Source organism: Syngnathus typhle, linkage group LG3 (genome assembly GCF_033458585.1).
Source record: "Syngnathus typhle isolate RoL2023-S1 ecotype Sweden linkage group LG3, RoL_Styp_1.0, whole genome shotgun sequence".
In the NCBI taxonomy this organism is placed as follows: Eukaryota; Metazoa; Chordata; class Actinopteri; order Syngnathiformes; family Syngnathidae; genus Syngnathus; species Syngnathus typhle.
Window position 1 is genome coordinate 13,621,107 of NC_083740.1, and position 72,089 is coordinate 13,693,195.

Below are 72,089 nucleotides of genomic sequence, written 5' to 3' on the forward strand. Positions count from 1 at the left end.
TTCTCCCCCTGCCTGCATGGTTTTTTTCTGGGCACTCAGGGCTCTTCCCACATCCCCAAAACATGCTTGGTAGGCCGATTGAGCACTCCAAATTGCCCCTAGGTGTGAGTGCGAGTGTGAATGGCTGTTCGTCTCTGTGTGCTCCAGTTCAGGGTGTACCCCGTCTCCTGCTTGATGACATCTGTGATAGGCTCCAACACGCCCGCGACCCCAGTTTTTGCCAATCTTCTAAATTGTGTGTTTTAAAAGGTATTTTGATTGCTCTTAAATTGATGACGAGTGTTTTTACACATTATTTTTGTAGATTCATCTTTGTTAAAAATGTTCACGTCTCTACAGATTAGAGTACAGAGAACACAGATTATTTGTCAATAGGGTCAAATTAATCCGAGTCATGGATTGGTCCACGCTGCTCTACTCTACTTGGCTCTACACCAAAAACAGTTCATCTCTACTGCCACTGTCACTACCCGGCAGCCCCTACTCATTTTGCTAGTTACGTCATGTTACAGGGACCATATCTCACGTGCACTGCGCACACTGACAAAAACAATGGTTTGTGTGGATGAACACCTTTTGGTCTCTCATGGATCTATCCAGCTGCCTCTTCCCATCTTCGTAAACTAATAATGTTAAAAGTATTTATTTACTATTTATTTCAGTAATTATTTTTCCTCTCTTCGTCTGTTAACGGCGTCTGTTTTACCTGGATGGTGGTTTGCGTAGCCGCACATTGATGACAGTTGTCTTGGACCAATCATTGGCCTCCAGAGTATTTCCATCACGTTGTCACGTTTTAAAACCGGGCTAGTAGGTACCAGAAAAAACTAGTCGAGTCGAGCCAAGTAGATTTGTAAATGAGACTGGGCTAAATGTTGAGTCGAGTCAGGGTCAGTCAGCATAATTGTAGTGATAAACAGGAATAGTTGGGTTTTATTGGGAGGTGAGACTTCCCTGAAACATAAGTCAGTTATGGATGCATTATTGGATGATGGATGGATGGACGGCCGGCAAGACAGATGGATATTCTTTATGGATTTGTATACATGCTTTTAAGCTCAGTACATATACAGACTCAGACATAGGTAGCTACTGGCTGGTGATTAGATTTGTGTGTGTGTTTGCGTGTTTAAGTGTGTGCGTGTGTGTGTTGTGTGTGCATGCATGTATATGTGTGTATGTGTTGTGTGTGCATGCGTGCGTGCGTGTGTGTGTGTGTGTGTGTGTGTGTGCTGTGCCTGTGTGTGTGTGAGCAACAAAAAACATGCATCCAACAGCAGGGTGAGCAGCAGAAGATGAAAAGTAAATTTGACAGCTTAAATAGACCCCAGGATTGTGGAGATGAAGTTATGTAAGCTCACCGGATGCACATTTTCTCTTGTTATCTGTTTACACTTGCATGCATGCCTCGATGGTTTACACATTACATATGATGAATCCAATATTCCTGCAAATAACCACATAAGAATTAAAATGCTCCTTTGACATTTGCCAAAAGAATAAAGAATGCTCAAGCTGCAAAAATAGAAGTAGCTCTGAGGCTGGTATATTCATTAGTAGAGTCATTTTGAAACACTCCACTCTGAGTTGACCCAAAAAAGTCAAAATGGCTGCCATGATAAGAAATGTTTTATATTCAGTAGTGATGCAAATTATTTCACCTGTTAAAAGTGTTCCGAAGGATTGTTTATCATATAAATACTGTTTAACGATTTGAATCTGGGACTCAATTTTAGTATACAATGCAAATGCGCCTGGGTGTAGAAATGGGTACGTATTTTTGTGTCGCTGCAATCTTTTTCAGCGTAATGGTGTTTAAGATGGTATAAATACAACTAAATGTAACCAAATACAATATAAAATGAATGGAAACAAATCTTTGTTAAATATCTCCAGACCTATGCGTTAGCCAAGTTACATATAGCCTACATTACTCCGTCAATCAACTATACAAATGAATAGTGAATAGAGGTGGTTGACTTTACCATAAGATTAACCTTATTATTATTTTTTTTCAGGATAATGTGTGTTTGGTCTTAATTTAAGTTTGGCATTTGCTGTCAGTACAAATGGATTATCAAAATGAAATTTTAATCCATGAATCAACCAAATATGTCAAAACTGTACACATGCTCAAAGAAACATATAATACACTGTGTTAAATATCCTTTGACCCATTTCTTTCTTTCTTCCAATCCTTGACCTGGCTCTCATATCTCAATTCTGCACTATTGTTAGCTGCCCACAGGAAAAAAAATCGAACATCACCCACGCCGCTCGCTGATCGCTAAAACAACATCCGGGTCCGGGAGGCAAACGGTGAATGGATAACATCGCGCACATAGAATAGCGCAAGCACATTCGTGCAAGACTGAAAGAAAAAAACGGCATGAAAATGAAGAATCGAAAAAGCTCGATTTTTTTTTTTTTTCAACCGGGGCGCAGGGAGTCCTAACCGGGGCGCCGCCCCGGCTCGCCCCGGCTTGACTACGCCACTGCAAAGACTATAAAAATGGGACCCATTGCCTCCCTGCTTGGAACTCAGCATTAAGGGTTGGAATTGGGGGGTTAGATCACCAAATGATTCCCGGGCGTGGCACCGCTGCTGCTCACTCCTCCCCTCTTCCCCAGGGGATGGATCAAAATCACATGGGGATGGGTTAAATGCAGAGGACAAATTTTACCACATCTAGATGTGTGTGTGACAATGATCACTGGGACTTTAACGTTAACTTGTTGGATGCTGCTGGAGCCTGCCAAGGACACAAGCTCTGGTTAGATTTGCGCTAACTAGTAAATAGAATGACACAAGCGAATGGATTTATAATTGGACCAATACAATGACCAGTTCAGGAATTGGATGGATGGTTGGAAGACCACCCTTAATGTGAGCATATCTCAGGTCCAGGGATGTACATCGGCACACATGGACTATTCCGTTTGGACTTAAACTGAGACTTTGAGTTCCAAAATTAAGAGATTCAAGATTCAAGATTCAAGAGTTTTTTATTCGCCATGTTTGAGCGTGCCAAACAAGGAATTTGACTTCGGTAGAAACACACCCTCTGTTCAACATTTAGGTGACAACAACATTCAGGACATGTGAATAATGGCAAAACCAGTGTAGACAAATTCAAAAAGGTGTGAGGAGCAGGATGTTATTGCACAGTAATGTCTCTGAGACTCTATGAGTGGTGTGAGTTCATCAGAGCAACAGCCTGGGGGAAGAAGCTGTCTCTGTGTCTGCTGGTTTTGGCGTACCGAGCTCTATAACGCCGTCCGGAGGGGAGTAGTTCAAACAGACTGCAACCCGGGTGTGAAGGGTCTGTAGAGATGTTCCTTGCCCGATTCCTGGTCCTGGACAGGTACAAGTCTTGGATAGATGGGAGGTTGATTCCAATGATCTTTTCTGCAGTTCTGATTGTCCGTTGTAGTCTGTGCTTGTCTTGTTTGGAGGCCGATCCAAACCAGACAGTGATGGAGGTGCAGAGGACAGACTGGATGATGGCAGTGTAGAAGGTCTTCAGAAGCTCTCGCGGCAGGTTGAACTTCTTGAGCTGTCTCAGGAAGTACAGCCTCTGCTGGGCCTTCTTCCGGACAGAGTCTATGTGGCCAGTCCATTTCAGGTCCCGAGAGATTGTGGTTCCCAGGAACTTGAAGGTGTCTGTGGAAAGAATAGTATTACTGCGGATAGTGAGGGGTAAAAGTGGTGAAGGGTCTCGTCTGAAATCCACTGTCATCTCCACGGTCTTGAGCGGGTTCAGCTCCAGATGGTTTTGACTGCACCAGTGGACCAGCCGCTCCACCTCCTGTCTGTACGCAGTCTCATCACCGTCCTGGATCAGTCCGATGAGAGTGGTGTCGTCTGCATACTTCAGGAGCTTCACAGGGGAGTCACCTGAGGAGAAATCATTGGTGTAGAGGGAGAAGAGCAGTGGGGAGAGGACGCAACCCTGAGGGGCTCCAGTGTTGGTGGTCCGGGTGTCAGATGTGATGCCCCCCAGCCTCACACGTTGTCTCCTGTTGGTCAGGAAGCTGGTGATCCACTGACAGGTGGAGGCAGGCACCGCAAGCTGGATGAGCTTCTGTTGGAGGATGTCAGGGGCGATGGTGTTGAACGCCGAGCTGAAGTCCACGAACAGGATCCTGGCGTACGTTCCTGGGGTGTCCAGGTGGTGCAGGATGTAGTGCAGTCCCATGTTGACCGCATCATCCACTGACCTGTTTGCCCGGTAGGCAAACTGGAGGGGGTCAAGCAGGGGGCCCGTGACCTCCTTCAGGTGGTTCAGCACTAACCTCTCGAACGATTTCATGACCACAGATGTCAGTGCGACGGGTCTATAGTCATTCAGACCTGTGATGGCGGGCTTCTTGGCTACTGGAACGATGGTGGAGCTCTTGAAGCACGAGGGCACCTCACACAGCTCCAGAGAACGGTTGAAGATCCGTGCAAAGGTGGGCGCCAGCTGCTCAGCGCAGACTTTCAAGCAGGAAGGTGACACGCCGTCTGGGCCCGGTGCCTTCCTGGTCTTTTGTCTCCGGAACATCTGGCGCACTTCCTCCTCGCGGACCTGGAGTGCGGGCGCGGCCTCTGCAAGAGAGTGAGTGGGTGACAACGATGATAGAGGTGTGGACGGAGCAGTTGTGGGGAGAGGTGAGTATGTAGATTGTGTTGCAGGAGGTCCCGTTGTGTGGGAGGACCGATCAAACCTGCAGTAGAACTTGTTTAGCTGGTTAGCAAGTCTTGGGCTCTCTACAGGACGGGTGGTTCGTTTCTTGTAGCCCGTGATGCTCTGCAGACCTTTCCACACCGTTGAGGGATCAGGATTGGCAGAGAGGTGTCTCTTCAGGTTCTCCCCGTAACACCTCCTGGCTTTCCTGACCTCTCGGTTCAGCGTGTTTCTGGTCTGCCTGAACAGCTCGCGGTCGCCGCTCCTGTAGGCCTCCTCCTTGACTTTTCGCAGCCTCCTGAGGTTCGGTGTAAACCAAGGTTTGTCGTTGTTGTACGTGCAGAAGGTCTTAGTCTGCACACACAGATCCTCACAAAAACTGATATATGATGTGACAGTGTCAGTGAGTTCATGCAAGTCTGAAGTTGCAGCTTCGAAAGCTCCCCAATCGGTGCAGTCAAAGCAGGCTTGGAGGTCCTGCCTTGACTCCACTGTCCACTTCCTCACAGTCCTCACCACAGGCTTAGAAGTTTTTAGTTTCTGCCTGTAGGCCGGGATCAGATGAACTAGACAGTGGTCCGATAGTCCTAAAGCTGCCCGAGCCGCAGAGTGGTATGCATCCTTGATCACGGTGTAGCAGTGGTCCAGAGTCTGTGCCCCTCTGGTGGGACACGTTACGTGCTGTCTGTATCTGGGGAGTTCGTGTGCGAGGTTCGCCCTGTTAAGATCACCTAGAACAAAGTGAGTCAGTCAGTGAGTAAGTGAGTCAGGTCTCACAAATGAGTAGCTGAAGAGTGTTGCAACCAAAATTGAAGTATAGGACTCAAATAATGAGTGATGAATAATGTCTGGAAATGTGAAGGCATCATGGTGCTTACTTACATCATAGTATAATGCAATTAAATTACAGTTTATTTACCAGTTTTATATCCATACATTTTCTGAAACACTTCTCACGAGAATTGTGAGCGTGCTGGAGCGTATCCCAGCTGACTCTGGGCAGTAGGCAGGGGACACCATGAACTGGTAGCCAGCTAATTTATAGTGCTCAATCGGCCTACCATGAGTACCCAGAGAAAACACACGACGGAGCCGGAATTGAACCCGCAACCTCTGCAATATGAACCCAACCAGTCGACCATCATGTTGTACAATTATTATAAATGTTGCATAATATGTTTTAAAAATATTTACTGCAATTTGTTGTAATGACCGTAGTGACACCTATTTTATTTGCACAGGCATCTGTCTAGGGGTTCTGCGTTTATTTTTTAAAAGAAAACACTCCCTTCTAAGAAATGAGGCTATATGATAATGGACACTATTGTGAAATTTTTCTGTTGCTCATATGTTGCAGGTGGCGGTGGAGCAAGGGAACATATTGGAGCGCTGAAGAGACACCACCAGTTGCAAGAAAGCAAGGTCAAAGTGGTCCGACTCTCTGAGCTTATAAGTGTCCAAAGACTCCCATCAAATGCTGAAGCCTGTCCCATGGTGCCTGTAATTATTATGTAGGATTTCTACATACTGTACATAAATAGCAATAGTCGATTAAAAAATGATGTCTGTTTTTAGGAAAACATGTCCGCTTTTTGTGTGGAGTCGCAAGACAGAACATTGGTTTTTGCTACACAAAAAGATGATTGTGTGGACTGGGTAGAGAAACTTTGTCAAGGAACCTTTCAGGTTAGACCACAAATTATATTGTGTTTGATAACTGTCAATGCTTTTCTTTTGCACACACAGTTGTCTCTCTAAACCAAGATGTCTTCGGTTAAGTTAATTGGTGACGTTTCTCTCTCCTCAGAGGAGCACTGGCTCAGACACTAATGAGCTTCGTATGGAGGAAAATCAGATATATGCAATGACAAATGATGGTAATGTCTACTGTACTGCTTTAATATTTCTCCACCACATGACCCCCTACCCTTTTCAATAAATATCGTTTTTTTCCATGTATAATGCACAAAATTTAACTAATTTATTGTCCTAAAATCTGGGGTGCGCATTATACATTATACAAAAATATATTTTTTTTTATTTTATTTTTTTATCCGGATATGATACGGAGGCCGCTATTACAGATGCGCTTTCTTCTCTGCTGTTCACTTCAAACACGCTCCATACGAACACAATGCTCTCGTATCAGACACTTGCTCGATCACCTGCTCGTTTGCTGTCACAATGTACCCGAAACAAGTCCGAAACAATACTTCGCTATCGAGTTTGCTAGCGCATGCGCAGTGATACTGACCGGCAGAATAACATCCGGTTGTTCCCAAAGATCTTTTTTCTGAAATAATTTTACGGACTTAAGTAGGAGTCAAAATTTGGGTGCGTATAATACATGGGTACAGGCTTTTTTCCAGCATCAACATGCCATTTTTAGGGTGCGTATTATCCATGGGGGCGCATTATACATGGAAAAAAACGGTATGTTTTTATTCTGGTTTCAATGGGGGACAAAATAGAACAGTCTTTGGATAAATTATGCTCATGAAGTTTAAAGTGTCATTCATCGAATATTAATACAACTAGCGTGGTAATACATTTCCGTATACTCATCTTTTGTCTCCTCAGAGTTCAGTGTGGTGGTGCAAAGGACAGATGCAGCAATACGTTGTGGACTGCAAGGATCATACTGGCTACAGGTTGGACAAAAGACCCTGCTTTTGAAAGATACCCAGAAAGTCAACATTGTAAGACAATGGCCGTATGAACTGCTAAGACGATATGGTAAAGATAAGGTAAGGGTTTTCAAATGTATGAATAATTAAAAACATTCAAAGCAAATTGCACATTGAATTGACATTTGAATTGGTTACAGGAACATGTACAACAATATTCTTGCTTTGCATTTTACGTTCATACATCTGTTGAACTGCTCCTCACAAAAATTAAAAAGCCTTCAAATTCAGAACCGCTTCTGCAATAAACCATGTCGTTAGAGTCTTCTCAATGACGGTACTGACTCTAGATTTCCATCTGGTCCCGGAAATACCATGGAATAAAAGTGTAGATATACAATATAGGAATAAAGTTGTAATTTTATTTTTAAAGTCAGTCAGAGTAAAATAGTCATTTTATTGGGTGAATGGCAAACAGTAAATACAACAGTAAATGCATAAGTCCAAGACCAGCACCTGCTGTCGCTCCACTGAGAGACCTGTAATTTAATCATTATCTTAACAAAACTGTTTTAGTGTCATCTATTTTTTTAGTGAAGAGTATTATTTATTATTATATTATTATTATTATTATACCATTGATATTTATTATTATTATTGTTTTTTATCCATCCTCTAGCGTTTCCCCTTGTCTTTTGTTCAGTGCTCTATTATTTGTGAGAGTAAATGTGCATGCAGGAATAGTTTGCTCTGTGTGTTTTTAAGTATCAGTGGGATTGGGTTTCTTTAGTCTTCTGTGTTTTATTTGTGTAAAGATCTGTATATTATTGTTTGAAAAATGCTAAATTAATAGAGTCTAATATTAATAGTTTTATATCTCCAAAAATACTTTTTCATCATGGCCCTGAATACGTATGAAATTAAAGAGTAACATGTTTGTGTGTGTGTGTTTTCTAGTTGGCCTTAACGATTGAAGCAGGAAGAAGATGTGACAGTGGTCCTGGAACATTCACCTTTGAAACACAACACTCTGAGAAAATATTCAACCTGATTCAGAGCACAATCAAGCAAAAGACTTTAGCTGTTACATCAAGTAACCTTCATCAGGAAGAAGATAAAGGTTTAGTTGCCAAGAAACAAGTTCATTCCCCTCTGCCTGAAATACCAGAGATGACCAGTGCGGTCTCCATTGTGGAAAACGCAAATTTACAGATAGACACATCTCCCGGCACAGAAGACAATATGGTATGTCAAGATTGTTCTGCTCACTTATCCGAAAATCAATTACAGCCACCTCCAATCACTCTCATGCCTCTCCCAATGGTTCCAATATTTGACAAACCCTCTCGAGATCTTCATGGTTGTCAACCTGAAGCGGAATATGCCAACCCAGCTGACTGCATCAAAAATTTACCAAAACCTAGAGCTACCATGTCTCATGTGTATGTGGACCCCGCAAGTGTTCTTCCCCTTCATCCTCCAACTTCAAAAGAAACTATAAATCTAGGCTCCAAGTCATTCATACCACACCCTTGCTCCATCACCAGTCACCCAGATTCTGTTTATTCAGAAGTGTATGATAAAGTCAATGTGGGCAAGAATGAACAAAATGCCAGTTCAAGTGAGCAACATTTCAAGCATTTGACAGAGGATGAACCAATTTATGCTGTGCCCGTGAGCAAGGAAGATGAAGTGTCTGATAAAGATGAAACCAAACCAGACCCTTTTGCCCATCTCTATGCTCAAGTGAACAAAACATCTCCATCATCGAGTCCCTCTTCAACACCACCTCCCCCCTCTTCATCATCTTTAGTTAGCAGCATCGCTGCTGCCAAAATCTCGGACAACCCTCTTGATGATGTAATCTATGAAAACCTGGGCATCATTTAGTAACTCAGTTGTTTGTTGCTGATTGTAAATTCTCAAAGCTGAACAACCTAGTTGTCCAAACTGTCAACTGTACGTTAAGAAATGTACCGTATTGGCCCGAATATAAGATGACCCCTATTATAAGACGACACCCTCTTTTTCAAGACTCAAGTTTGAAAAAAGACTTTTCGAACACCGAATCTAATTTTTGGACAGAAAATAATTACATCTGAAACAAATGATTATAACAATATATTCGAGAGAAAAAGCATGTTATTTTGCCTCATTCAAATCATGCAAAAACGGTCTATCACATCTTAATATCTGAACATTTAAATATGTAAACTAAAGTGCAATCACATTTGTAAATTAATGGCTTGTGGTTTTCGAAATGTAAATAAACCAATCTACTGTGATAAAACAACAAAATTGCAATAACTGCATTAACCATCAAAGGGAAGTCTAACTGTAGTATCGAAACAAATCTGAATAAGGAAAAACATTGCAATAAAATAATGCAAACTGCTACCGTTATTGTTGGGGAGCCTGAGGACTGTGTAGGGTGTTGGCTCGGATGGTTATGCTCTTTTCGCCCCAGGGTGTCGGTCAGAACACAGCAGGGAAGACGTGGTTCAGTTTTGATTGCTTTACTGAATTAATGGCAAAAATAATAATAATAATAAATAACCATAAATGAAATACTCCTGCAACACACCAAACATAAGTCATCGATCGAGACAACAAAATACATTTGCTGGCGACCGTTAGTCGCCGTGTCGCTGCGTAAAGGCTACTCGTACGATGCAAGGCAAACTTAAATGAGCGCGCCGGAGCTGTCAATCAAACGGCGCGCACACGAAGCAAACCGCGATCAGACAAACGGCACAACAATGGACAGTAGTAACAATGAAACGCACAGGACTGTCAGAAAATTAGAATATTGTAATAAAGTTCTTTATTTTCTGGAATCCAATTAAAAAAATGTCTTTCATTCTGGATGCATTACAACCCAACTAAAATATTGCAAGCCTCTTATTATTTTCATATTACTGATTAGCGCATACAGCTTAAGAAAACTCAAATATCCTATCTCAAAATATTAGAATATCATGAAAAAGTATACTAGTAGGGTATTCAACTAATCACTTGAATGGTCTAATTAACTTGAAACACCTGCAAGGGTTTCCTGAGCCTTGAAAAACACTCAGCTTGGTTCAGTAAACTAAATCACAAGTATTGGGAAGACTGCTGATCTGACTGCTGTCCAGAGGACCATCATTGACACTCTCCATCAGGAGGGTAAGACACAAAAAGAAATTTCTCAAAGAGCAAGCTGTTCACAGAGTGCAATTTCAGCAGGAAATGTGGCAGGAAACGCTGCACAACCAATAGAGATGACCTTAACAGCATTGTGAAGAATAGTCGCTTCCAGAATTTGGGGGAGCTTCAAAGACAGTGGACTGAAGCTGGAGTCCAGGTATCAAAAGCCACTGTTCACAGACGTGTCCGGGAAATGGCCTACAATAGCCATATTCCCATGGTCAAGCCACTTCTGAACTCAAGACAACGGAAGGAGGGTCTGACTTGGGCTATGGAAAAGAAGCACTGGACAGTTGCAGAGTGGTCCAAAGCAGTGGCAAGAGGGGGCAACACCCCCTCAAACAGATGTCCTGCCCCCTCGAATCAAACTTTTAGAAGTGAAAAATCCGCTGATAGGAACACACGTTAATCAGCCCCCTCTCTTCTCTAATGTCGGTGCAGTGTGTGTCCTCACACAGCCTGCTGTCAGGACTCCGCGCCCCTCCGTAAACATCCAATCACTGTGAGTATGCAAATGAGGCAGGACGCAGCCAGAGAGTGTCAAGTTACAGTCAGCGCGGTAGGAGTTGGAAGAAGCAGTAAAAACTCCACCAAACTCGTCGTAATGACCCGTGATATAACTAATGATTAATGACAACTCAAATAATAGTTAATATAACATTCATATTATATGTTCCCCCCCTGAGAGATTGCCACCTTATTGTGGTCAGGGGGTTTGCCCTAAGAGCAATACCAGCAGAAGCTTTAATCTTCAGGTGGGACACCCAAGCTGGACAGGTCTTAGTGTAGAGGCCTGACAGAGTGCAATCCACTTCTCCAGGTTGAGATCTGGACACACAGCCAGCACAGAACATGCCCCCTTCACATTTCTGACTGCCCCCTCTTATGTGCATTCCGAGAACCGGCCCTGGTCCAAAGTCCTCTTTTCAGACGAAAGTAAGTTTTGTATTTCATTTGGAAGTCAAGGCGCCAGAGTCTGGAGAAAGGTTGGAGAGGAGCAAGATCCAAGTTGCTTGAACTCCAGTGTGAAGTTCCCACAGTCAGCGACGGTTTGGGGAGCCATTTCAGCTGCTGGTGTGGTCCACTGTGTTTCATCAAGTCCAGAGTAAATGCAGATTTTAGAGCACTACATGCTTCCGTCTGGTGAAAAACTCTATGGAGATGATTTCATTATCCAGCATGATCTGGCACTTGCCCACAGTGCCAAAACCACCAGTAAATGGTGTACTGACAATGGCATTACTGCCCTCGATTGGCCTGCCAATTCCCCTGACCTGAACCCCATAGAGAATTTGTGGGGTATTGTGAAGAAGAAGCTGAAAGACACCAGACCCAACTATGCAAATGAGTTAAATGCTGCTATTGAAGCATCCTGGGCATGTCACGCTCCATTGATGCAGTAATCCGTGCAAAAGGATTCCCAACCAAGTACTGAATGCATTAATGGACATTTTCAAATGTGTGATTTTGTTTTGCTGTTTTAAATCTTTTTATTTTTACTTTACTAATATTTCAGTTGATTTGTAATTAATCCAGAATGTACGACATTTGTTTTTTTAATTGCATTGCAGAAAATAAAGAACTTTATCACAATATTCTAATTTTCTGAGACAGTCTGTCAGTATGCAATCTATTTTAAGACCAGATCAAATGTGGATTGATATAAAATAACAGCAGAGTGAACTTAAATTGACCTTGTGGACCAGGGTTTACTGAGGCAAAAGGTTGGAAGGGAGGATGAGGGCAACAAACCAACAGAACCGGCAAACTAACATAACTTAACGGAGACAGAGGTAATCGGCGGCATTCCGAGAGTCCGGACCGCATTTGGAAGGCGGAGCTGTGCGCAGCGGCAGGAGCCACCACATGCCGCAGCAGTGAGAGCGGGGCCACGGACGATCGCGGGTCCGGCGCAGCTGGCAAGAGGTCCGGCGAAGGCCGCGGGTCTGGCGTTGCTGGCAAGAATTCCGGCGACGGCCGCGGGTCCGGCGACAGCCGCAGGTCCGGCGACGCCTGCAGGTCCGGCGACGCCTGCAGGTCCGGCGACGCTGGGGTGGAGCCCGATGGCGGCCGCGAGTTTGATGGCGCCAGGAGGAACGCCGCAGGCGGCCGCGGGTCCGGCGTCGCTGGAGTGATGTCCGATGGCGGCCGCAGAGCCGATGGCGCCAGGTTCTGTAACAAACAAGGAATGTATTTTATAGATAACTGGCCCTCCTTCTGGGGCCGCCCCGACCTGCTGAGGAAGGACGGCCTTCACCCTAACCGTGAAGGCGCCTTCACTCTTTCTAGGAATATAGATTACTGTTTGAGCCACTCATGACAGGTCACTTTAGAGCAGGCCGGGGCACAAGTGATTAGACCACCTGTCAGGATGGGTTTGGAGTCTGTTAAGCTAAAGTTAACTACCGCTAGGCTAGACTTCCAGCATGCACATAACTCCTTGTGTAGACTAGAGCGTGACGGTTTGAAGAGTGCTACAGTACACATAAACACACTTTCTACTGGGGTAGTAGACAAATCCAATCACTCCACCCCGACCGGTTTTGCTGATGAAACGGTGCCTGTTTCAGATCATTTTACATGTGTAACAAATATTTACCATCAAATTCCCACGGTCGTATCGCCCCACCACGCTAACAAACATTTGAGAGGCGATGTCAGGCCGAGAGAACACAATCTTACTCGCATCTCGTTTAAAAATCCTTTGATAGATACGCACCCTGATCGACCGATTACACTTAAACTCGGTTTTATGAATATTAGATCGGTTCATACGAAAGCAGTTCTCGTTAATGACCTCATCACTGAACATAATCTAGACGTTTTTGGTCTCTGCGAGACCTGGTTAAAACCTAATGAACTGCTGCCGCTTAACGAGGCCTCGTTTCCAAATTTTGTGAGCTCGCATGTGGCGCGTCCTCGAAAAAAGGGCGGGGGTGTCGCCCTCATCTCAAATTCCGAGCTTAGATTTAGGCCTTGCTCGAGCAAAGTATTTAAAACATTTGACGTTTTCACTGTCCGATCCACCGCTTTACCGTCATTTTATCTTGCTGTTATTTACCGTCCACCTGGGGCTTACTCTGGCTTCCTGGATGAATTTTCAGAATTCGTGGCTGATCTAGTAACCAATGCGGATAATATAATTATCATGGGCGATTTCAACATCCACATGAATTTACCCTCAGAACCACTTACTTTGGCGTTTCAGACTTTAACTGATAGGTTTGGTTTTACGCAAGCCGTACAGGCAGCAACGCATAAGAATGGAAATACCTTAGATCTGGTATTATCCTGAGGACTTGCAACCTCAAATATAGTAGTACTGCCATACACTACTGTTCTGTCTGATCATTACTTAATAAAATTTGAAATTTTAGTTCCTTGTCAAAGACAAGAGAGCAATCAGAATTATAGGAGCCGTAATTTTAACTCCATGACTGCAACTGCGCTATCTGAGTTACTGTCGCCGGCAACCGCCATATTTTCCGCATACATCGACTCTATTGATAATCTTGCAAATGAAGTCAATGCGACATTGTTAAATGCCATTGACTCTGTGGCGCCGTTACGTCTGAAAACTCGCTGTAGATTGCCTACTCCGTGGTTCACAGATGAAACGCGTACGCCTAAGCAATTATGTAGAAAGCATGAGCGCAGATGGCGTTTAACCAAACTTGAGGTTTTCCATCAGGCATGGCAGGATAGCCTCCTTAAATAAAAGGATGCGCTTATCTTAGCAAAAACTCTATTTTTTGCAAGTTATTAATCTCAATAAAAACAATCCTAAACACCTATTTGATACAGTGGCAAAGCTGACTCTACGCCAGCCGACCCCCGATAGTTCCTTCCACTCAGCTGACGAGTTCATGAATTTTTTTTGCTCAAAAGATTGAATCCATTAGGGACGAGATCAAGAATACCATTCCAATTGCTCAGTCGAGACCGCCGTTTACCAGCGCTGATGATCATGCAATAACCCTCTCAAATGTGTCCCAAGCGTGTCCCTTGAAAGGCTTACACAATTGGTTAGTGCGGCTAAACAAACAACATGTTTACTCGACCCTCTTCCAGCCAAACTACTTAAAGAATTATTTCAAATTTTAGGACCGTCCGTCTTAAATATAATCAATCTGTCTCCTCTGGGATAGTGCCAACAGCCTTTAAAACCGCTATCATTAAACCGTTACTTAAGCGACCAAATCTTGACCCGGACTCAGTAATTATAGGCCAGTTTCAAACTTCCCATTCATAGCAAAACTTCTTGAAAAAGTAGTAGAGCAGCAGCTTATTGATTACATGGTCGCCAATAATCGATATGATTCTTTTCAGTCTGGTTTTAGAGCTGATCATTCCACTGAGACAGCACTTGCTAAAGTGACTAACGATCTCCTCATAGCTATGGATTCAAACACTTCATCTGTACTGTTACTACTCGATCTTAGTGCTGCCTTCGACACTGTAGACTTCAACTTTTTTATTAGTGCATCTGAAAAGTGTTGGTATTTCAGGGTCAGCACTAGGCTGGTTCCATTCCTATCTATCAGACAGGACGCACCGAGTGGTCCGTGGGAATACGTCCTCGGAGCTCTATAATGTTACGTGTGGTGTCCCACAGGGATCAGTACTCGGAGCAATTTTATTTAATATTTATATGATTCCGCTTGGGGACATAATACGTAAATATAATATTAGTTTTCAATGCTACGCGGATGACACCCAATTATATATGCCGTTATCGATGACAGATCCACGTGATTGTTGTAATCTTGAGGCGTGCCTTGCGGAGATCAAGCAATGGATGTCTCTCAACTTCCTTCGTCTTAACCCAGATAAAACTGAGATGTTGATAATTGGTCCAACTCGTTATTAACGCTTATTTAAGGAAACCACTATAACTATAGATAACCGTACTATCACTCAGAGCGATACTGTAACTAATCTCGGGGTAATATTTGACCAAACTCTCTCCTTTCAAAAGCACATTAAGAATATAACCAGAATTGCGTTTTTTTCACCTTCGTAATATTGCAAAGATTCGTCCGATCCTCTCGACCAGTGATGCGGAAACTATTATACATGCGTTCGTCACGTCGCGCCTGGACTACTGTAATGTATTATTCTCTGGTCTTCCTAAATCCCGCATCAAAAGTCTACAGTTAGTACAAAATGCTGCTGCAAGGCTGCTCTCACGGGCAAGAACATTTGATCACATTACCCCAATATTAGCCAATTTACATTGGCTCCCGGTCCATTTAAGATGTGACTTCAAGGTTCTTCTATTAACCTATAAATCACTGCATGGCTTTGCGCCTTCATATCTCGTCAACCTAGTTGTTCCTCATGTTCCGTCTCGTAACCTTCGTTCGCAAAACGGTACTCTTTTAGCGACACCGAGGTCCAAGAAAATGTCTGCAGGGTCTAGAGCTTTTTCTATTCGGGCTCCAGAGCTTTGGAATGCCCTACCAATGGATATTAGAACTGCTCCCTCAGTAGAAACATTTAAGACACGTTTAAAGACACATTTCTATGATATGGCCTGTAGTGGCCGATTCGGCTGGAGTTTGTTTTCTCTCCCCCTCCCTTGTCCATTTTTGTCTATGTGAAGCCCTTTGAGACTGCTTGTGATTCAGGGCTATACAAATAAACTTGACTTGACTTGACCAACGGAACCGGCAAACATAACTGAACGGACACAGAGGTAACCGACAGACCAACTTGGAGCGAAACTAACCAAACCGAAAGACAAACCGCCGAAACTACAGGCGAGAGACGAGAACAACAGGGGAGTGAGGGGCAGACAGGACTTAAATACACGGCAGGTAACAAGAGGCAGGTGACTGTGATTACATTGATTGTGAGGTAACACAGGAGGGGAGGAGCGACGCGAACAGAAACCAACATACACATAATAAAACAACCGGGGACGAGTCGTGACATTAATAAAACAACATGTTTGGCACATAAACACATCTGAAAGAAAATATCAAAGGTTAAATGTATTATTGAAATCTATTATTTGCAATTAGTTGATAGTTGACTTTTTTTTAAATAAAAAAAATCTCTTTCTATTGTGTGTTAATAAATAAATTTCTTTTCAATAAAATTACAATGAACAAAATTCCTGATTAATTACAGAATTATTAATTAACTATAGAAATTTGTAATTATTATAGAATTATTAGATTTGTTTTTTTTAAATTATACTTCCAGGGTTAGGGTTGGCCATGGATTGTCAACGCTGACTTGAACCATGCTATTTATTGCTGGAACTTTGTTCGCTGAAAGAGTATAATTTGTCCTATATTTACTGTTTGACAATGTGCCCACCCCTTCTCCCCCCAAAAAGGGTACTTTAAAAGAGAAAGAATTTGGCCCAAGTCATTTGCGCTTAAGAATGATTACAATTAACATAAGAGTGATACTGATATTGGATGGATGGACGGGTTGTAATAATATTAATAATATTAATAATAATCATTAAAAACTGAGATGACACTTGAACTGTTTTATTAAGATACAATAATAATAATTATTATTTCATTCTTTTACAGTATCTATTTTGTTACCAATTGTTATCTGAAATGACGAGAAGGCCCGGTTGTAGCCTATGGACGCATTTTGCAATCAGTAGTCGCCACCTGCTGGCCAGTAAAAAATACCACCGGCTGCTCAAAACTGTACGTGCTCTTCACAATATATGTGACTTGTTTCCCATATACAGACAGGACCTCATTTGTCGTTCTTCCTCTTTGCTACAGTACATTACATTTCCAGTTGAAGATATTACTAATTATTATATACAAGAGTGGTTGATGTGTGTCTGGGTGCTTCAAAAAATTACCGTTTTTTTCCGTGTATAGTGCGCCCCCATGTATAATACGCACCCTAAAAATGGCATGCTGATGCTGGAAAAAAGCCTGTACCCATGTATAATACGCACCCAATTTTTATGAATTTTTTTTTTTTTTTTTTTAAGTCCCAATGATCGTCACACACGCAGGGAGGCAATGGGTCCCATTTTTATAGTCTTTGGTATGGTCTTAACTAGGCTGGATGTAATTTTTTTTGTTGGCGTTGATTTCTCCGACTGCCCGTAAACGCACCACCGCGCTCCGTGCGCACATTTGAAAAAGGCGTGCGGACGTGAAAAAGGCGGCTCTGTATGGGAGAGACGTTGAAGAGGAATAAAACCACCCTTGGAAACCAAAACTTGCCCCTCGTCGTGACTCGGAGCCGCAACAAATGTTTCGGATTTGTGTAGGGTACATTGTGACAGACAGCAAACGAGCAGGTGATCGAGCAAGCGTCTGATACGAGAGCATTGCGGTCGCATGGAGCGTGTTTGAAGTGAACAGCAGAGAAGAAAGGAACAAGGCAAAGTGTTGTGAAATAAAATATTACCAGTAATACGGATTTAGGTAGAGAACTGAACTCTCGCTCTTTGTATAGCTGACGTGTCTTGCGCATCCGTTCTGCGCATCTGTAATGGCGGCCTCCGTATGATATCCGGTTTGCGTGTGTGCGCGTGTGTGCGAGAGCGAGAGAGAGCGAGAGAGAGAGCGCGAGAGAGAACGCTCAACCGTAGCGCGCCGCCGACCGCCCAAATGCACCGCGCTGGTCGCATTATTGTGACAGAGCCGTCGCTGAAATGTAAAAGATATTTTTAAAGTCCTGATGTACTTTCTAAAATTTAAGTGGACCTCAGTGCGCACTGCGCAGGGAGCTTAATTTGGTGCGGTCGCGCAACCGCAGCGCGCCGGGCGCTCACTGTCGCATTGCTTAAAGAGCGCCTTTGTCTTTTAGGATGAACAACAGAGACAAAAGGAACAAGGCAAAGTTTTGTGAAATAAAATATTACCTGTAATACGCATTTTGTTATTTGCTGATTGAAACTGCTAATTAAACTGTGAATTGAAACTAATAGGAAGAAAACAACTCTCGCTTTTAATATAGCTGACGTGTCTTGCGCATCCATTCTGCGCATCTGTAATGGCGGCCTCCGTATGACGTCCGGTCCGCAATGGAGATTAAAAAACAAACAATATTTGACAATAACACACCCTCAAGGATTGCATCATCGCATCAAACGATGTGTCGTCAATTATGAATTTTACTGACTAAGTGTGTTGGGCAGGATGGCTGAATGCGATGCGCGATTGACAACAAACAAGAAGAAAGGTGATTTCAAGTTTTACTTCGGGGGAGATTTGTCATGTCTCGTCCCCAGTTTTGCTATGTGTCTAGGTTGCCATAGTTTCTGTTCGCGTCGCCCCTCTCTTCCTGTGTCACCTCAATCGATGTAACATGTTTTGTATTTAAGTCCTGTCTGCCCCTCGCTCACCGTCGGATCATTGCATGTGTTACTGTCAAAGTCAAAGTCAAAGTCAGCTTTATTGTCAATCTCTCCACATGTCACAACACACAGAGACCGAAATTACGTTTTTCTCTATCCCACGGTGACGAGACACATAACACGATAGACATACAAGTACGCGACACAATATAAAAACAAGGAGGCAAAAATTCAAACAATCAATAGTAAGAGTGATGAATAAATAATAAATAAACAGATAACACAATAAATAAGAGGAGCAAAACGGAGCCAGCAAGCATAGCGCAAAAGTAAAAAACATCTTAAACAAAAAGGCACAAACAATAAATAATAAGAGTAATAATAAATAATAAATAAACAGATAACACAACAAATAAGAGCCAGTGTGCATTCAGACAGTACAGACAGTAAAAGTACAGGACGCTACGCAGAACGGGGGAGCGAGTTCAGGATCCTAACAGCCTGGAGTATGAAGCTGTTTGAGAGTCTGGTGGTGCGGGAGCGCAGGCTTCTGTACCTCTCCCCAGAGGGCAGAAGCTCGAACAAAGAGTGAGCGGGGTGACTCACATCACTCACAATCGTGGTCGCCTTGCGGGTGAGATGGGAGGTGTAAATGTCCTTCAAGGACGGGAGCGAAGCACCAGCAATCTTACCAGCCGTGTTCACTATGCGCTGCAGGGCCTTCAAGTTGTAGTCAGTGCAGCCGCCACCCCAAACAGCAATACAGCTGGAGAGGACGCTCTCAATGGTGCCGCGGTAAAATGCAGTCATGACGGCCGGAGGAGCGCTCGCTCGCCTGAGTTTCCGCAGGAAGTACAGGCGGCGCTGGGCTTTCTTTGCCAGTGATGCGGTGTTGGTGGACCAGGAGAGATCCTCACTGATGTGCACCCCCAGGAACTTGGCGCTGCTCACTCTCTCCACCACAGCACCGTCGATGGTCAGCGGCAGGTGTTGGGTGTGACCCTTCCGGAAGTCCACGACAATCTCCTTGGTCTTGTCGACGTTCAGCAGGAGGTTGTTGTCCCTGCACCACGTGGTCAGAAGGTCAACCTCCAGCCTGTATTGAGTCTCGTCTCCCTTGGTGATGAGACCCACCAGAGTCGTGTCGTCAGCAAACTTCACTATACGGTTGTCGCTGTAGGTTGCAGTGCAGTCATGCGTCAGGAGGGTGAAGAGCAGCGGACTGAGCACGCAGCCTTGGGGGGCCCCCGTGCTCAGCGTGATGCTGGCGGAGATTTTGTCGCCAACACGTACTACCTGTGGCCTCTGACAGAGGAAGTCCAGTAGCCAATTGCAGAGGTAGGTACTGAGGCCCAGCGTGTCAAGTTTGCTGATGAGGCGTTGTGGCACAATGGTGTTGAAGGCAGCACTGAAGTCCACAAACAGCAATCTCACATACGAGTCCCTCCTCTCCAAGTGGGTGAGGGCCGAGTGGAGGGCAGAGCAGATGGCATCCTCAGAAGACCGTTTGGCTCGGTACGCAAACTGGAAGGGGTCAATGGTGGGGGGGAGAACGGATCGGATGTGCTCCATGACAAGCCGCTCAAAGCACTTCATGATGTGGTTTCTGTTCCTGTCTTTGGTAATGTCACCCTGTCTTTTTGTTCCACGACTTTGTCGGTCAGTCCTGTTGTTGGTTTTGTTGTACCATGACTTTCATTAAAAAAAAAAAAAATTAAAAAAAAAAAATTAAATTTTTTTTTGTACCCATGTATAATGCGCACCCCAGATTTTAGGACAATAAATTAGTTAAATTTTGCGCACTATACACGGAAAAAAACGGTAAATGAAGTAGCTGCTTTTTGCGGATGTGGTACTGTCGTCTTCAAGCCGTTATCTTCAATTCTCACTGGAGCGGTCCGCAGCCGAGTGTGAAGTGGTTGACTTGAAAATCACCACCTCCAAATCTGAGACCATGGTCCTCAGTGGATAAAGGGTGGAATTCCCTTTCAAGTTTGGGGATGAGATCTTGCCCCAAGTGGAGATGTGCTTGAGGTATTGTTCACGGGTAAAGGCAGGACAGAGCAGGAAATCAACAGGTGGATCCGAGCAGCGTCTGCTGTTCTGCGGACCCTGCATCGGTCCGTCGTGGTGAAGAAGCAACAGATCCGAAAGGCAAAGCTCTCAATTTACTGGTTTATCAACGTTGTTCCTACTCTCAAGTACGACCCGTGACCAAAAGAACGAGATCCCAGATACAAGCGGCTGAAATTAGTTCCCTGCGCAGGGTGTCCCTTAGAGATCAGATAGGTAATTCTAGAGGGACTCCGAATCGAGCTACTGCTCCTTCACGTTGAGAGGAACCAGAGAGGAGGCTTGGGCATCTGATTAGGATTGTTGGATTTTGTCCACAAGTGCGCTATCTGCGCCTCACGGCAAAAGCCATTGCCAATCACCTGTTATCCAATTTACTCACTGCGTGCTCGTTTGATTTCTTTAGATTTAGGAAAATGCTAAGACACTGAAGCAGAAATTAGACTTATACAGGTTGGTTGAGTTCAATCACAATTCTTGTTAAGAAAGCTCTGTTTTCAGGAAAGTACAATACAGTTTCTTTCGTGCGACCATGCTCAAGAGCAGAAAGTCTCCATTCAGAAAAGGCAACGTTTAAGGTTCTTTGGTCAGCTTATATTCAGTTGCACATGCCGGTGTGGGCCGAGTTGGATGGGTGATGAGTCTTTGGGGTGGGGCATGTTCGCAGTCAGTAGAGTTTGATTCCATGGGAGTGGGTGCTGGTTCGGTGAGAGCTGGTTCCGTGGGGTTGGGTGCTGATTATGGGCGATTCGATGTGTGCGGGGGCTGTTGTTTTCCTTTCCGTCTTTCAGCCTTGACGATCATCTTTGGCCGGGTTCTTGGCTGTCTCCCTCTGGCACCTGCTGGTTTTATCTCCAAGTGACCTTCCTGTAAACATTCTCCTCCATTCTTGCACATACACTGTCGCACCTCATCATTCATCATTCTTTCAATTTTGTCATTTTGTACGGAATTATGTGAGCTTTTGCCTGTGACATTATCAATTTATTAATGTTCCCTGACTATGCAAAGTTTGTACTCACCACTTACCATGTTTTTGTTTGTTTGTTCTTTTGATACTCCATGTACTTGCTTACATAATCATATTCTCAGTTTAATCATGCTTTCAACCATATCTTTTCTTTGTTAGGCAAAATATTTCCCTCTGTCCAGAATGTTCAGTAGTAATCGATAACTGGCGTCTAGCATTAGTCAAAACACAAGATACAATCAAGTACTGAACATTTTTAGACGACTTTGGCAGTGTCCGTGATTTAGAAAACCATCAGGCATGCATTAAACAGTTCCTTAAGGGTCATTAAGCTATTCAGGCAATATATCAAAAAAACATTTGTTATTTCAAAGTGCTCAGAAATACATATCAGATCATAAAGTTATAAAAACCTTTGTCATTACCACCTATCAAAAATGTCTAGTTATGTCTTCTTTATTGATTTGGTGTGTAGGTATAATTATATGCTTAAAATGTTTCTTTTATTGATTTAATATGTGAACATACTTGTCTGCTTATGTACTTTATTCGATGAGGTTTGAGCATATCTGTTTTTGTAGCTAGGCAGGACTTTTTGTATTTCGACCCCATTCCTTCACTATGCTTTCTAGATGCCTCCCCACCTGAACACCTCGCTGGGGCAGGAAGAATCCTACTAAGATGCCTGAGCCACCCCATCTGGTTCTCTACTGACTCAATACGCCCCAAGTTGAGGTCAGCAGCATCCCATTTTCACTATACACAGTGTTAAAGGTGCACTGCTCCATCCTCTTAAGATGCCAATTGTGAACCAGAATTTCCTCAAAGCTGTGTGAAAATCCTTTTCCTTGACCTCGCCCATTTCCAGTGGTGGGCCGTCAGGGACAGCAAGGCCTTCTTGCTGGCCTAACATAACCATAAATCATAATCATGATAAAGGTTTATTTCATTTTTTAATTTACTTTCCCTAAATATCTATAAGTATTCATAGTTTCTTCATGTTATATTATGGTCCTTCCAGTGCTATTGTTTCTAGGTTAGAGTTTTCATCCAATCAGATTTCAGCCAACTTATGTTGCCAGGCTGTATGAAAGCTGCCCGGGCCTTTAGAATCACCAGTGCGGGCATCTGTTCACTGTAAGTGAACGGACAAATACAGTTGATGGATAGTTGTGATGGCCAATCAGATCACGAGTTGTGTCAGTAAGGCCCTCGAGCTAGCCTCACTTTAAACGTAACATTTATGGGGGATTGGATATGGATACCGTTTTTTTTTCGTGTATAGTGCGCCCCCATGTATAATACGCACCCTAAAAATGGCATGTTGATGCTGGAAAAAAGCCTGTACCCATGTATAATACGCACCCAAATTTTGACTCCTACTTAAGTCCGTAAACGTAAAATTATTTCAGAAAAAAGATAATCTTTGGGAACAACCGGATGTTATTCTGCCGGTCAGTATCACTGCGCATGCGCTAGCAAACTCGATAGCAAAGAAATGTTTCGGATTTGTGTAGGGTACATTGTGACAGCAAACGAGCAGGTGATCGAGCAAGCATCTGATACGACAGCATTGTGTTCGTATGGAGCGTGTTTGAAGTGAACACCAGAGAAGAAAGCGCATCTGTAATGGCGGCCTCCATATCATCTCCGGATTAAAAAAAAATATATATATATATATATATATATATATATATATATATATATATATATATATATATATATATATATATATATATATATATATATATATATATATATATATATATATTTTTTTTTTTGGTACCCATGTATAATGCGCACCCCAGATTTTAGGACAATAAATTAGTTAAATTTTGCGCATTATACATGGAAAAAAACGGTACTTTCTAGTTTGAGCGACAGCAGTGCTATGCAGATGAACAGAGTCACACCCCTGGAACTGTTAACGGTTAAAAACATTAACCTAGAATGGCCAAAGGATAGCAAGATGTGGTTGTGGTTGCTGATATACTGGCAAGGCCGTTTTCAAGACAATCTTTTCAACAAAAGCTAGATCTCGTTAGAGGAGGACGGCTGACCCCCGAGCTAGCTAACCTGTCCTAGGTGGGCAAGGGGTTTGTTCACCATTCCCACGCAAGCAACTACGAGCGGTACCCTTGGCTTACGGTTTCTGATGGACGCCGTAATTGCAAATTGTTCTGCTGGGAATGCCTTTTGTTTGCAAAGAATCAATTTGGTGTGAGAAGCTATACTGGATTTGCAAACTTAGATTTTTTTAACCAAGGTAGCGAGACACCAAAACACGTCTGGACACTTGCAAGCTACGGTGCTTTTGAAAACTTTGGGCAACACCAGAGTGCACTCACAGCTCTACGAACAGGTGCGCACACCAGATATGTTTTAATTGCTGATGAGGGTTTGTGGATTCGGAAGCTTCGTAAACAGACAAGAGCGGGCACATTCACTTGGCCGTGAACCACCTCTGAGCAGGTCATGAGAAACTAGTCCATTTTATATACAACTGAGGTGATGCAATGCCTAGTATTGCTTAAGTGTGTTTCTAACTATTCTCCAGTCCTGGTGTTATAAATGCTGGCATGATGAAAGTTATCTATTGACCAAGTTGAACATCACTGAAGGCCTAGGTGTGAAATGCTTCACCCACCACTGCCCAACTCCTCACGTGCCCAAATTTCGGGTGGGTTTTGGGATTGCCATCTCGACCGGTACCAACCACCTTACGGCCACAGCTCCGATTGACCACCTCATCAATGGATCCATGGTCCACTCATACTCAATATCCCCCGCCTGCTTCGGCTCGTGGGAAAAGTTCTGCCTGGGGTGGGAGTTGACACTCTATCTGACAGGGGACTCTGCTAGATGTTCCCAGCAAACTCTTCCAACACGTTTGGGTCTACCAGGTCGGACCGGCATCTTCCCCTACTGTCAGAGGCAACAGAGGGGGTGATCAGTCTAAAGGTCCATCTCGTCCATCCAACCGTGGCCTTGGATATCTTGGTGCCAAGTGCATAACCGTGAGCAGTCAGCATTATACTTAATTGCATTATACCAACGTCCCACAGTGAGCTTCCGTAAGTGCTAAATCTGACTGTGTGTCCCTGAAAATTTTGGCAAAACAAAAACATGTACATCCTTTAAACAATTATAAAAAGCTCCACTATTTTGGATTCATTAACTGATATATATTGGACCGAAGAGTTACTTTCTTAAGCAAGTTGCCAAATTTGTTTGATGTTTGAAATTCAACACATTGTGTCATGGCTCCGATGCTTCTGTATGATTAAATTGGGCAGTAGAGCAATACTATTCATTCATTCAAGGAATAATTTTTTTGTCAGCTTGTTGGATTTGTTGTTACATTTTCCTATGAAATTAAGACACAAACACAATTGTTTCCTTATCAACAAGTACACAAGTGTAATATTTCATTTTATTTATATATGCAAGCAAGTTTATGTTTTTACAAATAAAAAAGCCACTGTCTGCCCAAGCTGTTGGCACAGATATGTAAAAAAATGGGGAGTGAATCAAAGAAAGTCTGCTACTAAGCAAATACAGTGGAGTACAAAAATTCTACTATGGAAATGAAGAAGAAAAAAAATCTCCCTACGTCCAAAATGTCTAATATTGTTGTTCATGTAGTATATAGCTGATAATCATTTTAAGGTTGCAGACTCAGACTCACTTCAACTAAGTTTTAAGTCCTGTGGTGGCACTCATGATGGTCAAGAGCTGAATTAATTCAGGAACAGAGGAGCCAATTTTTCATCTTGTAATTCAGAGTTGACGATTAGAGCTGCAGAACTCACACTGTAAAATTGCAGTCTTAGATAAAAATAAAATGTCACAAAATGTTGTGAATCACATTTTATGTTTTGGAAGGTTTGCTTTATGCTGAACTGACATGACCAAAGCTATAGCTGTGGAAGTGTTGGGAGTGTGAGTCCAATTAAGCACCGGACAGCAGGTTGACAAGAAGGATGCAGGATTGGCATGAGTCAATATAAACATTTTCACAGGGAGTTTCAAACAAATGGGGAGCAAGCAGCTCATGTCCGCTCCTCTTTCTCACACCAGCTGTGACATTTTTTATTCACACAGAAGATTTCCAGTTCAGGAAATCTGTGATTGTTTCTTCCATCATTTTGTAGCATACTACCACAGCCAGCAAAAATCGTGTCCCCTTTCGACTGTAACTAATCAAGATTTTCATTAATTTTATCTTTTTTTAAACAGTTGTTGTAGACTTGCTTTGGCTACACGAGCTGTGCAGCATGGGCTTGTTGCTAGGTAACACATTGATTTAGTGACAACATGGTTTGAAGGACCAAGACTGAAAGTCTTCAGTGCAATTTCACATTTGCCAAAAGGGAATTGCTCGTTATAACTACATGTGAGAGAAAGAGGCAAAGGGTGTGAGCTGAGGCTGGTTGGTGCATTATGGGTGACCAGAGCAATACATTACGTCATAGCTGCAAATCTCATGAAAACCAATGAATATGACTTGCAGTTTCATCATGCACGCCTATTCCAGAAATTCAAGGATAAAATGTTATATTTAATTGTAGTTTTGTTAAACTGGGACAATATATTGCTCTGGTGGTAAACAACTAAAGAAGCTAGCTAGCTTAGCAACACCATTAGCAACTAGGACTTCAATACCGCAAGCTAAAAAGTGAGGAACAAAACAAAAATAGCAGAACAGCGCTAGTGGAAATTATTTTTCATACTGTTTAATCATTAAAATTATGACCATTGAATGCATAACCATGCCACAAACAACAACTAGATTCACTGTCTTTTTTCATTAACCTAGAATAAGTTTTTCTTCATTTTTATGAATTAATTCATTGTCATCATTGTTACTTCTTCATGTTATACCAATGCTGCAAGACTATACACAGGTCCCACAAAGGGGACATCAATGCACATACACACCAATAATAAGAGATAGAGAGCTCACAATGGTCAATAAGTGCACAAAACATTTTTTTTATCTGAGGTTAAAAACACTGACAAGACATCCATTGTCAGGCAATGAAAGGTTATGAAATGAATACTGTTAATCCAAAACTAGACCCTTATAAATACTGACATGTATTCAGCCAAGACACACAAGCATACAGTCACAATCTGGTGAAGGTTGCCTATTGTGCCTCATCCAGGCTGCATTCACACACTGTCAGGACGCCTTGTCGATTCTAAGTTGGTTTAACTCGATTTCAATATATTCTTTCACAGTACCGTGGTTTTCCACATGATGCAATTCGATCTTTCAAAAGCTCTTAAATGTTGAGAAAACATTGTGTCTAACCTTGTGTTCATTTCCAATTCATAGTCAAGACAATGTCAAAGCGTTGCACCTTATATACTACAATTTGTGTAAGATGCTTGTTTAATTTTACCAAATCATAACATGTCAAAATCTCAACATTTGTTTTATTAACCAGCCTAATTGTTTCAAAAATATATTTTACATGATTTTGTCTTCCATCAATATTGTGTACGTGTTTGTGTGTGTGTAAATACACTTCTAAGGGTGAGAAGCTGTACAATGAGACTAAAGTTCACCTTTCAGACTGTTACCTATCAGAAATCCTTTTCTCGGCTGCTCCTCCCAACTGTTTCACATAAATGTAATCTTTACACAGAATATATGTAGGTGCCGTGCACAATACTTCTTACAAAAAACATGAATTTGCCTTTTTGGACACCTTTCCATAATTATGATTTGACAAAAAAGCATTAAAGGTTCTTACTAAAATAGTGAAATGTTGCTGTGAACAGTAAAAGAGCAGAATTATGGCTCAGAGTGATGGCAATAGTGGAGTTTGTGTGTGCGTGTGTGTATGTGTGTGTGCGTGTCTCTGCTGGTTGTCTCGTCATCAATCTATTAATCAGTCAATCAATCATCCTCATCTCAGCTATTCCACTTTCAACCATCTCTACTGGCAGATAGAGACTCACGTTCCCTCAGCGCTTATTACGATCATACAATCATTTTACTAATCAGTTTCTTGCCACTTAATGCGAACAAAACATGTATTTTCACAGAATTACAATTAAGATGCAATGTAGCTCTCAATCCATAAAAGGGTAATGTGGCATTCTCAAAGGAATAAGCACTAAACTCAAATAAAATGATTGCTGTTAAAGCTATCAAGTATTTCCTTCCTGTATCTTCTGAAAAGACACAGTTAGGACTGGAAAGAACACGCACACTCACTCTTACATTGAAAGCTACATACAAAAAAAGCCACTATTAAACAGCCGAGATACCATTCACAGTTATCTCTCCTTGATGCCAATGACGTGTTGTCTGTTGTAGTGAGGATCTGGATTAATTTCATTACAAAAAAACAATTTTGGTCCAATTAAAGTCAGATACACAAAGACATAGCTACTACTGAACATGATAGCAAAACCATAGAATCAAAGTCTCACAATGGCTGGTGTTTATACGTGTACAGATGAGTTTTTTTGTGTAGTTGTGTGTGCAGAATCACATGAAAAGGTGAATGTGATACCAAGCCCCCAACCCCCTACACACTGCCCTTTATATGTACCCCTGTTACAATTACGCATGAACGATGCTGGTAAAATGTGGCAAAAATTCCAAAAAGTGAGAAAAATGTAGTCTTAACAGACATGAAGACAATATGACATTGATATGACATTGTAAAAGATTTTGTGCTGCTAAGATGTGCTGTTTCTGGAGTACAAATCACAAGTTTACACATACATTGTCAGAGAAAAGTAAAGAAGCCCAGTTTCAACAGTTATTTCAAATCATCAACCACCTTTAATGCTAATTGTGAACCAATCTAATCTGACATTACGAATAGAGTATAAATAACACTAATTCACTATCAATTTACTGGTCCGTGATGCCACCTCATCTAGGCAATATGTTTGGATTAATATCACGATTAACTAGCATCAGCATTTTTAAGTGCATTTTGTTAAAAAAAAAAAAAAAAAGCCACAGCCTGCTATGTGAATGAACATTGGTGGCATAGGCTACTTGTATTTATTGTAATTGGAAGTGAGTACTGTCAAGGACGCAACCGATGAAACTGGGCTCCAAATGAGAGTTGGGAAAATATTTGGTCAGGGTTTATGTGAGTCAAGCTACCCATTTGCACTCATTTAAGTACAAACTTTCCCGTAAACCATATTTCTTTGCAATACCAGTCATCATAATGTGGATAAATGACATAGCACAGCATGACACCACCATACGGACACTGCCTGGACAACACTGACCATTCATCCACAAATATATGTTTGTGTGTTTTTGTGCATGTGTGTGATCTGCGCGTTGTCGGTATCGAGGTTTTTGATGGCGGTTTCTTGATATTACACACCCTCGATGAAAAGATGATCTTAGATCGAATGAAGTCTTCCGTGTGTCTTCGACTGACTGTTGCTTAGTGTCATGCTACCAGCAGACATTTCTGATGATAGTTCTTTCATTTAATTCATCTGCAGTGCTTAGCATTTTTATTAAACCACTACCCAAATACGTATATGGTTTATGACACAACCTTTAAATTTTTTTAACAATTAACACCCCAGTAGTTTTTGAAATGCTAAATTGTAATTACAGTTATCCATGATTTTTCAAATGTACTGTTCTACAAAAGATAGTATATATAGAGAGAGTAAACTGAGAGAGTAAAATAAACTTGACAAATAAACTTGACTTAAACCACATTATCAGTCACATAGCTATTTACTTTCAATGGTTTCACTTGGTATTGTTAATTATTTTTTGAATTCTCAGACAAGCCCAGCAGACCAGTCGAGAGCTCAGTGAAATCAAAACTCTTCATTTCATGCACTTCATGATGCTGAAAGGTATCTTCTCACTTTAATGACAGGTGGTCTACTAAAATTGTTAAGCACTGCACATTCATATTGCATAACTTTGAATCGTCAGTTTAAGTCTTCATAGTCTAGGTCAGCACACGGAGGATATCAATGTTTCTTTTCTTCATCATTTTTGCTGCTTACCACAGGTCTGTATATATATATATTTTTCATACTGATGTATATTGATTAATATGTTATGTTCGTATGGATGACTGTGTGCTGCAGGTTTGTGTGTGTGAATAAATACTTTAGTGTGTCTGTTTGGTAAGTGCATGCATTGTTTCGCAACATATGTGTTTATGTGTAGGCATTGAGGCGTTCTTTGGAGCGTGTAGAGTGGATATCATGCAGCTCCTGCTCCTCCTTCGACTTGATATCTTCATATTTCTGCATCCGACTTGCATCTTTCAGGTATCCCCAGTTAGCAGCTAAGGCCATCAGAAAATGGACCTACAGGGACAAGAGGAAAGCAAGAAGGGAAGGAAGGAAGAAGTTATTTTCGTACTTTCATTGCTGAGATTACGGTGGAATCTGTTTTCATATGGGAATATAGACAACCATTCAAACTCACAATCATATCTATGGGGAATTTGGAGTGCTCAATCGGCCTACCATGCATGTTTTTGGAACGTGGGAGAAAACCGGAGTACCCAGAGGAAACCCACGCAGGCATGGGGAGAACATGCAAAGTCCACACAGCAAGGCTGCAGCCAGAATTGAACCCACAACCTCTGCACTGAGGCGAACGTGCTCACCAGTGATCCACCGTGCCGCCCATGGCCCTATTTTCTTGCCTAGCACATTTTTTAAACTGCAATTTGTTCTTCTGAATTCAGCATGTGAGTGGGTGGAGTGTTTCTGGGATGAATACCAACTCCCTGTGAATCTAAGGAATGACAAAACAGGACTAGAAGGAGGTCTGTGACAAAATGTTGTTTTTTACGCAATGGCTGACAAAGACAAAGGTACTATGAGTTACTATCATTAACAGCAGTGATATTGGTAGATTTACTCACTATATACGGCATAGAGATAGATCTCTGAAAGAACTGAATCTCGCCATCAGTGCAAATCTGCACGGTTTAGTGACTCACTTGCCAAGCACCCCCCTCCCTGTTGCCTTCAAAAGGAAGCTGAATTCAGTTATATGCTCAGAAAAAAACTGAAAAAAAACAAAACATTTTGAAACAACTATCGTATTTTTCGGAGTATAAGTCGCACCTTTTTTCATAGTTTTGGTGGGGGTGCGACCTATACTAAGGAGCGACTTATACGTGAAATTAAAAAAAAATTTTTTTGGGTCACTCACACATTCACACCGTCATTACCGACATTGTGAAGTAGATTCACTTCACATGTTTTTTTCAGACTAAACCGGATGAGGGCGCTCTAGGCGTGCTTTGATAAATTCACCATTGGCTGTAACTCATATCAACTGAGAAGGGCTTAACAAAAATGGCACCGAAAAGAAAATCATATTCTGCAGATTACAAACTGCAAGATTTAATGATTTCGAGTGACACGGTTGGTTCGATAAAATTGTTGTTTATATTATAGTTTGATATATAGTTTATACATAGTTATATGGGCCTGTGGAACAAGTTGAACTGCAACTGATGTCAGCGGCGCACCGCACACCCGGCGTTGTTTACACAAAGGATGAATAAGTCGATGGATTTAATGATTTGGAGTGACACAGATGGTTTGATAAACGTGTTCTTTATGTTATAGTTATATGAATCACTGTTAATGTTAAGTCAGGCCCGTTCTCCTCAGCTCCTCATTTGTGTTTATGTCATGTTAGCATACCGTATTGTTTAGCCTGTTGTTGCTGGTTCATGTCTGTTCTTGGTGTTGGATTTTGTCAAAAACAAGAAATTCCCCCAAAAGTGCGACTTATACTCCGGTGTGACACATATATATATATAAAAAAAAAAATTCCCCTCTCACCCTCCGCGGGTGGTCTCCCACTCCAAGCTCGGGTCCTCTACCAGAGGCCTGGGAGCTTGAGGGTTCTGCGCAGTATTTTGGCTGTTCCTAGCACTGCACTCTTCTGGACTGAGATGTCTGATGTTGTTCCTGGAATCTGCTGTAGCCACTCCTCCAGTTTGGGGGTCACTGCCCCAAGTGCCCCAATGACCACGGGCACCACCGAGGCCTTCACTTTCCAGGCCTTCTCAAGCTCTTCTTTGAGGCCCTGGTATTTCTCTAGCTTCTCAAGTTCTTTTTTCCTGATGTTGCCATCGCTTGGTATTGCTACATCCACTACAACGGCCTTCTTCTGCTGTTTGTCCACCACCACAATGTCCGGTTGGTTCGCCATCACCATCTTGTCAGTCTGGATCTGGAAGTCCCACAGGATCTTGGCTCGCCCGTTCTCTGCCACCTTAGGGGGTGCTTCCCACTTTGACCTTGGGGCTTCCAGTCCATACTCTGCACAGATGTTCCTGTACACTATGCCAGCCACTTGGTTATGACGTTCCATGTATGCTTTCCCTGCTAGCATCTTACACCCTGCTGTTATGTGCTGGACTGTCTCAGGGGCCTCTTTGCACAGCCTACACCTTGGGTCTTGTCTGGTGTGGTAGATCTTGGCCTCTATTGCTCTGGTGTTCAGAGCCTGTTCCTGTGCAGCCATGATGAGTGCCTCTGTGCTGTCCTTCAGTCCAGCTTTTTCCAGCCATTGGTAGGATTTCTTGATGTCAGCCACTTCACTTATCTGCCGATGGTACATCCCATGTAGGGGTTTGTCCTCCCATGATGGTGTCTCTAGCCACTCTTCCTCTGTTTGCCATTGTCTGAGACATTCACTGAGCACGTCATCCGTTCGGGCCTTTTCCTTGATGTACTCATGGATCTTGGCTGTTTCATCCCGAACAGTGGCTCTCACACTCAGTAGTCCTCGGCCTCCTTCTTTGCGGCTAGTGTACAGTCTCAGGGTGCTGGACTTAGGGTGGAACCCTCCGTGCATGGTTAGGAGCTTCCGTGTCTTGACATCTGTGGTCTGAGTCTCTTCCTTTGGCCATCTTATTATTCCTGCAGGGTATCTGATGACTGGCAGGGCGTAGCTGTTTATTGCCCGGATCTTGTTCTTGCCATTTAGCTGACTTCTGAGGACTTGCCTTACTCGTTGTAGGTATTTGGCTGTGGCTCCTCTCCTTGTGGCTTCATCGAGGTTGCCATTTGCTTGTTGGATACCAAGGTACTTGTAGCTGTCCTCAATGTCTGTTATTGTTCCTTCTGGGAGTGAGACCCCATCTGTATGGACTACCTTCCCTCTCTTTGTCACCATGCGACCGCACTTCTCTAGTCCGAATGACATTCCAATGTCTGTGCTGTAGATCCTGGTTGTGTGGATCAGTGAATCGATGTCTCGCTCGCTCTTGGCATACAACTTTATGTCATCCATGTATAGGAGGTGACTGATGGTGGCCCCATTTTTGAGTCGGTATCCGTAGCCAGTCTTGTTGATTATTTGGCTGAGGGGGTTCAGACCTATGCAGAACAGCAGTGGGGACAGAGCATCTCCTTGGTATATGCCACATTTGATGGAGACTTGTGCAATTGGCTTGTAATTGGCCTCAAGGGTTGTTTTCCACAGTCCCATCGAGTTTGCAATGAAGGCTCTCAGGTTCCTGTTGATGTTGTACAGTTCCAAGCATTCAGTGATCCATGAGTGTGGCATGGAGTCGTAGGCTTTCTTGTAATCAATCCAGGCAGTGCACAGGTTGGTGTGTCGAGTCTTGCAGTCTCGGGCGACTGTTCCGTCAACCAGCAGCTGGTGTTTGGCTCCTCTGGTATTGCTGCCTATGCCTTTCTGTGTTGTGCTCATGTATTGAGCCATGTGCACACTTATCTTAGCCGCTATGATGCCTGACATGATCTTCCATGTTGTAGGGAGACAGGTTATTGGCCTATAGTTGGATGGGACTGTACCCTTCGTGGGATCCTTCAGGATCAGGATTGTGCGTCCTTCAGTTAACCATTCGGGGTGAGTTCCAACTTTTAGTAGCTGGTTCATTTGTTCTGCTAGGCGCTCATGGAGTGCAGTGAGCTTCTTAATCCAGTAGGCATGGATCATATCTGGCCCGGGTGCTGTCCAGTTCTTCATACCTGAGACTCTCTCTTGGATGTCTGTCACAGTGATGGTAACTGGGTTCTGCTCAGGGTGGTTGCTGTGGTCTTCTCTTAGAGAGACTAGCCATTGTGCCTCCCTGTTGTGTGATGTGTTCTTCTCCCATATGCCCTTCCAGTATTGCACAGTCTCCAGTCTTGGTGGGTCTGCTCTGCTGTTGTTACCCTGCCATTGAGAGTACACTTTTCCTGGTTGGGTTGTGAAGAGCCTGTTTATTCGCCTGGCTTCACTTTCTCTTGTGTATCTCTTTAGGCGGCTGGACAGGGCTAGGAGCCTCTGTTTGGCAGTCTCCAGTGCTTCAGGTACGTTCATCTGGCTGTACTTCTTGGGTGCTGGTTCCTTCATTGCACCTTTCTGGATCTCCGATAGTTGGCTCACGTCTCTCCGCACTGTCTTGATCTTAGCCTCCAACCTTGTTTTCCATGGTGGGTCTTGACCCACCATGGATATATATATATATATATATATATATATATATATATATATATATATATATATATATATATATATATATATATATATATATATATATATATATATATATATATATATATATATATATATATGTTTTCTTTTCCCTTTATTGTGCATTTTACTGCTGGTGCGACTTATACTCCGGTGTGACTTATACGGTATATACGTATGATCAATTGAATATCGATCTATTTTTTTGCATTGCTTATTCTCAATAGGGTCGTGGGTGAGATTGAGCCTCTGCCGGCTGACTTTGTCCAAGAGGTGGGGTACTGGTTGAAATTAAATATTGTTTTCTTTGCAATAAGTTTCATGCTCACCATTGCAATCACAGCAGCTCCTGCTCCAGCCAGTGCACACACAAACAGATGGAAGGTCAAGTCCAGCTGCAAGAGTCAAAAGAAGGCTTACAATTGTTCATGTGTGCTATTTTTTATGCTTGTTTTATATTTGTTATCATTTTAGTCAGATCAAATCATACTGCACTTGTTACCTCATTAGATTCACACATCTTGAAGAACTTCTCAGATCCCGTGCATACCTTCCTCTCCTCAGATATGGTCACGGCCCCTGATGAACAGAAACCTGATCAAGACTAAATGAAATTGTAATTGTTGTGTCTTTAATTTATATGTATAATGGAGCCTCCAAAGTTGATCACAATTCTTCCTGCGGCACCGGTTGGCGTTCACTTTGTAATTTCAAAATAGCTATGAAAGATTTTTCATTTTACCGTGCAATGTTTGAAGTCATATTTTAACATTAATTGTCATACTAGTGTAAATGTAAATGAATTACTTTTAATAATAATATAAATAATACTTACACTAACTTATTCGATGAAAGCACAAAACGCACTGACCTATATACAAAAAAAAATATGAGGAGCTGCTGACACTGATGATAATAGACAACTTGTTGCCCCCAGTTGCTTACAGAAATGTTGGAAGTAAGGGGAGTCACACACATCATGTCTACAGAACTCCGGATGTTGCTGTAATGCATCCCACAGTGCACTGGTAGGCTAAAAAGTTTGGCGCTAATTTCACTGCATTGTTTTCGCTGCCCCCCGATGTAGCTCTATGCTGATTTTGGACTTGCTGTATTGTGGGATAAATACTCACTTGTGTTGTGTTGTACTGTGTAATAAGAGGCTGAGACGGCTTGCTGGGGTTCGATGGTCACTTTAGTGTTGCACTAACTCACAACCTATTGTCAACTACATTGCAGCAGCGCCCCTTGCTGGTCTTACTAGTAACAGTACACCACACCCACCATTGGTTAACCTGTGAGTATATCTTTTTAAAACAACTACTTTAATTCCAATTTGCATAATAATTACAGATGTAGGTACAGGGATGAACAATTTTGATTATTGTGAGGAACACATGTTTTGCTGCAAGGGTCAAGGTCGAATTAGCGCATGCGGAACTAGAGATGCACCGATCCGATATCTGGATCGGATATCGGCCCCGATATCAACAAAATAGATGGATCGGGTATCGGAAAATGCAGCCGATCTGTGAGCCGATACTTTCCTTAATCTATTGGGACGCGGGCTACGTCATACGTCAGCAGCACGTGTGCCGCATGCCACGAGAGTTTTCTAAACAAACGCAAACATGGAGCGAACGTTCGCTTCTCTTCCCCGGATTGCTAAGCGGACGTCAAACCCTGCGCGTTCGCTTCTCTTCGGGTTGCTAATGGGACGTCAAAGGCTGCGCGTTCGCTTCTCTCCCGAATTGGGGGGGGGGGGGGGGGGAGGCTAATCGGATGTCAAACGCTGCGTGTTCGCTTCACTTCGGGGGGGTGTTAATGGGACGTCAAACGCTTTGTGTGGCGGGCTCCATCTAGTGTGGAAACTGAGAAGCTGAGCTCAAGCTTCTTGTGCGGGCCAAATTCAATTATGTTTTCAGAATTTGCTGCGGGCCAATAAAAACTGGACCGTTAGTTTGGACACCCCTAATTTAGAGCAAAGAACTGTGTAGTCTGCCTGATGCCATTGCCTTTGGTCTTTTCTGTTCCACATGTAGAGTTATGTAGCTTGTTAAGTCAACCATAATATCGGATCGGTATCGGGTATCGACCGATACGCAAAGCCACGGCATCGGTATCGGTATCGGTATCGAAACTGAAAAAGTCGGATCGGTGCATCTCTATGCGGAACTACCCTTTGAAACATGGGTGTTATTCATTGATCCAAACATTAACAATATTTACATACCAAACTGGCGGAGGTCCAGACAGAGGTTGGCTCCCTCAACCACGCTGGTGTTCTTGCACATGGACCAAACATTGAAGTACATGAAGACTGGCAAGCTGGTGAATGCTGTGACACCCAGCCACACCAGGAAAAACAGGTAGGCCAGGAACATCAGCTGAACAGACAGAACGAACTCAGTAACACAAAACTAGAAATATAAATCGTGCTTTTCTAGTCTTTTAGTGAGACAATAGTCAATATATCCAAGGGCCATTATCCACTAGTTTAAATTTTTCAGAAAACAAAAACATATTTGTCAAAACTCTCGTTTATCCAGACAATGTTGCACGAGTAAATTGATCTATGAAAAAGAGTCCTCTCTGACCCCATCTTGTACTTCAAATTTGATTTCCAACAAACCACCAAGGCAGATGGAAAACAACCAATTCGAGACAAGGCCTGGCTAACAAGGTTTCATGTGCTCTGCGAGGGGAGATTTTGCTGTTTACCTGCCAATGTCATGCACGGACCCCAGTTGGTCTATTTCTGTTTTCACGTAGTCATTGTGATTAGCGAAGTGAGACTACATTCAAGTTTTGCTACAAGTTTAACGCTTTTTAACAAGTTTCCCCTTAAATGCAATTTTCACAATCAATATCTTGGCAAAGTAACATTTTCATTTTTCAATAGGAGAAAAACTTTAAAACACAGCTTAAAATGTCCATTTAGGCCTCCCGTGCTAATTATTTAATGTCAAATTTGAATAAAACATTCGTGTTTCAGAAATCAATGTATTATTCTGTTTTTCCTGGTTCAAAAATTCACAACAATAGAATATGGTTCCAGTTGATGACCATAAAGTGAGTCACCCATCTCTTAGGCGGCATGAGCTGAAACAAAATATAAAAAACTGTGAAATCCTGTTGTGTTTGGATATAAGATTTCTTACAAATGCAGTCAGGCAGCGTCCACAAGCAGTAATCTTGAACTCTCCATACAGATCTCTAATGGCTCCAGTGGTGAAAAATGCCTCCACCAGCAACAGCACTCCAAAGACAAAGAATCCAGCTGCAAGGCCGTAGATGATGTACTTCAGGATGTCAATGCTGCAGGGAAAATAAACATCACTCTTTCATTCCCAAGGTCCATTCTAAATTTTTACATTATGAATCATGTCATCATCAAATCATGAAATAATTACAGAGGTGGATTTTATTTTTCAAAGAAAGGAAATCAGATAAAAAAGTGAAAATAATCCTGTAGTATGTCTATTGTGATAAAATGTGATGATGTAACAATATTTCTTGGTGCATCGTGGAGAGCCTGTCTTTTTCACGTAATATAATGATCCAATGATCCAGAACATATATTGAATCATAGGTGTCCAAACTATAGACCGGGTGCCATTTGCGGCCTACCGTCCATTTTGGGTAGGCTGCGGCATACACTATAAATAACTGACATGGCCTGTAATGCGACTTAAATAAAAAAGTGGGGATGGGCAGCATTAGAAACAGAGCTTTCAAAAATCCGAAGGGATGTGAATAATGAGGCCTTCCATTACAACTAACTACCAATTACACAAAAAAAATTCTAGATAGGCAAAGACACAAATAAATTTACAGCTAAAAAAATAGTAACACAATTTCTCTTCAAATCACTGTGGAGAATTCACATAATTCCGTTTTAGAAACAAAAGTGGTTTCCTTTGCTTTCTGCTGGATGTCAAAGTCCGATATTAAATTAATGGTTTTCAAATCTGGTCATCTTACCACAGAATGTTCTTGATATGGTTTTAAATGTGGAGATGGGATTCAACTGTGACTCATTATAGGGGCTGATTTATTCTAGTTAGCTACCCCACCGCCTCCTAAATGATTTCCCTTATTGTCTTTAACACAAAATATTGTTAAAAAACAACAAATAGCGATATTATACAAAATTCTAATTGCTTCACTGATTGATTGTTTTTTTCCGTGTTTAGCAAGATAAATAAAAAATATTCAATGTAGCTCTAGCATCATTCTATTTTTCTGGATGTAGCCCTCAGAATAAAAAAGGATAGACACCCCAATTAAGACTTAAATGAATGGCTTCATCATCAGCAGTGGCAGGTACTAATTCTGATTGTACCACTACTACAGTTGGGCATGTAAGGCAACTTCAGTGTCTCATTTAATATAAATTGTTAGCCTAAACAAAAGTGCGATGTTCATATTTTCATCCAGTGATACCTACCCTCCCATCTCCTGTTTTTGTTTTGCAGGAACAATTCCAGAATTTAAGCTTTTAACTTTGTAATCCTGCATTCCACTTCAAAACCACCAAATATTTACTTAAGTCAGAGTAACGTAGCATCTTCCAAAGGAGTCGAAGGACCACATAAACTAACATGTTTTGTGAATACATGACTATATGCTTGCTCATCTCTGATTGATAGGGATTTTACTTAACACATGTTAAAAACTACATTATGATTCACACTGTAACAAAAGCCAAAAGTATTGGTGCATCTTTTAAACAAGACATCATGACAGTTCGTCATTTAAATGTAAACAAAAGTTCTGGCTAATCATGATCAGATAACCAGATATGGTTTGGATTGTTGTTGTCACTCACATGGTGAACACATCCAGTGTTTCTCCAGGTGCTCGGATGACCTCAAAGTAGTTCTGGAGGATGGTGACGGTTCCACTCAAAGCCTCATGACCACATCCGCAGAACAAGGCCACACCCATGTAGAGGATGATAGTTGCGATGAGGGATGCCCAGGGCAAACTACCCACACATCGCTCACAACATTCCTTACAACCTGAAAAAAAAAAACATTATTAAGTAATGCAAGAATGCCTTTACAGTAAATTTATCATGTTGAAGATCGAGTTGAAAATAAAGGAATGACCTTTATTGACTATTTGTTTGTTTGTTTGTTTGTTTGTTTATTTGTTTGTTTGTTTATTGTAATGGAAGACAAATATTAAAAACTATACCACAAATTCACAACATGGTAAATGTTGGTAAAGGGCAAAGTGAGCACCCCTTTATTTTGTATTTTATTGTTGTGACATGTTATGAAATAAGCTGTTGAAATGGCTAGTGGGTGTGTCTATAGCATAGCAATTGAAGCTACCGTGATTTTCCATGCATAATGCGCAAAATTCAACTAATTTATTATCCTAAAATCTGGGGTGCGCATTATGCATGGGTACAACAATTTTTGAAGAAAATCTCCCTCGAAATAAAACTTGAAATCACCTTTCTTCTTGTTTGTTGTCAATCGCGCATCGCATTCAGCCATCCTGCCCAACAGACTTAGTCAGTAAAATTCATAATTGACGACACATTGTTTGATGCGATGGTGCAATCCTTGATGGTGTGTTATTGTCAAATATTGTTTGTTTTTTAATCTCCATCGCAGACCGGATATCATACGGAGGCCGCCATGACAGTAAGCGCAGAACGGATGCGCAAGACACGTCAGCTATATAAAGCGCGAGAGTCCAGTTCTCTACCTACGTTTGTTGTCAATCGCGCATCGCATTCAGCCATCCTGCCCAACACACTTAGTCAGTAAAATTCATAATCGACGACACATCGTTTGATGCGATGGTGCAATCCTTGATGGTGTGTTATTGTCAAATATTGCTTGGTTTTTAATCTCCATCGCAAACTGGATATCATACGGAGGCCGCCATTACAGATGCGCAGACACGTCAGCTATATAAAGAGCGAGAGTTCAGTTCTCTACCTAAATGCGTATTACAGGTAATATTTTATTTCACAACACTTTGCCTTGTTCCTTTCTTCTCTGCTGTTCACTTCAAACACGCTCCATACGAACACAATGCTCTCGTATCAGACGCTTGCTCGATCACCTGCTCGTTTGCTGTCACAATGTATTCTACACAAATCCGAAACATTTCTTCGCTAGCGGGTTTGCTAGCGCATGCACAGTGATACTGACCGGCAGAATAACATCCGGTTGTTCCCAAAGATGATCTTTTTTCTGAAATAATTTTACGTTTACGGATTTAAGAGTCAAAATTTGGGTGCGTATTATACATGGGTACAGGCTTTTTTCCAGCATCGACATGCCATTTTTAGTGTGCGTATTATGCATGGGGGCATATTATACATGCAAAATTACGGTATTAGATTCACTTCTGACACAGCGTACTTACAGTTTGTCCTTTGGGGATATGAATGTATTCATATACAATATGCAAGTCATTTTCAAAGACTTATTTATTACTATATTTCTTTTAACAGGGGTCATATTTGACATTTGATGAAGCAGGTGGGACGGTGCAACACTGGTTAGCATGTCCGCTTCACAGTTCTGAGGCATGGGGTTGGATCCCGGCTCCGGGCTTCCTGTGTGGCGTTTGCATGTTCTCCCCATTCCTGTGTGGGTTTACACTGAGTGCTCCGGTTTCCTTCCACATTCCAAACACATGTATTGTATGGTTAATTGAGCACTCTAAATTGCCCTTTGGTATTCTTGTGGTTGTGACTGTTGTCTATGTGTGTCCTGCAATTGGCTAACCAGTTCAGGGTGTCCCTTGCCGACTGCCCGAAGTCAGCTGGTATAGCAAGCCCGCAATCCTAGTGAAGATAAGCGGTTCGGATGGATGGATGGATGTATGGATGGATGGAATAGACTTCAGATTCAAACCTGAACAGGATAAGCATTAGAAAATTATTTCTATTATCAATCTTTTTTCATTTTCATTATTTTCACAAATATATTACTTCCGTTTTTTTCCGTGTATAATGCGCCCCCATGTATAATACGCACCCTAAAAATGGCATGTTGATGCTGGAAAAAAGCCTGTACCCATGTATAATACGCACCCAATTATTATTTATTTATTTATTTATTTATTTATTTATTTATTTATTTTTAAGTCCCAATGATCGTCACACACGCAGGGAGGCAATGGGTCCCATTTTTATAGTCTTTGGTATGGTCTTAACTAGGCTGGATGTAAATTTTTTTTGTTGGCGTTTATTTCTCCGACTGCCCGTAAAGGCACCACCGCGATCAGATGAAAAGAGAGGAAAGTGACGTGCGGACATGTGAAAAAGGCGGCTCTGTATGGGAGAGACGTTGAAGAGGAATAAAAACACCCTTGGAAACCAAAACTTGCCCCTCGTCGTGACTCGGAGCCGCAACAAATGTTTCGGATTTGTGTAGGGTACATTGTGACAGCAAACGAGCAGGTGATCGAGCAAGCGTCTGGTACAGGGGTGGGCAAACTTTTTGACTCGCGGGCCGAACTGGGTTCTAAATTTGGACCGGAGGGCCGGACCAGGAGCAGATGGACGTAGGCGTTGTGTGAAGTCATATAAGCGACCTGTAAAGGTCATTGCATAAAAGATCTTGGCCTTTAGTAGGTAGTAAAGCATGGATATTCCAAACAAGTTTTTTGAAAACAAATGCATTTATTAACAGCATTAAAAAAAAATAATTCACTAAAAAACTGCTATCAGTGATTCTCATAAAATACGACACTGTTATTATGAATAACAATCTCCATCACTTCAATGCCTGCAGGTCAGATTAATGAAAGATGTTTATCTCATGAGATCACATCAAACGGCAAACATTCTGACCAAATATATCATCTTGAAGAATCGGTGAAAGCATACATCCAAATAAAGTAATCAAAACAGCAACACGGTGAGGGGTATCTGAAAATCAGAGCAGAGTTTTAACTCGCAAACACCTGGTAACAGAGGTGAGGAAACGGGAAACACTTGCTTAAAGTAAGCCTTAAGAACTTTACAGGTTAAGATTAGTCGCAAATAGGTGGTGCATCAATGTCCTTGAGCATCCTGCATTGTTTGAAAATGAGAATGGTCGCTAGTTTCAATCCCTGCTATGTGTACAAATCATATTCAAAATGCATTTTTTTACAATAAACTTGAGAGCCTCCCGTTCATTTTCAGTGGGAACAGTGTTGTTGGTGTCCCTTTTTTGCTAGTGCGTCATAGTCTGGAGTAAAATTTGTTGTGGCAATTCTTGGGCGAGATCCGAGGTGTTGGTCCGTTTACCTTGATCTGTGACGGGTTGATGTTGATGTGGCTGAACGTCACGTCGCGTACGTCGAGCCAAATTGGCCACTCTTTTTTAAACACTCGGCACTCACTTCTTTTTTTCGGGCCACTCATTTTAATGGAAGGATTCCAGAGGAAGGTTTGTGGGTGGCTTTAGCGCAAAACTGCATCTGAAAGCTCAGCGCGCGAATTATAAGAATGCTGTCGTCAAAGCCCACGCTCTAAATTCGGGACTGATACGAATAGAGCGAGAGTGCGCCAAGTCCGTACTACTGAGTACGTACACGCACTTGTGAGTGTGCACCGAGCTTTCTAACACGGCTTCCGGTAGTAAATGCGCAGGCGAGCGCTTCGCCATCTACTGGGAAAACGCAGTCATTGCAGGCAAAATGACAAAAAAAAAAAAGTTTAATAATACAATTTGTTGGCGGGCCGGATTAAACGGTCCCGTGGGCCGGATGTGGCCCGCGGGCCGTAGTTTGCCCACCCCTGGTCTGGTACGAGAGCATTGCGGTCGTATGGAGCGTGTTTGAAGTGAACAGCAGAGACGAAAGGAACAAGGCAAAGTGTTGTGAAATAAAATATTACCTGTAATACGCCTTTTGTTATTTGCTGATTGAAACTGCTAATTAAACTGTGAATTGAAACTAATAGGAAGAAAACAACTCTCGCTCTTTATATAGCTGACGTGTCTTGCGCATCCGTTCTGCGCATCGGATCCATAGTGCGCAAGCGCAGTCATACTCCCTCCGTATGACGTCCGGTCCGCGATGGAGATTAAAAAACAAACAATAAAAACAACACACCATCAAGGATTGCACCATCGCATCAAACGATGTGTCGTCAATTATGAATTTTACTGACTAAGTGTGTTGGGCAGGATGGCTGAATTTGATGCGCGATTGACAACAAACAAGAAGAAAGGTGATTTCAAGTTTGATTTTGAGGGAGATTTGTCATGTCTCGTCCCCAGTTTTGCTATGTGTCTAGGTTGCCATAGTTTCTGTTCGCGTCGCCCCTCCCTTCCTGTGTCACCTCAATCAATGTAACGTGTTTTGTATTTTAGTCCTGTCTGCCCCTCGCTCACCGTCGGATCATTGTTACTGTCATGATGTCTGTTTGGTTTCTGTTCCTGTCTTTGGTAATGTCACCCTGTCTTTTTGTTCCACGTCTTTGTCGGTCAGTCCTGTTGTTGGTTTTGTTGTACCGTGATTTTCTTAAAAAATAAAAAAAAATAAAAATAAATAAATAAAATAAAATAAATTGTACCCATGTATAATGCGCACCCCAGATTTTAGGACAATAAGTTAGTTAAATTTTGCGCATTATACACGGAAAAAAACGGTATATTAACTTCATAGTGATGGTCAACATACTCCTCATATTTCTTAGAATTATATGGAGTTGATAACTATATAAGTCACAATTAATCAGTGAGATTCAGAACAGATGGATATACAAAGCCAAGATACGATTTTATTTCATCCATCCATCCATCCATCTTCTTCCGCTTATCCGGGGTCGGGTTGCGGGGGCAGCAGCTTCAGGAGGGACTTCCCTCTCCCCAGCCACTTCATCCAGCTCATCCCGGGGGATCCCAAAGCGTTCCCAGGCCAGCTGAGAGACATAGTCTCTCCAGCGCGTCCTGGGTCGTCCCCGGGCTCTCGTACCGGTGGGACATGCCTGGAACACCTCCCCAGGGAGGCGTCCAGGAGGCATCCTGATGAGATGCCCGAGCAACCTGATCTGGCTCCTCTCAACGTGGAGGAGTAGCGACTCTACTCCGAGTCTCTCCCGGATGACCGAGCTTCTCACCCTATCTCTAAGGGAGAGCCCGGAAATCCTGCGGAGAAAACTCATTTCGGCAGCTTGTATCCGGGATCTCGTTCTTTCGGTCACGAGGTCGTGACCATAGGTGAGGGTAGGAGCGTAAATCGACCGGTAAATTGAGAGTTTTGCCTTTTGGCTCAGCTCTCTCTTTATCACGACGGACCGGTACAGAGTCCGCATTACTGCCGATGCTGCACCGATCCGCCTGTCGATCTCGCGCTCCATCCTCCCCTCACTCGTGAACAAGACCCCAAGAAACTTAAACTCCTCCACTTGGGGCAGGATCTCATCCCCGATACGGAGAGGGCATTCCACCCTTTTCCGATCGAGGACCATGGACTCAGATTTGGAGGTGCTACCCTCATCCCGACCGCTTCACACTCGGCTGCGAACCGCTCCAGTGAGAGCTGGAGATCACGGCCTGAAGAAGCCAACAGCACCACGTTGTCTGCAAAAACCGGAGACGGGATGCTGAGGTCCCCAAACTGGACCCCCTCAACGCCTCGGCTGCGCCTAGAAATTCTGTCCATAAAAATTATGAACAGAATCGGTGACAAAGGGCAGCCTTGGCGGAGTCCAACCCTCACTGGGAACGAATCCGACTTACTGCCGGAAATGCGGACCAAACTCTGGCATCGGTGATACAGGGACAGAACCGCCCTTATCAGTTGGCTCGGCGCCCCGTACTCCCGAAGCACCCTCCACGGAACCTCCCGAGGGACACGGTCGAACGCCTTCTACAAGTCCACAAAACACCTGTGGACTGGTTGGGCGAACTCCTATGCGCCCTCGAGGATCCTGCTGAGGGTGTAGAGCTGGTCCACGAAAGCCACACTGATCCTCCTGAATCCGAGGTTCAATCTCCCGACGGACCCTCCTCTCCAGCACCCCTGAATAGACCTTACCAGGGAGGCTGAGGAGTGTGATTCCCCTGTAATTGGAACACACCCTCCGGTCCCCCTCTTTAAGAAGGGAACCACCACCCCAGTCTGCCAATCCAGAGGCACTGTCCCCGATGTCCACGCAATGTTGTCGAGGCGTGTCAGCCATGACAGCCCCACAACATCCAGAGCCCTTAAGACCTCCGGGCGGATCTCATCCACGACATGATTTTATTTCAAGCAAACTAAATTTAATGACAAAATGGAAAGGAAGGAAATGACAAATTTGTCATCACTTGTGCTTATTTTTCTTATCATCCTGCAGGTTTTGGCAATCCATTTACCAATTGTAATTTGAATAAGGCCAGGACATCATTGTATTCAACTGTGAGTGTGAGCATGGTCAGTAGGTATCTATCCGTCTGTCAATGATACATGGTGGCTTGTCCTGAACTCCGGTACTTGTTATATATAGCAAAATGTATTTAATATTATAGTGAGCGGGGGTGGGGTCACTGAGTTTATTTGAGGGGCAAATGCTGCCTCTGAATTTACAGCATTTAATATAGGTTTGGATGATTTTAACCAGCTCAGTGGGCCTAGTGGTAGAGTGTCTGCCCTGAGACTGGAAGGTTGTGGGTTCAAACCCCGGCCGGGTCATACCAAAGACTATAAAAATGGGACCCATTGCCTCCCTGCTTGCCACTCAGCATTAAGGGTTGGAATTGGGGGTTAGATCACCAAATGATTCCCGAGCGCGGCACCGCTGCTGCTCACTGCTCCCCTCTCCGCCAGGGGATGGATCAAAATCACTCGGGGATGGGTTAAATGCAGAGGACAAATTTCACCACACCCAGATGTGTGTGAAGATCATTGGGACTTTAACGTAACTTTTAAAGCTCCAATTGTACATGCGCTGCCTTCTACTAGCTTTTATTTAGAAATTTCTTTAAAATGGTCACAGCTGTTTTAGCTCAAATTGTTATCTATTGTGCTTTTGTAATGATAATTTCAAAGTGTATACCTAAAGAACCACATGCACGCACACATGCATGCACACACACACAAACACACACACACGCATAGATAAACAGCCCACATGCAAGTACATGCAAAAAACAAAATGTATTGAAAACAATAAAAGCATCTCCTTAGTTCTTAGAAAAGAGCTTGTGTGTTTCCATTTGTGTGAGTCATCCTGCTGCTCATGTTTAATTGACCAGCCATGTTGCCATGCCAGCAGGGGTGTGGCAGGAGCCTGCTGACCCACTTTGCCTGTAGCGTTCTCATGGCAACAGTGCAGCTCGGCAAGCATCACAGCCATACTAATACACATTTTCCTGCATAGATTCACAGGCACAAATCATGTCAGTTTATTCCGTGGTTTATTTTGCAGAGATCAATGTTTTATGTCAAAATGAGAGCCATAACGGTGGAAACATGGTATAAAATAATTTGCACTGAAGAGCTGATATTTTGAAAATGTTAATTACAATTAAGATCATGTATACCAGGGGTGTCAAATTCATTTTTTTCGCTGGCCGCATTGTAGTCATAGCTTCTTTCGGAGGGCCATTATGACTGTCAACCCAAATAAATGTATGAGCACCTCATATTATATACAGTAAAAGCTACAAAACAAACTGACAAATAACTCGTTTTCAAATTAGACGAGTAAAATCTGGTCAAATATTTAAAAAAAAAGATATTAAAAGTGAAGACAATTTGCAATTCTAGTAATGACACATGAATTTGATGCACAATTTGTCTTCGCGGGCCACATAAAATCATGTGGCAGTTTGACACCTGTGGTTTAGACGATCTCATATTTTAATATGCATTTTAATATGTGCAAAATTTATATGAAATAATTAGAAGATTTGCACTGAAAATCTTCTCATTATTTCATATAAACATAACTGCTCAATCAGAACACGAATATAACACACAGAACTGTATAAAGACACACAGATAGACACACACATACACACGCACGCACGACCCCCCCCCCCCCCCGCCCCCCACGGACACAGGGGGGGGGGGGGGTGACGCCCCCCACACTAACAGATACCAAATGGTCATGTGACATTTCCCGCCATTTCCGGACAGTATAAAACAAGCTGACCTGGAGAAACTGTTGTTTCATCTGCTGCCATGCCATGTGTACTGACCGCCATTAAACAGCCCAAGATCTTGCCAATAAAGAACCAACTCTGTACTCCGCACCTTTGTTTTTTTTCTGGCTCAACAACGGACATCGCTCACAATACGCAACAATACTTACTGTATAAAAACACATTTGCATAAACAATAGCCATTCAACCATTTTCTGATTAAAGATTATGATTATTTGTCAAATTAGTGAGGTAGTTTTAAGACAGATGGAGGAAATATGACACACTGTGTTATGCATGTGTGGAGAGGGACTGCTTTTTTTTTTTGCTTGTGATTGCATGAATATGACATTACTCAAAATATGTAGAGGATGCATATTAATTAAGTTGTATTAGACAAAGTATGTGTGTCGCAGGTATTTATCATTGTGTGTTCTATACTTCAGTCATATTATAATCCATCACATATTTCCTTATTTGGGTTTGATAAGCAGGCAAGACCCAGTGACCTGGTAAAAACTGGGGCACGATAAGCACAAATGGCTGTATGTGCTCCATAAACATGAGGGTAATTCCTTTTTGTATGGAGGTACAGCATTAATAGTGCAGTCGTTTTTCTTCATTTTTGATGACCCTACACCAGTCACTTACACAAGGTAAGACCTGCTAAACGTCAGGCGGCGTATTCTGCACCTTTTTCTGTCGCTAACTTTTACCAATCCCACAAAATTTGGGGGGGATAATTAGAGGGGTGCAGCTTCACTTTGTGGGGCCTGTTATCGACAAAGCAAACGAGGGAAGTGTGCTGGCGTCTTGGTGAATCTTCAAACTCAATCTCCTTTGATTTACCTCACCAATCTACACTCTCGAGCAAGCAAAATGGACTTTGGGTATTTTGCCGCTCATTGTTTGAGTGAAATCTGGCTCAGTGCATTTCAGACGATGCACTTCAGTCCAATACTTGCTTCGGGCCATCAGACCACAGTTAATGTCGAACCTTTTAAAATTTTTGTTTTTAGTTATTTAATCAGCCTATGAATTTGAGTTAATAAATTCTATATTGTTATTGTGGTTAAACCAAGCTAACATTGCTGTTATTTGATTGCTCAGTTGTGTTAGTATTTAGTCATTTCATTTACTTGTTTACTTATTTTGCTTTGGTCAACAAAAATATGTATGCAATTGCTGAACTCAAAAGCAAATGACAGCAAATGTCCCATATACTGTAGATTCTTGAAATCCTCATCGTGCACACAGTTACACGCAATCACACACGCGTGCTCTGCTGGCATGCCCTTCTGAAATTATTCTAACTGTCAGTCAGAATGTTTATTCAACCTTAAATCCCTCCTTGCCACTCCATGACTGTCCATAGCTCACACTCGTGCCTGCAATTTCTGCTTTGAAGACGTGACCAACACATTCTCTTAGCACTGTTAGGCATTTAGTAATAAGAGTGATAACGACAATAATATCTGACCTACGGAGAATATAAAAACTATACACACTCCTGTTTAAACACAAGGTTTTTGTGATCTCATCACACTTCGCTTGCTGGACCTCCAGGCATTTGTTAGCGCGTAGACAACAAATGCCTGGAGGTCCAGCAAGCCCCGAAGTACCTTGGAGTACGCCTGGATCGGACATTATCCTTCAAACAACACCTGGAAGAAGTCAAGGCCAAGGTGACATCCAGAGCCGCGCTGATCCGCCGCCTCGCTGGAACAACCTGGGGAGCCTCCGCTAAGACGCTGCGAATATCCACCCAAGCCCTGGTCTTCTCTGCAGCGGAATACTGCAGCCCAGTCTGGAGCAGAAGCCCGCATGCGAGAAAGGTCGACGTGGCTATTAATACCTCCCTCCGGATAATAACTGGATGCTTGAAACCCACTCCTGTGTCCCTCTTGCCGGTCCTCGCTGGAATAGCACCGGCCAGCCTCCGACGGGAGGCTGCCACCCTCGCCCTGGCCAGGAAGGCACAAAAATATGACTGGCACATCTTGCACAACACCACAATAACACCAGCACCTCCAAGCAGACTCAAGTCCAGACACCCCTACAACAAGGCAGCACAAGCGATGCTCAACTCCACCTCTGAGGACATCTCCAGAGATGCATGGCTGGCAGCAGCTTGGAAGCAGGAGTGGGAGTCTGCCGGACCCTCCCGAGTCCACCGCTACATTTGGGACCCAGGAGATGGCGCCATCGGAGGAGCCGACCTACCACGCCGGCAATGGACCATGCTGAACCGCCTACGGACTGGGGTCGGTCGCTTTGGGTCATCAATGAAGACGTGGGGCTTGGCGGACAGTGCGGCATGTGAGTGTGGTGACCCTGAGCAGACCGCCGAGCATATAATCAACATCTGCCCCTTATATGCTCCACCCTCGGAAGCCAGCCTTTTCAACCTAGGACTAGAGATGCGGGCATGGCTACGCGACACCGAGTTGGACATTTGACATTTGACGTTACACGAAAGAAGAAGAAGAAGTGATCTCATCAAAAAATAGAAATATATAAACTATTCCTAAAAATGTCATGTATAAACTATACAACTCCATTGAATAAAAGGAGAAGTACCGTGATTTTCAATGCATAATGCGCAAAATGTAACTAATTTATTGTCCTAAAATCTGGGGTGCGCATTATGCATGGGTACAACAATTTTTGAAGAAAATCTCCCTCGAAATAAAACTTGAAATCACCTTTCTTCTTGTTTGTTGTCAATCGCGCATCGCATTCAGCCATCCTGCCCAACACACTTAGTCAGTAAAATTCATAATTGACGACACATCGTTTGATGCGATGGTGCAATCCTTGATGGTGTGTTATTGTCAAATATTGCTTGGTTTTTAATCTCCATCGCAAACCGGATATCATACGGAGGCCGCCATTACAGATGCGCAGACACGTCAGCTATATGAAGAGCGAGAGTTCAGTTCTCTACCTAAATGCGTATTACAGGTAATATTTTATTTCACAACACTTTGCCTTGTTCCTTTCTTCTCTGCTGTTCACTTCAAACACGCTCCATACGAACACAATGCTCTCGTATCAGACGCTTGCTCGATCACCTGGTCGTTTGCTGTCACAATGTACCCTACACAAATCCGAAACATTTCTTCGCTATCGAGTTTGCTTGCGCATGCGTAGTGATACTGACCGGCAGAATAACATCCGGTTGTTCCCAAAGATGATCTTTTTTCTGAAATAATTTTACGTTTACGGACTTAAGTAAGAGTCAAAATTTGGGTGCGTATTTTACATGGGTAGAGGCTTTTTTCCAGCATCGACATGCCATTTTTAGGGTGCGTATTATGCATGGGGGCGTATTATACATGGAAAATTACGGTAAATATAAACAATTGAGATCATGGGCCCTATTATTGTGCTCAATTCTAAAGCAAAACACAGTCTAACTGTCCACATTGGTGGAGGTTTTTTTTTTTAGTATTTTCCTGGACATTGTACAGCTAGGAATGGACAGAAGAGGGCATTTGGGATGGGACGTAGCAGACTCACGGGCAATTATCGTGGATCTCCTCATGAAAATGATCAAAGTCTAAGTGCACACAGGGATTTACATTACAGAAGCGAAAACAGACTTGCTGCGGTCTGTGCAAAAAATTGTGTTTATATCGGTAAACTGCAAGATCTCCCCTTGCAAATAATGTAGCCCAATGCACATGGGATGTGGCCAATTGGAGACCGCCTTGCACCCACTTCTGTCCCCCCTTCACAATAGCTGTGTTGCGCTGTCGTTATGGGGCTAATTTGTTCAATGAATTCATTTCTAGAATGATTCAGAGGGGTTTTGCCACACTCTTGTCATATCTCTGGATGAAATACGATGGCATCCACCACACAAGTACGCAAAGCGACAAAACTGTCTGCTTGCCCCTCAAGAAAATACACCACCTGCGCTACCAATTAGACTGCTTTTTCTCACCAAATTAGCCAGCAGAGCAAGTGTAATACAAATTGCTCTCAATCTGCCAGGACGTCTAATAATGCGCAGGACTAAAAAAAAAGTTAGTCAAAAGTCTCAATAAGCGTTGTCACACACACATCTGGGTGTGGTGAAATTTGTCCTCTGCATTTAACCCATCCCCGTGTGATTTTGACCCATCCCCTGGGGGAGAGGGGAGCAGTGAACAGCAGCGGTGCCGCACTCAGGAATCATTTGGTGATCTAACCCCCCAATTCCAACCCTTAATGCTGAGTGCCAAGCAGGGAGGCAATGGGTCCCATTTTTATAGTCTTTGGTATAACCCGGCCGGTGGTTTGAATCCACAACCTTCCAGTCTCAGGGCGGACACTCTACCACTAGGCCACTGAGCTGAAACACATAAAACTAGCCCTGCCCTGGCACCAGAATGAATATATGGCAATTTTTATGTTGAAAGCAGGGACACCTTCAAATGAAAATTGCGATTTTGACGTTATGGCATGATGCTGCACCATCATGCTTCACTGTAGGTTTGGTATTCTTCTGATTTCATTCTCTGAAGGCAAATTCCATGTTCACTGTTGTTGTACATACTGTTGTGTGCATGAACATAACACATGAGCCAAACCACTCATATGCAGAGAAGAAGATATATCAACCTGAAAAAAATTTGGTGCTTTGCCAGCCTGTCTCCAACAATCAGATGCATTCGGTTTCCCCCTCTTGTATTTTGTTCTCGCTCTCACACCACTCTACTAACGCGCTCCCGCTATGAGTGTGCTAAGTCGATATAAATCGACTACTTCTTCTCTCCATTAAATTCTTCTCTATTAGTGGTCATAATAATGAAATGGATACGAGGCTTATATATACAAGGTCTATTTTCAGTCTCTTGTCAGCTTTCCTTCAGACTTAATTGAACACTTGTACAGACTAAAGAAATCGTGGAATTACTTTTCTACAAGTGAAATGACCACTCGCTGTTTCCTGTAAAGAGCAGCAGCCTTTCTGGCACCATCATATGCCACAACTCATTCTTGATTATTCCGAAAATCCCTAGACAGAGTGGCGTTAGGTCGTTAATGTCTTCCACTTTTGGTTTTCCAGCAACATGACATGTCTGACCTGTTTTATGTTTGTTCATTGGGTGATTAAACTATGGAGGATATGTAAACCAAAAATCTAGACTCAATGGACATCACCATATTCTGAGTTTGCTCTATGGAGATGCTTTGCCATAGACCCACTGCTACCAAATAATGCAAAGCACAATCATTTTGAGTAGTATCAAATTAGACTGTGATAAGTGAACACATAACTGCTTCAATGACTGTCTCCACAACTGCTCTGGTAGATTTCCCAAGTGGCAGCAGAAAGAACTTCCTCTGCTGGACTCCCATTTTCAGTGCACAGAGATTGTAGTTTCCTGAAACTTGACAGTTTTGACTGTTCACACAGATAATTTGGACAATGTGAAGAGCAGGCTTTGTGAAAGATGTCTCCTCCAGTCCACAACTTCTTGCGTCTTGAGCATGTTCAGCTCCAGGTTGTGCAGGTTGCACGAGTGCACCAGCCTCTCCAGTTACTTTTGATATGATACACTTAATTCCATCATTGAAGCAGACAATAACTTAAGTGACATCTGTTTAAAGCTGGAAGCACTGAGGTACACTCTTATATAGAGAACAAATAAGAGTGAAAAGAGGACTGGTGTTGATGGTGCATGTGGGTGAGTTTTCCATAGACACATTGACACGCCTGTTAAGAAGTTGTTAATTCAGTGGCAAGTAGAGAATGGAGAACTTCAAGGATGATGGTTTGAAATGCATTGTCAAAGTGTTGGAAAGAAGTGCTGCCCCATGTTGACTGCATCAGCCAGTGAGCTATTTGCCCTGTTGCCAAACGGCAAAGAATCCAACATGGTGGTCAGATGCTCTTGAGGTGGTCTAAACAAGGTACTTAAAGGACATTATGACCACAGATGTCAGATTGACAGACCTGTAAGCATTTAGTGCCAACTGCCACGTTTCTGGAGAACAGTGACAAAGTTGGAGCAGTTCAAGTGAGTGGTAATTCATTCTGTTCCAGAGAAACCTTTACAGTGTTCACAGTGACTGAGTGAACATTGGCGCGATCAGCGCAGACATTCAGTAAAGGACGTGGAAACCCATCTGGACAAGGAGCCTTCTTGCACAATATCCTGTTCTTGAATGGTTTAAGGCATTTTTTGAGCCAAAACATTTGGTCGCCAGACGGTCGCCTGCACATGTAAAAGATTTCCTCGCAACAAGAAAAATTACTCAAACAGTTGGCAAACATCTGGCGAAGATTTGCGACCTTGAACAAACCCTGACGAACTCTGACATGAAAACAGTATTCGTTCCTTTAGAAAAAAAAACGCAATTGTTCGCCACTAGGGACTTTACTCATTGGCTACGTTTACATGGATGCGCATTTATTCAGGTTAGAAGCCCGATCGGAATAAAAATTAACACACACCCATTCTGAATATTCTGATCGGATCAAGACAATTCAGATTATGATTTTATTTCAAACAAGAGGGGTGGTTCAGCGTACATAAAAACACTTACCGTTTTTTTCCGTGTATAATGCGCCCCCAAGTATAATACGCACCCTAAAAATGGCATGTTGATGCTGGAAAAAAGCCTGTACCCATGTATAATACGCACCCAATTTTTTTTAAATTTATTTATTTATTTATTTTTTAATTTTTTTTTAAGTCCCAATGATCGTCACACACGCAGGGAGGCAATGGGTCCCATTTTTATAGTCTTTGGTATGGTCTTAACTAGGCTGGATGTAAATTTTTTTGTTGGCGTTGATTTCTCCGACTGCCCGTAAAGGCACCACCGCGATCAGTGCGGACATGTGAAAAAGGCGTGCGAACGTGAAAAAGGCGGCTCTGTATGGGAGAGATGTTGAAGAGGAATAAAAACACCCTTGGAAACCAAAACTTGCCCCTCGTCGTGACTCGGAGCCGCAACAAATGTTTCGGATTTGTGTAGGGTACATTGTGACAGCAAACGAGCAGGTGATCGAGCAAGCGTCTGATACGAGAGCATTGCGGTCGTATGGAGCGTGTTTGAAGTGAACAGCAGAGACGAAAGGAACAAGGCAAAGTGTTGTGAAATAAAATATTACCTGTAATATGCATTTTGTTATTTGCTGATTGAAACTGCTAATTAAACTGTGAATTGAAACTAATAGGAAGAAAACAACTCTCGCTCTTTATATAGCTGACGTGTCTTGCGCATCCGTTCTGCGCATCGGATCCATAGTGCGCATGCGCAGTCATACTGCCTCCGTATGACGTCCGGTCCGCGATGGAGATTAAAAAACAAACAATATTTGACAATAACACACCATCAAGGATTGCACCAGGGGTGGGCAATTATTTTGACTCGCGGGCCGAACTGGGTTCTAAATTTGGACCGGAGGGCCGGACCAGGAGCAGATGGACGTAGGCGTTGTGTGAAGTCATATAAGCGACCTGTAAAGGTCATTGCATAAAAGATCTTGGCCTTTAGTAGGTAGTAAAGCATGGATATTCCAAACAAGTTTTTTGAAAACAAATGCATTTATGCATTAAAAAAATAATAATTCACTAAAAAACTGCTATCAGTGATTCTCATAAAATACGACACTGTTATTATGAATAACAATCTCCTATCACTTCAATGCCTGCAGGTCAGATTAATGAAAGATGTTTATCTTATGAGATCACATCAAACGGCAAACATTCTGACCAAATACATCATCTTGAAGAATCGGTGAAAGCATACATCCAAATAAAGTAATCAAAACAGCAACACGGTGAGGGGTATCTGAAAATCAGAGCAGAGTTTTAACTCGCAAACACCTGGTAACAGAGGTGAGGAAACGGGAAACACTTCCTTAAAGTAAGCCTTAAGAATTTTACAGGTTAAGATTAGTCGCAAATAGGTGGTGCATCAATGTCCTTGAGCATCTGCATTGTTTGAAAATGAGAATGGTCGCTAGTTTCAATCCCTGCTATGTGTACAAATCATATTCAAAATGCATTTTTTTACAATAAACTTGAGAGCCTCCCGTTCATTTTCAGTGGGAACAGTGTTGTTGGTGTCCGTTTTTTGCTAGTGCGTCATAGTATGGAGTAAAATTTGTTGTGGCAATTCTTAGGCGAGATCCGAGGTGTTGGTCCGTTTACCTTGATCTGTGACGGGTTGATGTTGACGTTCATGTGGCTGAACGTCACGTCGCGTACGTCGAGCCAAATTGGCCACTCTTTTTTAACATTCGGCACTCACTTCTTTTTTTCGGGCCACTCATTTTAATGGAAGGATTCCAGGGGAAGGTTTGTGGGTGGCTGTAGCGCAAAACTGCATCTGAAAGCTCAGCGCGCGAATTATAAGAATGCTGTCGTCAAAGCCCACGCTCTAAATTCGGGACTGATACGAATAGAGCGAGAGTGCGCCAAGTCCGTACTACTGAGTACGTACACGCACTTGTGAGTGTGCACCGAGCTTTCTGACACGGCTTCCGGTAGTAAATGCGCAGGCGAGCGCTTCGCCATCTACTGGGAAAACGCAGTCATTGCAGGCAAAATGACCAAAAAAAAAAAAAGTTTAATACAATTTTGTTCAGGGTTGGCGGGCCGGATTAAACGGTCCCGTGGGCCGGATGTGGCCCGCGGGCCGTAGTTTGCCCACCCCTGGATTGCACCATCGCATCAAACGATGTGTCGTCAATTATGAATTTTACTGACTAAGTGTGTTGGGCAGGAGGGCTGAATGCGATGCGCGATTGACAACAAACAAGAAGAAAGGTGATTTCAAGTTTTATTTCGTTTGTTGCCATAGTTTCTGTTCGCGTCGCCCCTCCCTTCCTGTGTCACCTCAATCAATGTAACGTGTTTTGTATTTAAGTCCTGTCTGCCCCTCGCTCACCGTCTTTTGATGTCTGTTTGGTTTCTGCGCCTGTCTTTGGTAATGTCACCCTGTCTTTTTGTTCCACGACTTTGTCGGTCAGTCCTGTTGTTGGTTTTGTTGTACCATGATTTTCTTAAAAATAAATAAATAAATAAATAAATAATTAAAAAATAATAATAATAAATTGTACCCATGTATAATGCGCACCCCAGATTTTAGGACAATAAATAGACAAGTAGAAGCAGAGCAACCAAAAGACTCGGTAGACGCAAGAATTGTCCTGGAGGATACATTGCAGCTCCATTAAGAAGTGTTAATTCAGCATAACAGCGTAGATGGGAAAATACGCAGAATAATGCTAACGTTTAAAGTGGAAATAGATGGAGCAATGTTTTACTGACACACAAGTCGCAATGGCTTCTTCTTCTACTGCTATTTCCGGTATAATTTGTTGATCTGCGCATGTCAGAATGAGTTGTTCCTCGTGAAAGTGTGGCGCATCAACATGCAAGTCCTAATCAATATTTTTAATATCCATGAAAACATTGAATCAGATCAGATTGAATACATTTTGTCAATTTTTTTTCATTTACATTCAGTTAATCAATCCTCGACACAGTGCCGATAAACAACAGGAGTTAATAGATGGTCTCTCCTTTGCAGCATTTATTAATATGTTAAATAGTTTACTTGATTTTATGATCCTAATAACTATTAAGCAATTTGTTAATCACCACAATGTCATTCTCCATTGTATTAATTATGAATCTTATTTATAGCTCTATTGCTCGCATTTTCAAACGATCAATAGAAGACACATTACATGACAGAATAGTGAGTCCACAGACAGTCACACTACAGAAAGATAACAAAATGATCTAGAGGAGATGAAAAGAATACTAAACAAGGGAGTGTTCCAACTTGCAATGGCAACGTATAGGGGAAAAAGAACATCTTCCCCCTCCCGCAGTCCACTTGAAGTTGTAACAGCCCATCAGAATAGGGGTTCCAACAGACAAATAACTGGAAATTGTTTTAGAAGATGCAGTAGCTATGATTGTACATTTTCCTCCTCCACTTTAAATGACATAAAGATAATCTATTAACCCTTAATAGATCATAATAAAAACAGGTGGAACATAAAATCTATGAAGACAAACATTATTAGGCTGGTACCACAAATGATTGAAACTCTCATTAAATTCTAATTACTCCCAAATTATTTTCTTTACGAAAAAAATACTCGTGATGCCGTTAAATCTCATCTGCGTGTAATTATTGTGCTGTTAAGTATGATTCTGGCTGCCTTGCAGGAAGAGAAAGGGGGTCTTGTGGGCGTAGGCCAAACCACATATTAATTATCAGGTTTGAATCTTGTTCCTATTTTGACAAAAATGAATAATATCAAGGACAGGGAAGAGTGACTGAACAAACAGCGGCACGGACAAAAGATAATTACAATGAAAAACATGTTTGCATCAAATACCAACCGCAAATCCGATCGATCAAATCAAATATCTTCCAGACAAAAAAATGAATTAAAAAAATACCATGGAAGAAAATGACAATGTTTCTATGGATTCAGAAGTGAATTTCAATGTAATGTTAAATGCAATTAAAATAGTAATACTTATTCAAAGCAAAAATGATTTGTGTCATTGGTACAATTTGTGTGCCTGGAGTATGCATGTTTCACAGAATGCAAGGAAGAAAATGGACACGCCCATTTTGACAGACGACAAATAACATACTGTAAAAACACGGCTATCGTCTAAACATGATTGAAAAATGAAATACTCAGAGGGACTAATGATGAGCTAAATAAAGCATGTAATTAAAAAAATATAATAAGAACACAAAATGGTTGATCGGTTGTAGAGAGGGGAAGCAATGATGGTGAGGAGCAGGGAGAGCGAGACAGTAAAAATGCAGCAACATTGTGATGGACAGACAATCCCGGCAAATCCAGTTAAAAACTGATAAACGGTCACACCGATAAAAAAAAAAAACAACAACAACAACGCGGGGCTCTCATGAGATAGAGAAAAATTGTAGGGTAGGCAGGGGAGAGGGGCACAGACAGCCGAAAACAGGAGACATGTAGAGAGGAGAGGAAAAAAGCGCTCAGACAAGCGTGAAGCGGCAACAATAGAGGCTAACAAAGAAAATCCCAATAGAGGCATCAATCACTGCTCCACTTTAACGTTTTTCCCCCTTTCTACATAAACGTTCTTCATTCACCCATCCATCCAACAATTCCTTCCATCCATATCATCTCTCCATCCAGCCTTTCCTTAGCAAAACAACATCGTCTGCCATTTCATCTCATCCCCAATCTGCTTCATTATCCATTCATCAAAAGACCCAGAACAGAATATGGCCGTATGTTCTGCAAGACTAGTCACTCGATGAATGCGCTCACTGGTAAATAATGAGAAACAATGAGTCTGGGAGTGAATATTATATTGAAAAATGTTTTTTGGACCATGAGCAATACATATACAGTAAATATCGTGTTTTTCCTCTAGATGCAGCACATGCATAGTGTGTCTGCCTACAATATAAAAAGCCACTTGAAAGGATGTGTGAACAGAACAATGAAAGAATGCCAGAATGCACACAGATAATGAGATGAAACTAAATAACATAGTTCCTTTATATCCTACCTTTCTGGCTTTGTGATTCATCCATGTTTTCTTCCATTGTTGCAGATTAGATTCCTTTTGTCTCAGTATCGGGTGAAACGTCTCAAAGCTCCTTGCTAGCGCTCAGCACAGTGTGCTTGTGCGTGTAGGTGGGAGGCTGTCTGTGCACGCGCGTATGTCTTTTTCTCTCCCTGCAAATGATGGAGGATCAGGGAAGTCCTGCTTTTAGCGCTGTCTCTCCTCATTTGGGCTTCTTTTGCATACTATTTTATAGGCGTTATAATCATATGAATCTCTCTATGTAGATATAGTGCATGTGTATATTATACACTGTACCCCTTTTGGAAAATTATTATCAATAATAATATGACTATTTTTTTAAGACAATATCAAATGTGGAAAAAAGTCCATGCTAATGAGCCTGCGGGTTAAAGATTTTATTCAATGCTCACAAACAAAGGGATTTTGACTAAATGTGTTGTGATAATTTCAAAATGGCATTTGCACTATAATATGTGAAGAAAATGGGCCTCATCTAGGGTAAATAATACATGCTTTGTGCAACACTACTACACTAAAAACACTAAACATTTGTGATATCATGTTTTGCTTCTGAAATCAAACTACAAGGTTCAATATTCATTCATCCGCATTTCATGAGATTATTGGTGGCTTGGTTTTATTAAGTAGTTCATAGAAGCTGAAGCACAATTTCTAAATTTAGAAATCAAGTAGCAAATGTAATTTTATACACACTGTGATTGGCTGTAAAATATTCTTTCTCTGCTCAGCTTCTCTTCATCCAAAGTTTGCATTTTCATCTAAATATGTCTGTTTTTTGCAATATAGTCTAATAAAAATACAATAATAACAATAATAAAATAGAAAACACAGTCCCTCAGCAAAGCTAAAATTGATGTCCATAATTCTGTGAACTATAATTGTGTAGATCTCAAAATCCAGTACTCTGCGGTGAGAAATATGTGCAAATATAAGCAAATAACACACTGACATTATTCATATCAGTCATTCTCTTCCTCATGACTGACGTCGCCGTTAACAAGTTCCGGTGATAGCATGTGCTAAATTGCTAGCCATCGTCTTGGTTTGTCTAAAATACTTATTATACTTACCATACTGTAATACTGTGGCAGAAGAAAAACATCTTTATTCTCTGACTGACTGCCAAGAAGTCAGACAAGACAAGTGAACAAAAGAACAAAGACAAGACGATGCAACAAAGAACATCCGTTAAACCCGCTCCTATCTGCAGGTTTTACACATACAAGAACGGGGTGATGTCATGGAGTGAGTTAGTGGAGCAGGGCGACCAAATGCAGCTTGGACCAGGGTTTATTGAAGGGAAGAGGGAAGATGAACAAAGGAACAGGCGGAAAGAGGCTCACGGACAGCGAGCGGGAAACGGAATTCCCCTCGGACAGACTAGGGAGAGGTTCTGACCGTGAGCCTCCACATGAGACCTGGGGAAACAGATGAAGACAACAGCCGCGGACATAAACGGAAAAAAACAGGAGACACCGACAGAGAGGAAACACACGGACAGGGTTTAAATAAATGAGGGAGCAGGTGACAGTCATTACGGTAATGAAGGGGTCTGGCTGAGGGAAGTTGCCGGCTGAGCGTCCTCTAACTACTTTTCTTCCATCGCTTGCGTTTTTTCACCTCCGTAATATTGCTAAGATTCGTCCGATTCTTTCAACTAGTGATGCGGAAACTATCATACATGCATTTATTCCGTCGCGCCTTGATTACTGTAATGCAGTGCTTCTCAAATAGTGGGGCTCGCCGCCCCCAGGGGTGCGATACCAAGGGGGGCGTGTGTGACACCAGGGAACATGCTTTTCTTTTGACAGTACTAGATTAAAGGGTAACTAGACATGCACTGCAGTGTGGGAGTGGCGGTATCACTGGAAGAGTGTGCGCAAGGAGTAGTCGCTCTACAGCGTAGAGCACACGAAACATACGCACACACAGCAAAGAGCAGGCGATAAAAAGCGCAGTGGGACACCATGGAAAAATATTGAACAGGGTTGAAAAGAACAGCAGAGAGAGACGGAGATAAGAGAATTGAGAGTCACACGAAAGCTAAGACAAGGAAATATGACGAAGCGTACGTAGCGCTCGGCTTCAGTGAGACTAAGATGGGAGATGAGGAAAGACCGGTGTGTTTACTGTGCCTTACAATGTTGGCAGCGGACAGTATGAAGCCAAATAAATTAAGGCGGCACTTACAAAGTCATTGCACCCCAATCACGCTGATAAAATGCTTGTGGATTTTCAGCGAAAACGGGGTGAATATTCCCAACAATCATCCCACTTTGTGAATGCTACTTCAGTCAATCCGCAAGCACTGTAAGCATCATATAAGGCAGCGTACCAAATTGCTCAGTGCAAGAAAAAAACAAAAAAAACCATTGAAGAAGAGCTGATACTACCTGCAGCTATCGATATGGTCATGCTGCCTCATTTTGAGCACAAATTGTTTTATTCATTTTTGTTTTGTACGTTAAAATGTTTTATATATTATGCTCCTGAGTTACTGTTGCTGATTACTTTGAATTGAATATTATTTATTGCTGTTATTTAATTTAATATTATGTATGTTTATTATTATTTTATTGTATTTTTCCAGCATAAAATGACAGTAGGTCAAGAATATTTATAGTTTAAATAATTATAATTTATTTTTAATTTCAGGCAAAGTGATGCACATTGAATCTGTTTTGAGCTAGACTAAAAACATTGTTATTAATAGTTATTCTTTATTGTAAGTTGGTCTTTCTTTTTATTTATATCTTTTTATTTAATGTTAATGACATGGGGGCGGCAAAATCTTTTCTTCTCCCTAGGGTGAATCACAGAAAATTATTGAGAAGCACTGCTGTAACACATTATTCTCTGGTCTTCCTAAATCCAGTATTAAAAGTCTACAGTTAGTACAAAATGCTGCGGCCAGACTGCTCACACGGATGACAAAATTTGATCATATTACCCCAACATTAGCCAATTTACATTTACATTTACATTACAAATTCCTTGTTTGGCATGCACAAACTTGGCCAATAAAGCTGATTCTGATTTAAGATGTGACTTCAAGGTTCTTCTATTAACCTATAAATCGCTGGATGGCTTACCCCTTACGTTCCGTCCCGTTACCTCCGTGCGCAAAACGCTAGTCTTTTAGTGACCCCGAGGACCAAAAAGTAGTCTGCAGGGTCTAGAGCATTTTCTATTCGGGCTCCAGAGCTTTGGAATGCCTTACCGATAGATATCGGTTCGGTATCGGTTTTCTTTCTGTCTTTTTGTCCATTCGGCGATGCTGGTGCCTTCTACCGCACCTCGGTATCTCTTCGGATCGGATATTTTTTATTTTTATTTTCTTCCTGGGACCAGGATCATCGGTCGAGACCGGCGTAACTCTACCAGGTCCCTCTCCTTGGCCTTGCAGCCGCAACCCCTGTGGGGAGTCTGCTCCCTCATGCTCGTCGGAACCAACGACGTTCGCCATGCTAGCCCCGTGGTGACCATCTGCACGTGCCCCGACTGGGTGCCCGGGACGCTGCTCACACGTTTGCCTGCTTTGTGATGTTTTCACCGATTCACGACCACGGTCCATTGGGCGCCGTTGAACTGGACTGCCCTTATACCTGTCGATGGACACCGTGGAGGCTATTTATGTGTTTTGGGGTGTTCTCTTGTATTGAGGGGTGCTGGTTGGCCGCTGTTACTTTTTTTCCTTTGTCTTTTAGCTTTGATTTGCTTTGATAGCTTTTATCTTGAGCACTTTCTGACTTTCTTTGTGGCGCCGTTGTGTGGCAGCCTTATGAGAGCCTATTGAGTTGCCATCTGTGTCTTTTGTATACCCACTCTGTGGTATGGATACTGCTGGGGCCTGAATTTCCCCACCCCTGGGGATCAATAAATATTCAATCAATCAATCAATCAATCAATCAATCAGAACTGCTACCGCAGTAGAAACATTTAAGACACGATTAAAGACACATTTTTACGCCATGGCCTTTAATTAACCTGTGGTGGCCGATTCGGCTGTAGTTTGTGTTTTTGTCCCTCCCCAAACTGATAACGGCTGTCTGGATTACTTGTCGACAATTGGGATGAGGGAACTGCGGCGGATTGCCACCTTCAAAGACAGTGCCAGGACAATAGAAGGGACCTCTTGCAGCTTTGAATTGGATATCCACTTTTTCTTTGGATTGTTTTATATTGTGTTCTATGTGCCCTCTCTGCATCCATTGCAGCCTGGTCATCCTGGAAGGGCGATCCCCCATCTGTGGTCTCTTCTCAAGGTTTAGCATTTTTCCCCTTGTAGGGTTTTTTAGTTTCTCCTTGCCCTCCTGGGAGTTTAAGATCAGGGGATGTTTGAAAATAATTGTCATTTTTTTGTACATGTGAAGCCATTTGAGACTTTCTTGTGATTTAGGGCTATACAAATAAACTTGACTTGTCAAGATAGAGATAAGGCGTCTGAGAGGCTAACTTGTTTGCTGGGTGTTATGCTCTACATCAGGGCTGTCAAACTCATTTTTGTCACGGGCCGCATCGTAGTCATAGATTTTTTCGGTGGGCCATTATGATTGTCAACGTATTCTATATACAGTATAGGCTACAAAACAAACTGATGAATAACTAGTTTTGAAATCAGAGACTAGTAAAAACTGTATTTTAAAAAGACAAATGGTTATAAAAATTACTAGGAATATCTTTTTTTTTTTTTTTTTAAGTGAAGACAATTTAAGTAATGACACAAAGCCGATGCAAAATTTGTCTTTGCATGCCAGATAAAATGATGTGGCGGGCCGTATCTGGCCCCCGGGCCTTGAGCTCCACATTGTTGCAATTACACCAGGACAATGAGGACATTAGCCAGTGCACCTCCCTCACCGTCTGAGATGAGGTGTTGAGGTTGGTGTTGTCCACCAACTTGATCTGTCTTACGGATGGATGGCTGGAGGCGCAGAAGTTGCTGTATGAGACGGTCCAGGGGGAGAGTACACACCCCTTAGGGGCTCCTCTGCTGATGATTCTTGTGTCCCAGACAGTCTTTCCCAGCAGCACGTGTTTCTTCTGGTCCATCAGGTACGTATGTGATCCACCTTCAGTGTCTCTGCTCCAACTGCACTCTGGTTGGTGAAAATCCCTGGTGCACATTGCCCCCAGCCACACTTCCACTGACACACATTGCTCACAGCCACACCCCACAATAATCAGCTCTCATTGCAGACACCTGTTTCCCCATCACCGATCATCACCTGTCATCCTGCTTCCTCAGCTCCGCTTCTTCGCTGCTGCTGCTGCTGCTGCTCTGACGGAATTCCAACCACCCACTACCCTTCCCCTTTCATCAATAAATTCGTGCTGCAACTGGTTGTCCTGTTTCGTCCGTCACAGAACAAACTGACCACAATGCAACCAGTGCGTCTGTCACCTGCAGAGGGAGTCGGGCAGGTAGAGCTTAGAGAGCTCCTGAAGTAGAGCTAGGAGGATAAAATTGAAGGCAGAACTGTTGTCCACAAATTGTTGACAAAAGTCTGAAGCTTTGTGCGCGCGTGTGTATGTGTGTGTAGGTGTCTGTGTGCATGTGTGTGCGAAGGTGCGTGTGTGTGCGTTTGGGTGCGTGTGCGCATGTGCGTGTGTGTGTGTTTGCTTTATTTTCTGTATTTTCTTGACAAGGGAGGAGAGAAACACAGACATGACCAATATAATTCTTTCCTCTTAAGACTAAACCTTTGTCCCACCCTTTTTTTTGCCTTTACTTTTGGAGAGACGAAAAAAAAGAGTTAAAAATAATCCCCCCGGGAATTGGGATCATGCTAATCTTGTGTCATCATGACTTGGAGAAACGTGCTGGTTGTGTCGTAAGCAGAATATTTTGCTCCGACGCCATTTAAGATAGCTCTATTAGAGAGTGATTACCAAGAACATCAAATCTAACCACGAGATTCATTACCATAACAATCAATAAATATTACAAACATGTATGAGTTTCCACTTTCTTCTCATTTGCCAATGTTATTGTCACCTGTTGCTGAAGGGAAGGACTGTGTAGAAATCTTGTTGTCTAGGGAGGTTGGCGTCCATCCTGGTGTTTTAGGGACATACACTTCTTTTTTAGTTTAGTTTATGGAGAATTGAGAACGTCTGGTTCATGTGAATGCGCATTTCTAGGGGTATGGGACAAGACGAGATATGAGGGCTGGTTTTACCGTACTGGCCCGAATATAAGACGATGTTTTTTGCATTGAAATAAGACTGCAAAAGTCTTTAACACAAAGTGAGTATATATATTTCATTGTTACTACTGTCCACTGTTGTGCTATTTGTCCGATCGCGGTTTGCTTTGTGTGTGCGCCGTTTGACAGCTTCGACACGCTCCTTTAAGTTTGCCTCGCATCGTACAAGTAGCCGTTACGCAGCGGCACGGCGACTAACGGTCGCCAGCAAATGTATTTTGTTGTCTCAATGACTTATGTTTGGTGTGTTGCTAAGAGTATTTCATTTATGGTTATTTAGTAGGGGTGTAAATCGCGGGTTTTCTCACGATACGATATAATATCGATATAAAGAACTGCGATACGATATTTGCCGATATCTTAAAGCCTGCTGCGATTCATTCACGATATATCGCGATATAGTGCTCTACGATCGATTTTTTTTTTTTTAATAAAAAATATAGAACAATATCCTGATTTATAACAATTCATACGCAAAATCAACAAGGTACTGCAGACTCTTTATTTAGGAAATTACTAGAGTATTGTAGTATACAAATTGCTTACTTTAACACTGAACTTTGATGTCGTGTTTTTTCTTTAAATGTGCGGCGAGATTTGTGCTCCCTGAATATTTGATCCCCGCATGGCAGGATTTACAAACTGCACGTGTCTTGTCCGTTGAGCCATCTTTTCTTTGGAATCCAAAGTGCTTCCAAACGAATGACGAAGCCTAAAGGGGAGCAAATTTCCTCGTCTTTTAAGACACTAGCCATAGCACCAGCCCAGGAGCCGCGTACTAGTTGTCCCCTCCCCTTTCACGTGCGTGCTCTGCTCACAACACAACACGCGCAGTGCGCTCCCGGAAAAAGGAAGCAAGCAACAATGAACTGGATTTCAAAATGAAGTCGCATCTAATGTCCGAGGTCAAACACGGCGATATAAATCGATGTTTACCTTTAGCATCGATGCTAATAAATCGTAGAGCATTATATCGATTAATCGATGTGTATCGATGTATCGTTACACCCCTATTATTTAGTATAGCGGAACCATTACGCGCAGTTAGTTATGTAATGTGTGCCGTCTACTAGTGTTGTGTGACGTCAGAAGTTGAGCGTTGACTTACATGCTGTATTTCTGTCTGTTGCAGAACCACACAAACATACGCACACACACACACACACACACACACACACACACACACACAGACACATACACACACACACCGCACACACCCTTCACACGGTTCATACAATAATCACACACATAAGAATCACATTCACACATCGAAAGACTCACCCATGTACACTACACACACCTGCTCTCATATCAGGGGTGGGCAAACTACGGCCCGCGGGCCACATCCGGCCCACGGGACCGTTTAATCCGGCCCGCCAACCCTGAACAAATTGTATTTTGTATATATATTTTTTTTGGTCATTTTGCCTGCAATGACTGCATTTCCCCAGTAGATGGCGAAGCGCTCGCCTGCGCATTTACTACCGGAAGCAGTGTCAGAAAGCTCGGTGCACACTCACAAGTGCGTGTACGTACTCAGTAGTACGGACATGGCGCACTCTCGCTCTATTCGTATCAGTCCCGAATTTAGAGCGTGGGCTTTGAAGACAGCATTTTTGTAATTCGCGCGCTGAGCTTTCAGATGCAGTTTTGCGCTAAAGCCACCCACAAACCTTCCCCTGGAATCCTTCCATTAAAATGAGTCGCCCAAGGAAAAACAAGGTGGACACAGTGCCGAGCGTTTAAAAGAGTGGCCAATTTGGCTCGACGTATGCGACGTGACGTTCAGCCACATCAACATCAACCCGTCACAGATCGAGGTAAACGGACCAACACCTCGGACCTCTCCTAAGAATTGCCACAACAAATTTTACTCCAGACTATGACGCACTAGCAAAAAAGGGAGACCAACAACAGTGTTCCCACTGAAAATGAACGGGAGGCTCTCAAGTTTATTGTAAAAAAATGCATTTTGAATATGATTTGTACACATAGCAGGGATTGAAACTAGTGACCATTCTCATTTTCAAACAATGCAGGATGCTCAAGGACATTGATGCACCACCTATTTGTGACTAATCTTAACCTGTAAAGTTCTTAAGGCTTACTTTAAGGAAGTGTTTCCCGTTTCCTCACCTCTGTTACCAGGTGTTTGTGAGTTAAAACTCTGCTCTGATTTTCAGATACCCCTCACCGTGTTGCTGTTTTGATTACTTTATTTGGATGTATGCTTTCACCGATTCTTCAAGATGATATATTTGGTCAGAATGTTTGCCGTTTGATGTGATCTCATAAGATAAACATCTTTCATTAATCCAGTGCTTCTCAATTATTTTCTGTTACGCCCCCCCCTAGCAAGAAGAAAACTATTCGCGCCCCCCCTCCCCACCGTGACTATCCTAACTTGTCTTGTAAGTCGTAAAATGTTGCACTGTCGCAAACGTGACAGATGTAACAATGAGAGCGCCACTGCCCCCTGCTGTAGTAAACGCGCAATTACACTTTATTCTAGTACTGCCAAAAAAAAAGCCTGTTCCCCAGGGTCACACGCGCCCCCTTGGGGGGCGCGCCCCACTATTTGAGAAGCACTGCATTAATCTGACCTGCAGGCACTGAAGTGATGGAGACTGTTATTCATAATAACAGTGTCGTATTTTATGAGAATCACTGATAGCAGTTTTTTAGTGAATTATTATTATTATTATTTTAATGCTGTTAATAAATGCATTTGTTTTCAAAAAACTTGTTTGGAATATCCATGCTTTACTACCTACTAAAGGCCAAAATCTTTTATGCAATGACCTTTACAGATCGCTTATATGACTTCACACAAAGCCTACGTCCATCTGCTCCTGGTTCGGCCCTCCGGTCCAAATTTAGAACCCAGTTCGGCCCGCGAGTCAAAAAGTTTGCCCACCCCTGTCTCATATCCTTACGACCAAACGTATGCCTATACCAGGGGTGGGCAAACTCTTTGACTTTCGGGCCGAATTGGATTCTAAATTTTGACCGGGGGGGCCAAACCAGGAGCAGATGGATGTAGTGTTTGTGTGAAGTAATATAAACGACACATAAATGTCACGTCTCGTCCCCAGCCGTTCCACTATGTGTCTGTTGTCATGGTTCCTGTCTGTGTGCTCGCCCCTCCTCCCCTGTATGCCCATGATCAGTGTGATAATTCTCACCTGCCTCTTGTTACCTGTCGTGTATTTAAGTCCTGTCTGCCCCTCACTCCCCGTCGGATCATTGTTGTCGTCTAATGTCTTCTCGTCTGTCATCGTCGTTCCTGTCTTTATCTTGTCTTTTTGTTCAGTTAGTCTTTTCCCTAGTTGAGCTTTTTATAGTCTGTCTTTGAGATCTCCAATAAACCCTGGTCCAAGCTGCATTTGGTCACCCTGCTCCATCCGTTCCGTGACAGTAAAGGTCATTGCATAAAATGTTTTGGCCTTTAGTAGGTAGTAAAGCATGGATAATAAAAAAAAAAAGCTTTTTGAAAACAAATGAAATTATTAACAGCATTAAAAAATATATATTTCACCAAAAAACTACTATCAGTGATTCTAATTAAATAAGACACTGTTATTATGAATAACAGTTTCCATCACTTCGGCGCCTGCAGCTCAGATTTATGAAAGATGTTTATCTAATGAGGTGAAATCACATCAAATGGCAAACATTCTGACCAAATACATCATCTTGAAGAATCAGTGAAAGAATACATCTAAATAAAGTAATAAAGAAATCAAAACGGCAACACGGTGACAGGTACCTACAAACCAGAGCAGAGCTTTAACTCACAAATACCTAGTGACCTTAAGAACTTTAAAAGTTAAGATTAGTCGCAAACAGACGTCAATGTCTTTGAGCATCCTGCATTGTTTGAAAATGAGAATGGTTGCTAGTTTCAATCCCTGCTATTTGTACAGATTATTTTCATTTTTTTTTTTTTTTTAACAACAAACTAGAGAAACTCCCCTTCATTTTCAGTGGGAATAACATTGTTGGTCTCCCTTTTTTGTTAGTGCATCATAGTCTGGAGTAAAATTTGTTGTGGTAATTCTTAGGATAGAGCCGAAGTGTCGGTCCGATAACCTAGATCTGTGACAGGCTTTGTTGACGTTCATGTGGCTGCCAGGTTCTTGCGCTTTAAAAAAAAACCTGCGATAGCAAAACTGACATCATTCAACTTTTTACAATATATCTTTTATCTTTCTTATATATCTTTTATATCTGTAGTGGCAAACATCCCTTCTCTCCTCAGACTGAGTATTAAGTAGACTCGAAATTCGGCACTGATAGAACTAGAACGTGGAGTGCACCGGTTCCGTACTACTGAGTACGTACACGCACTTGTGAGTGTGCACCAAGCTTTCTGACACGGCTTCCGGGAGTAAATGAGTGGGCGGGCGCTTCCCCTTCTACTGGGGAAACATAGTCATTGCAGGGAAAATGACCCCAAAAAAAGTTTAACAATACAATTTATTCAAGTTTGGCGGGCCGGATTAAACGGCCCTGTGGCCCGGATGTGGCCCGTGGGCCGTATTTTGCCCATGACTGGCCTATACCCTTTTGCCAGTTTGCCTGTATGCCCCTATGAGCCACAGTGCCTCTTACTTTTTTGCCAATAATTCAGTAAAGCAATCAAAACTGAACCACGTCTTCCCACCTGTGTTCTGACCGACACCCGGGGGCGAAAAGAGCATAACCATCCGAGCCAACTTCCTATACAGTCCTCAGGCTCCCCAACAATAGCGGTAGCAATTTGCATTATTTTATTGCAATGTTTTTCCTTATCCAGATTTGTTTCAAGACAACAGTTAGACTTCACTTTGATGGTTAATGCAGTTATTGCAATTTTGTTGTTTTATCACAATTGATTGGTTTATTTACATTTCAAAAACCAGGAGCCATTCATTTACAAATGTGATTGTACTTTAGTTTACATATTTAAATGTTCAGATATTAGGATGTGATAGACAGTTTTTGCATGATTTGAAAAGAGCATAACCATCCGAGCCAATTTCCTATACAGTCCTCAGACTCCCCAACAATAGCGGTAGCAGTTTGCATTATTTTATTGCAATGTTTTTCCTTATCCAGATTTGTTTCAAGACAACAGTTAGACTTCACTTTGATGGTTAATGCAATTATTGCAATTTTGTTGTTTTATCACAGTAGATTGGTTTATTTACATTTCAAAAACCAGAAGCCATTCATTTACAAATGTGATTGCACTTTAGTTTACATATTTAAATGTTCAGATATTAGGATGTGATAGACAGTTTTTGCATGATTTGAATGAGGCAAAATAACATGCTTTTTCTCTCGAATATATTGTTATAATCATTTGTTTCAGATGTAATCATTTTCTGTATAAACATTTAATTTGGTGTTCAAAAAGTCTTTTTTCAAACTTGAGTCTTGAAAAAGAGGACGATGTCTTATAATCAGGGTCATCTTATATTTGGGCCAATACAGTATAATTGAGCCTCACTGTCCCTGCCCAGGGATGTGACTCACATCATGTGAGTGAAGTTGTGTCGAAGGTGTGAGTTGACATGCCTTCTGACAGGGGACACAGCTAGACGTTCCCAACAAACCACCAGGTCAGTCAACCATCTTACACCACAGTCGAACCCAAAACACCACCGGGTTGTAATTAGTTTACAGCTCGATGACACAACCACAAAGTCGGTCATTACATTGCAGCCTAGGGCAGGGGTGGGCAGACTTTTTGACTCGCGGGCCAGATTGGGTTAAAAAATTTGACAGAGGGGCCGGGCAAGGAGCATTTGAACACGCAATGTAATTTATTAAACCTGGGGATTGAAATGTGTAAAAAACAGACACAATTAAAGGTGCACATTTCAAGAAATCAACATTTAGTGGAAAAAGATCAATGGAATCACTTTCAACATTCAGAACCCAACGAAAGAAAGGGGTCTTTAAATTGAGAGCGATGTGCAGCATGATAATTAAGCTACTGTACCGCTGCTGTGCGTAAATGCGCAAGTTGCTATTTTTTCACAACACAGTAGAGAAACTCGCATTTCAATGGGAACAGTGTTGTTGTTCTCCCTTTTTTGCCAGTGCATCAAAGTTTGGAGTCAGTTTCGTTGTGACAATTCTCAGAATGGATCTGAGGTGTTGGTCAGTTAACTGAGATCTGTAGCGGGCTTTGTTAATGTTCATGATGCTGAAAGTCTGCTCACACACAGCAGAATTCTCTGTGCATGTCGTCCAGTGATTTGCAGTATTTCTTCACGTTTGGAATGGCCTTCTGCATGGCCAGTGTGGGAAAATGAGCAAAAGATTGGTTTGACAATTGCCTGGAGAATAAAATCAGCTTGGATTTGAGGGCTCTCACATTTGTGTACACGACATGCACAAACTGATCTTTACCCTGCAGCTTAACATTCAGCTCATTCATGTGTAACAATATATCCACGGCAAACGCAAAACCACAAAGCCAGTCCTCATCACTCAGCTCAGGGAATTTGGCGGATTTCTCTATTAGCTCCAAAAACTAACCAATCTCCTCTTTGAGCTCCCGCACTCGTTGACACACTTTCCCCAAACTTAATCAGCGGATACGAGAGTGGAAAAGTAAGTCTTGGTGATCCGCATCGGTTTCCTCTAGGAACACAATGAACTGACGGTGATTAAGTCCCCTTGCTCGTATGAAGTTAAGTTTTACAACTGGATCCACAACATGATTAAGCTGCATACAGACTTACACAGAGATTCTTGATGAATGATGCAGTGAAGAAAAATAACATCCTGGTCAGCGTTTTCTTCTTTCACTTTATCCTGGATTCTCTTCAGCAGCTGGACGTTTTTTCCGGTTAGATTTGGCGATCCATCAGTAGTGACACAGGGAAGTTTACTCAAAGGCAGC

General features: G+C 42.4%; 2 protein-coding genes across 4 annotated transcripts in view; one reads left to right on the top strand and one right to left on the bottom strand.

The window, feature by feature from the left end:
- Window positions 1-9,498, top strand: part of LOC133151467 (docking protein 1-like) — an 11,092-nt gene extending 1,594 nt beyond the window's left edge. The window contains exons 3-7 of one of the 3 annotated variants that reach the window (XM_061274527.1): window positions 6,028-6,170; window positions 6,246-6,356; window positions 6,478-6,547; window positions 7,251-7,417; window positions 8,255-9,498. In XM_061274527.1, the coding sequence (XP_061130511.1) occupies window positions 6,028-6,170; window positions 6,246-6,356; window positions 6,478-6,547; window positions 7,251-7,417; window positions 8,255-9,187 (1,424 nt within the window). In that variant the 3' untranslated portion in view covers window positions 9,188-9,498. The remainder of the gene's footprint in view (window positions 1-6,027; window positions 6,171-6,245; window positions 6,357-6,477; window positions 6,548-7,250; window positions 7,418-8,254) is intronic. The other 2 variants (XM_061274528.1, XM_061274529.1) reach the window with 2 other exon arrangements.
- A 20,463-nt stretch (window positions 9,499-29,961) lies between these two features.
- LOC133151992 (neuronal membrane glycoprotein M6-a-like) lies at window positions 29,962-59,065 on the bottom strand. The gene is made up of 7 exons (XM_061275451.1): window positions 58,941-59,065; window positions 39,132-39,324; window positions 37,462-37,618; window positions 36,534-36,687; window positions 34,803-34,879; window positions 34,630-34,695; window positions 29,962-30,150 (listed from the first exon to the last, which is right to left on the bottom strand). Exons 1-7 carry the CDS (start codon window positions 58,975-58,977, stop codon window positions 29,998-30,000), a joined length of 837 nt encoding a protein of 278 aa, XP_061131435.1. The 5' UTR covers window positions 58,978-59,065; the 3' UTR covers window positions 29,962-29,997.
- Between the last annotated feature and the right edge of the window lie 13,024 nt (window positions 59,066-72,089).

Coding starts and splice junctions, on each gene's coding strand:
- LOC133151992 (XM_061275451.1), bottom strand. CDS start 58,977: ATGGAAGAAAACATGGATGAATCACAAAGCCAGAAAG. Junction 36,688..37,461: donor GACGCTGCCTGACTGCATTT/GTAAGAAATCTT, acceptor CTGTCTGTTCAG/CTGATGTTCCTGGCCTACCT. Junction 30,151..34,629: donor GAGCTGCTGTGATTGCAATG/GTGAGCATGAAA, acceptor TTGTCCCTGTAG/GTCCATTTTCTGATGGCCTT.